The following is a 72,089-nucleotide window of genomic DNA, read 5'->3' as shown; positions in this document are numbered from 1 at the left end:
TCGTGCCATTGGACAACCGAATGGGGGTGCTTTTTCAGTGGAGTGTGGTGCAGTAGCACCGAGTGTGTTGCTGAACAAAGCCCTCTGGCCGCAGTGAAGCGCTTGCAGTCGCGCTACTCGCACAAACACATGCTCACGCGTGCTTGTAGATAAGAGTCTGAGTTTCTCTCTTCAGTTACAATAATGTTTATGAATTCCGTCACCTGAATATAATGCCTAGAAATAAGCTTATCACAACGCTACCACCTTTTTTGCTTGCATCCACCAAATCGACCTTGGCTGCCGGGAATCTGATAGAACTAACGACCGGAAGCGCAAGTATGCAGAGCAACTTAGCTAAGGGATGCTGAAAGGAGCCTATGAGACACCCAACTGGACAGGCACCCGTGGAACGCCAAAGCGGGCTTGGTCTTCAGACTTCTCAGCCGTTGATACCAACCAGCTTTGGCTGATTATTGCGCTCAATTGAAAAGCTTAGCTCGACTTATTGTTTTCCGTGTGGTATCAAAGGCCAGAGCTGTTCGCTCTTGCAGATGACTTAGTATACACACTGTGTGTAACCTACCTGTGTTTGAGCTTCGGCGACAAGACGAAGAGTCCAGCCGTGTAGGCACCCCAATCGTGTCCGTAGACGACGAGGTCGTCTCTGCTACCTCCTAGAGCCTCGATGTTCTCGTGCACCCATTGCAACGCCAGGACTTGGTCGTTCAGGCCGGCGTTCGTCTCGGTTCCCGGCATCGCACGACGCAAGAAACCCAATGCGCCGAGTCGGTAGTTGGGTACCACCACGATCACCTGACCGAGTGCGCTCAGCGTTTGGCCCTTGTAGAATGGCATAGAGTTGCTGCCCCAGCGAAGGTCGCCGCCGTGGAAATAGACCACAGTGGTCAGAGGGCCGCACTTGTCGCCGGCACTGTCGTAGGGGGAGCATATGGGCACCCACACATTCAACGAGAGGCAGTCTTCGGACGGTGCTGCGCTTGCGAATGTCGACGCTTCGGCAGGCGATGCGCCTTGGTAGCAGGAAGGACCCACGTGCGTGGCATCGTAGACGTCGCTCCAAGGCTCGGCTGTCTTTGACATTCGGAAGCGACTTTCATTTCCCATGCCTTTAGCGTAGGGAACGCCTTCGTAGGCGACCACGCGGCCCCAACCAACATCCAGTATCTTGCCGGCAATCCAGCCCAGTGAAGTGTTGACTCGCCTCGTTTTTGTTTTGGTGGTCAATAGAGGTGTGGACGTCGAAGTTGAGGTGGAAGGCGTCCTAGAAGTCGGTGGCTCCGCAGTTGTACTTGAGCGCTGCTCTGTGGTTGAACTTGGTTTCCGAGTGCTTCGGGTTGTGGTCGTGGTTGTCGTGGTTGTCGTGGTTGTAGTAGTAGTAGTAGTAGTGGTGGTGGTAGTGGTGGTTGCAGAGTTCACGCTTGGGTTTGCCGTTGTGGCTAGCTCAGTCGTCGTAGCAGTGGTCGTCGTTGAATTTCGACTCTCTAGTGTCGAGACATGGCTGGTTAGCGGAACTGTGCTAGTCTGGGTGGTAGCAGTTTGGCATGGCGGCTTTTTCAGCACCAGCCCTGGAAAGCCCGCTTGCTTCTGTGGCGTCGCTGAGGGAGCGTCCTCTCCAGAAGTGTACGCGCCATCAGACAAAGCAGCACCGTTGGCCATTTCCAGGGACAAACCGACAAGGAGGATGAGCGTGACCAGGAGGAGACAAGCCGCTGTTAAGGCGTACGCTCCCAATGGTTTTTTCTCTCTGGGATAGTCTTTAGCCTCACCCGAAATGCTCACCCGGTCAGAAGGGTACCAGAGACAAGTCAATCCATCATCCTGGTCCCACGACGTGGGTGTCAGATCGGAGAAGTCGTGGTCTTCCTTACTATAATGCAGAGGAATCATCGGAAGGGCGTTCCTAACCCTTCTCTGCCTGAAGCAGTCTTGCCCGCAGGGTGGTTGTCCGTAGTAGCGGTAGATGCAACGTAAAGCACGGTGAACAAATTAAGATGGTTGCTTTGCTGCAGTTTGCTTGAACGCAAGCGTTGACCGCGTGATTCGTCTTCTTCTTCTGCCTTGATATCAAAAGCCTTGTGCTCCTTGTCTTCTTTCTCCAGGCGCTAGTGGAGAGCTCTGCCCTGTGACAAAATCTGTAATCATATTTAGTCATTCGCAGCAAGGCGCCTCTAGAGATACTTAGCAATACACCGTTATTGTAGGGGATGTGGAGGTTACTGAGATAGTTATCGTGAAATCCTTCTCTTAAAAACTCAGGATCTAAGCTTCAAATTTTGTTTTAAATACATGACATAAATAAAAAATGGAATGGTGCGCATGTCTGCAATGCGTCGTTGCTTTTCCAGGCCTTTCACCTTTTAACCGCTCAGAGCGAGCGCAGAACTTTAAAATCAAGATCTCGCTATTTATCGGAATGTCAGACTCTTTCCACTAACATGCTCATGAAAGTGCTCTTCAGTAGCAGTGTTTGAAACCTGGACTTGGGTGTTCTAGAATACGCTAAGCGCTGAAAGGATAAGTAAAAAAATGAAACGAAGAATTTTAAGGTAAATATACGAGAGAAGAAGCTGAATATTAATTTTCGACCTTCGTTAGAGGCTTTTTGATGACTGCTCGCATCACATCCTTAGCGTCTCATTCGTTCCTTGCATAGGGGAAATTAGGTACTGTGTAGAGCGAAGCCGCAAGGACTAAGGCTGTTGGAACCCGCATGCAACGGACGTTGTAAATTGCAAATCCAACGTAGATCTACAGTGTAGCGTGGCTTTCGCATCATTTTAATTGTTTCGCTAACTCAAGTGACTCGCTTCCTTGAGAAAATTAACCAGACTAGACACTGAGTGAAGCGTGCCTATACAATTGAACACACTGAACTGAACACGCTTGTTCAGTTCAACAAAATAACAAAAATGCTCATTGCGTGTTGTGAAATGTTCGCACAAGGGAAAAAAATTCAGGTCTCTTCGAAGCATACTCTCTATACTTTCTTATGCTGCGCGCACAGTTGGAGCTTTATTACGACCACAGCGGTCGAAACGCTCATTCGTTTGGTGATGGGAACTGAATAATAAATCCTCTCTACCGTCCTGTTCCACCGTGGAATGAACGCTTCACTGGCGTCAAAGAGACCCCTTCTTGTGTCATGAATGAATGATGACATCATCATCTTGAAGCTGAAGCTGAACACAAAGGAGGCGCTAGCGTGTCACAGAAATGCAGATTGCCTCTCCGGTGCAAAAGGTATACACGTCGGCTTACGGTGATACCTCGTTGCCGGGAGTCGTGAAGGACTGCCTCACAACGAGAAAGGTGGCTCTTGGCTAGCAAGTGAGAGCGCTCGGGTGCACGAAAATGCTCGGAAGAATGCCTGCGGACGCAGCATAAATAAGGCAGCAAAACGTCCATCCGCCGTTTCGAGAAAGCTTCCATCACGCTGCTTCATAAAAATGAATGTGTACTAGATGAGGTGCTCATATGCGTTGCTATCGCGTTTGGCCACTCTCTTAGCAGCCTCTATTCATACTTAGTAATTCGACAAGGCACTTTATTAGGACTTCCCAGGAACGTAACGTCCGCATTTTCACGCTGTTTTTGTCTTCTCTGTTGGAATTCTGAGTCTGATCTTTCTAGCGTGGGGAGAAAAAAAGGGCAATTGGCTTCTATCCCAATCGCAGATTCCCACGCACACGGTGGTTGTACGTAGCTATGTTCTCGGCAATGCTTGAAGTTGTGCTAGTTGGTTCTTGTTCAGCATAACTGAAATTCACGCATCCTGTTCCTGTTCAAATTTCAGATATGTTGTTCTCGGCTCACTCAGGCTTCTTCTTTCGTTCGTGCACTGCCCTACTTCATGAATGCTTTGTGAATTTTTAGCTTATTCATTATTCAGGCATAATAATAGAGGCTCTGATATTTATTGAGGAAATAAGCAAAAAATTAAAACACAACCAATGTTTTGAGGTGTCGATGAAAGCGCATTCAATGACAAAGAGAGGCAACATTGTCGGATAATGTAAAAATTAGCAAAGGTTTATCATAGTTAAATATGGTATTCAGTGAAAGCTTCACAGCATGGTTACGCTAGGTGAAACTCTTTCGTAGCTCGATGCTTTCGTAGTGGCTGGTACTGAGTCGAGGCATGGTTGCTCCTCGTTCTTATATCCATTGATGGACGTATTGGATGCTTTCGTCTCGCGATGTCGTGATATGACGTCATCTACGTGATTAATCCCGTGATTCACCTCTTTCCACTCTCTCATCAGCTCCAAGTTTGAAAGGTCAGACGTCTCCAAAATGCCAAAGAGTCGAGGTCATGACATTGTAGGGCGACACAAAGGTGGTTTACAATGTTACACTTCAAGCAGGTTGGATGTTTTAGGGAAAGAGCCACACTTTGTCCTGTGGCTCCTTGAAGGTCAATGGCTAGCCCACGCTGACATTGTGTGTTGGTTTATATGAAAACGCAGTATTTGTAACATTCTGTGGAAACGTGAACTGAATAAGCAACAGTTTGTCCTCCTGCTCTTTAAAGGTCAAACGAAGCGAAGACCGCCTTCCCTGTAGCGTAGTGAAGCTTTCGTCTCACAATGACGACTCATTAAGCGTACTACGCGCAATGCGAAATGGGCGAATTAAATGCGCTAGCGTGCACTGTGGTTTTCACTTCGGTTTAGGGCCACAGGTAAGGATTACTATTTAATCTACCACCCTACCGACATAACTATGAAGCCCCGCGCTTTGATAAAGCGACATGAACGTATTGCCTCCCTCGTGTCATCCAGCTCGTCCCTTCTCAGCAAATCATGTATTATAGTTGCACCGGTCATCGTCGTCGCGCTACAGCTTATCACCCCCAAAACGAATGGCTTCACTGAGAAGTTCAAGAAGACTCTTGCAGATATACTACCTATGTATGTGCACGCAAAACATAAGGGTGGGACCATGCACTTCCATACGTCACGTTAGTCTACAACACTGCCATTTTAGGAAAAACCGCCATGAAACCTCTACTCCCTCTTGTACGGTCGTGACGTGACCATCAGGCTATATGTGATGCTGTTTCATTCACGTCGAAAGTGATGTCTCTGACGCAGCTCCATTCCCGAAACGGGCAGTGGAGGCCGGACAACTTTCTCGCGTCCGCATAACTAACCAGGAGCGTTAAGATGCCGAGCGCTTCAACCTTCATCGTTGCCACGTCGAATATGCCACCAGCGACCTATAGTGTGGTGTGAACTCCAGTTCGACAACGAGGACGGAGCGAAAAGCTCCTGCGCAGATACTTGGGTCTCTACCGAGCCGTGCGCCGCATCAGAAATCTGAACAATGGGGTGGGAAACATCGCGCACACTGTCGTGCCCTGAGACCACGTAGTTCGCCTGATGCCGTATTACTCAAGAGTGGACCCTTCCATCGTTGTCACCTTTGCCCCCGTGCCAAGCTAGCTTTCGAAGCACCGAGTCGTTGGTTTTCCAACGAAGAGGGTAATGCCTCGTGTCAGCCAGCTGCCTGCCATCGAAGACGATGTCGCTGGCTCTCACTCGAGCTTTGTCTCCTGGCTCATGATTCGCAGCCACTTGAGTTGCCGTTCTACTCCGGATTTAAAGAGACCGATGTGGACGTCCTGTGCTGTCAAGGTGGTTCTGAGTTCGTGGCAGTATGGATGGGCATATCCTAGGAGTATGGGGTCTCACTCGGGATTCAAGTGTCCCGGTGGTTTCGATTCCCCGTCTCCAAAGTGCTGTCTGAGTTGGCATCTCCTGCCATTTCGGCCGTGACATGTGGTCTTGTGACGTCACACAAACCGCCGACAAAGGCGCTAGTGAGTCGCACCAGCGTCGCTGTTTCACGAGCCGGGATGCGTCACGAATTACACAAAACGGCTAAATTGTGAAGTAACGCGATAATGCGCTAAAACAGCGCGATATCAATGTGTGTAGTTATGAGCTCCTTGTACAGAGTCGTCCAATCTTAGCGTGAACACGCGAATAGATGGTCGCTCTCTACGCAGCGCCGTTGCGTCCACTACGACTGCATATTGAAGTGGAGCCGACAGTGAGGAATTAGGAGGTTGGTGCTTCGCATGGATTGCCACTTAGCTTCATTTCATGGCCGGTACGAACGGAACGGCGCTTTGAAGAGAGCGGCCACATGCTCGCGTGTTCACCGTAAGAGTGGACGATCATGTAGTACATTGCGCGAAAGTGAAGGACGGAGGCTACCTGGCGGGTTTCTAACACGAACTCTTGTTTGACAAACGCAGCGTTTCTTGGAGGACTGAAAAAGTGGAAGGAGGTAGATAGGAAAAGGCTGCCTATAATGTAAGTCTCCCAATTAATTCACCCCTCCTCTTGCAACTTCTGGATACTGCACAATACTGTTATGTACATTTTGTGTGAATTGTCTAAGCTTCCTATATGTAGGAAAAATATGCTTTTAATGATTTTCTTACGCTCGCGCCGAGTACTGCAGACAGCCTAAAAGAAAATAATGGCCACAGTTCTTTAATATGTTTTTGAGACGTCTGAGGAATATTTTCAGATACTTTTATTATCGTGATTTATTTATAAAAACCGTCTAAGCTTCCAATTAGAAAAAAATTGCTTTTGAAGCTTGTTCTGCGTTCGCAGCGAGTAATTAAGACTGTCACGGAAAACCAGCGGATAGCGTTTTGAAAATAAATGGCAAAAAAAAGCAAACTCCAACAGTTCTCAGGAAAAATCCGCGGATATTGCTGATTGCTATGGCGCAGTTTAACGATAAGTGAAAGAAAAAAAAAAAGAACTTTCGAAAATATTTTCCATGATTTGTCCAGAGTTTTTGGCTGTGTTCGTACGGCCGTCACTACATGCCTCGTTTCGGTGGACACTCATAATCACCATAAAAATATTTAATGTTTCCTAGCTGCAGTCATTAATTTCCTTTTTTTTATGGCCTTCATAATTAGCTGGTTCGAGCGCAGGATGCAATTTACTGTTCAGAGTTTGCAGCGCGGAGGAAGAGACGGCCGCTAGAATCATCGTACGTTCGTCATTAATCTTTTGTAACTCTACACTGCGAAAAAATCGTGTCCTCAAAGGTGCATTTTCGTGCCCATAGCTCATTCCCATTCGAAAGTTCCAGAAAGATGCGTTGAGTTACTGATGTACACTTTTAATGAGTGCAGAGCTGTTTGGTGCATCCGTTAGAAAGGTGCATCAGTGGCACTTTTTACATAGACCCGACTGCGTGTGTCGAGCTGAGGGGTTTCGTCGAATGCACTCGACCATACCAGGTTTAGAAGAACCTGGCCCCATGAGTGGTGATTACGGCGGTTCTTCGCGTCAAGGCGGAGGACAAGCAGATGAAATCTGGTTCCGGCTTTTGTCCCAGTGCATATCTTGTGTTATCTATCTGGACTCGACTCGACTCCTAAACCCGACTCCGCGGCGTTTACGTGAGCTCTGTAACCGGGTTTCTACCCGATAACTGAACTCATCCCACCCTTGTCGGGTTAATGTAATCGGCTCTAGTACCTCAATGCATCTTTTCTGGCGGGAGTGACACGGAAATGGTGCAATTTCCTTTACAATGCAGTTTGTTTACAATTGCCAGTTTTAAAATTTCCCCAATAAATTACGCGACGTTCGCTGCAATCAATTTCCTTTACAATGCAGTTTGTTTACAATTGCCAGTTTTAAAATTTCCCCAATAAATTACGCGACGTTCGCTGCATTCAATGTGACGCTAATCTACGAATTTCCGGGAAAGTTGGGGAGGTAGCGTTGACGAACGTGTTTCTAGCCGGTCATTTTGCAACCCTTCGCTTGGCTCCCTCAAAGAAGGCATAAAGTAGAACAAAAACAAAGCAAAACAAAACAAAAACATGAGGACTTGTCTTACTCTCGTCTTTCCCAAAGTACAGGGCCACATGCGACGTTTGCAGTATGTGCTTGACAATGTCTCTGACCAGAGATGGAGGAAATCGACAGGCCGGCCTAGATGTCTCCGAATAGGTGGCTGTCAATGAACAGAAAAACAAAGCATAGCAACTACAGAGTAAGCTCGGACGAAGCCGTGAACATGTGATTAAGAAGGGCTGACACACGCTGCATGCCAGTAAGAAAATCGTGAAATACTCATGGGATTCTCGAGAACATGAATACGTGGGAAAAGGTGCTTAAAAGTTCATAAAAGATGGTTTAATGGGCACTGGGTTTGTGTAAAAACTATTGAAAAGTCTGCGGTTGATTCTAGAGACTTCTTCCTCAGTGAACCATGACTTTAAAGTGCCTAGGAGTGCATAAAAATTATAATGACTTGCTTATTACAGTGTTAGTTTATATTCAGTGCACCGCAAGTGGCTGCGCATATGACAGCGGCTGCTATTAATAAGAGCGAATCATTTTTTCTATGAACGAATACGTGCTTGAGAAAATATGTTCGAGGATGATAGATTGCTGACAGTGAGTGGTGCTTCCAAGAGCGCAGATTTGTTTTACTTCCTACGGTCGCGTTGCAGTTAAGGGAATTTTAGGTTTGCTCATTTCAGCTTGTATTAGAAGTGTGAGTGGTATTATTAGGCTGGCTGCTGTCGCTTTTCGCCCATCAGTGAGTTGGTACTTTTTAGGGCAACAGTATCCCGGTATTGTGGCACTAATCTCTCAATACACACGAAATAACAAACCACGGAATGAATAAAAAGCTCATAACTTACCTTCAAAAGTCTCGAATGCCAGAATAGTAGTGAGCAGAACAGCCGTGAACGTGCTCATTGTAGAAACTTCAGGCTCGCGGGATTCGCGATGTTTTCCAGGTATGCAAAGCTCTTCTTGTGTCTTTTATAGTCAGTGAACGAAAACAAGCTTCGCCTAAGTTCCTTTCTTGGCAGTACTATCTCAGCCAAAGGTCTCTTGTAATGCTAATTTTCCAAAAGAACATGTGCCCCTCGTTCAACGTAATATAAATATAAAGCCTCGTTAGCGGCACGTTTTAAGCGAAGAATTGTCTACGATTCTTTTTAATTTATGAGAAAACCTGCTGCTACCCTTAACAGATCATTGCTCGCATGCAAGGCCATAGAGGTCCTGCGAAACGTTCGTGCATTCTGTATTAATATTGATCATGCTGAACGTGCTGGTTTATTGTTTAAGCTCTGAGAAATCTCGAACGGGACATGACGTCGCTCGAACTAAGAATGTTTTAGCGGACTATGCCTGATTCGCGTACAGTTTTAAGCACATGAATTTAACAGTAATTGATTCCTACCCGCCCTTTAAAGAAACACCCAAAACACCCAAAACACCCACTTCTTGTTCTGGATGCTCTTAGATGGGGTTAAGTCTTTTTGAGCGAACGTAGAAGGTTGAGCGGTGTTCAAACTGACGAACCCAGGGCAATAAAACGGTCTAACGAATTCGATCCGACCAACAGGGCCTTGCATAAGACTGACGCTCTAGTTTGGCGCAAGAACGGCTTATATGGCTCGTGGAGACTTCGTGTAATTCCAGCATGAAGTTCGTGATTTAACATTTATGAACAAGGAAGGGCCACGGTTCCGAATATTAATGATCCTGCGGCAGAAACAAAAAGACGTCGTCCTTTCTTAACGTCTGTTCACTGGCGACCATTAGTCCTCGATATCGGAGAGCGGATCAAAACGAAGACCCACGAAACAGCGTGCTCTCCGTGTGGGTTTTGGGAGGTCGACGAAGTGGAGAATTTTATACTTTCTGAGTACGTGCCCAAAGCACCAAAATCATTTTACCCAGGATGATTGCGAAGAAGTCAAAACGAATGCATGGAGGGCATGTCTGCTGGAAACCGTTTTCTTTCTTTTTTGCATAGCTTTTGCTCCAACTTGTTCATTGTAAGTTGGAGTTGGAGTTTATTTCTTTTTTTAACAAGAAAGGGGAAGCCAAGGCAAAAGGCGACAAGCCTGACTGGGCCTTGGCTCCCAAAACAGACAACAGCAGACAACAGCACACACCTCTAATGTATAAAAAATATAAAGAGAAAGTGTTCGCTGTACATGTATATTCGTTCAAAACCACTGGAAGGGGCACTAGATCCGGTTAACCTTAAAAGAACTATTTCGGACAACAATGGTCGCAATCATTTGCATGTAGATGTGAGGCCAGAGTACGTGATTGCTGTAGGCTTGAATAGTATATATATATATATATATATATATATATATATATATATATATATATATATATATATATATATATATATAATATACTGCGGGTTGCTATTTGCCTGTTCTTTCGTGGCAGCTGGGCGAACAACCAGACATGCGCCTTATATGGCTAATAGATGGGGCTGTGCACTCTTGCGGCGACATTTGTAATCAGTGACACTAATCAAAACCTCTAATGCAGATTTTTGCCTCTGTCTTCATGTAGAATTGCCTAGCTGTGTTGCGGTTTACATCCGCGAAATTCGACTTAATCATTACTTATTTAGGGACCTCAGCTAAGGCTATCTCTATGGGCAGCCTCTCGCTTGTAGGTACTCATACGTCACAAACTTTACCTCACTCGTTCGTTCCCGCGCCATTTTTGTTGGAATAAAACATATCCGAATTGTGTTCGATAATTGTAGAGTTTCTATCAATGCTACCATCGTCTAGAGGCACTGTAGTGAGCCGTTGTACGTTTGCAGGAATTTTTTTCTGATGTGTGTGCCGTTATCACGGCATAAAACTACAGTGAATTATAGAGGTGCTTATGCAGTACAACCCAGCTCTGCATTTACTACCCAATATTCTTTGAAGCATTGATGTTTCGTTCAATACTTCAAAAAACGATTAATTGGAGATAGGGAGGCGTATGATATATGTATAGGACAACCTACAATGAATGTTTAAAACCCACTGCAGCTAGCCTTGACATACTGGAAGCGACAGTGGTGGATTTGCCAGCAACTAATAGACTCAGTATGCAGCTTGCGACTAAGGTCAGTTGGAGTGCCTAACCATGCTCGCACGCCGAAATGGTCATCATAATCATTTCTGTGACGCAATAGCCGCGTGCCACGTCTTTTCCGACAACTGGCCAGTACGTAGCTACCAAAGCTCTAGCTCGAAACTATGAAATTTATTTGTTTGCCCGCAGTAAACATTATTTTCAATCTTATGAGACTAACGCTGTAAAGAAACAAAAATGCAATTTTAGGTCTATTATGTCACGGGCAAAAATTATTTTATGGTTAGCTTGAGTTACGTACAGGTGCGGACATAAGTAAACGGAACATGCTTTTGCGTTCAATTTAAAATTACGCCTTCTGCAATAGAGATAAGAAAACAATATTTGTCCAAGTGAAAGGGTACTGTTCTTTACTACCGACTCGCACATACCACAGTTGCCAGTTTGAAATAGGCAACGCGTGAAAGTTTTTAGAAGGAAATTGTGTGCTCCGTTTACTTTTGTGCGCAACGGTACATTACAGTTAGCTTTGTTTTAGAGCTTTATCTCTACTGTGCACATTGAGCGAGTTAGGGTGACGCCGCAATTAACCATTGGCATTACCGTTACAACAGAGACAGTGTGCCTACCACGTGACTACATGCATACCACGTGATCACAATATCATGAAAAATTAAAGAATAAAAAATAACAATTAAGAATAAAAATTAAAGAAAATTTAAACTCGTAAATTTATGCAACATGCTACCATTGAAGTGTGCCGTCAACTGTGGTGTTTCATTACGGAAATTAAAAATCATAAAATTATTAAATATAAAAAAATCAATTTCAAGTTTCTAAATTTACGCAGCAATGCTACCACCGAGGGGTGCCCTCAATTCAACGGTGGTGTTTCAAGAGCTGATGTTCGATAATAATATTCGGCGGCGTCGAACGTTTTCAAATTTTTTTATTGTCACGTCAAGACGTTGGACTGCACAGCTTGTGGAGATATCTCGGGGAGCATTGTATGACGAAATCAAGGCAATACTGCCGCAGCGTAATCAAATGCACTCTGTTATTATCATGACACGAAGACAGCGCCGATAGGCACAGCGCGTTCTTATTTTCGAAGTATCTGTGCAATACGAAATGGTTCAAAGTTTTGCAAGCGTGCCTTCCCGCATAAAATGTGCCGAAGACTAGACGGCGGATTGCTCTATAAAAGAGCTACGAGGGCTATAGGACAGGGGCTAACAGTGTGAATGGAGTGTATAAACGTAACGGTCTTGGACACTATCATTATGTAGAAAATCGCACATGCGGAATTTTGAATATCCCTTAGCTGTTATCTACGCCATTAGCAGTGAACCGCCATATTGCAGCAACGGCTCTAAATTCTTTCTAAGGAAATCACTAGTAGAAGTGCCGCTTTGGTACATCAAGGTTTATTGGCATGACCTTTGTTATGGTAGCGGTTATGCTCCAGCTTTTCGAGGATGTCCTGCACCGCTCCCACCGCAAACGCACTCGATCTATTCTTGCCCTAGTTCTTACAAAACCATAAGACAGTGTTCACCATACTGCCATTCTGGATGCCCTCTCATCCCTACTTGTGGGATCCTGTGTCCATGCTTGCATCATCGCTTTTTTTTTTGCCCACCGCACAGCCGAAATCTCATATGGCCCATTTGCTTTCCCTTCCTTCTTTCTTGACAACAAGGGTACCCCTCCAGGTTCTGGCCTGTGCCCTCTTCTTTCAACATCACGCTATTCCCACTGGAACGTACTCTATGCGCTATCCCATCTCTGTTGCATGCATACGGTGCCGATGATTCCGCCCTATGGCTGACTACCGGCAGTCTTGGTGACATGGATGCCACTCTCCAAGTAGCTGTGAATGCGATGGAGACGCATGCCTGGTATCGGATTGAGTTGTTCCCTGACCACATCGGAGCTTTTGCTTATTCTGTCTCAGGCGTAGTCTCCTACTACCGTTTCAAGTCCCCGTCTCTCTTAGGCACACCCATTCTCTGCCCCCCGCATCCTTGGACTCTTTCTTCAGTCCTATTGCGAGCACACTACACCCATCACTTGACTTGCAAACACTGTACACCAAACACGCCTCATACACCACATTCCAAACTGCTACCACGGCATGCGCGAACACGACCTCCGCTGCCTCTTCCAGGCTTCTGTCGTTGATAGCTTCATACATACTCTTCCTCATCTCTTCCTTTCTCGTACCGAGGTGGACAAAGTTAACATCCTCATTCGCCAGGCGTATAAGTCTGCCTTGTTCCTTCCCACATCAACCTGGACAGCTGGGTTGCTATCCATGGGCGCTCACAACTCCCTAAAGAGTTGACGGAAGCCAACCACACTGCTCAGCTTCTCCGTCTCTCCTGCGTACGTCCGGCTCGCGCACTTCTCTTCACCCTGAAGCGCTCTCCTCTTGCCCCCTTCCCACCTCCTTGTCTATTCTTGCTCATGTCTCCTCCCTCCTAACCCTTAACCTAAGAATATGCAGCCCGAATACCTCGCCTCCCGCAGAGAAGCGCGAGCCTCCTCTCCCTGGCGTGTGTACGGACGGCAACCAGCAGGGGCTTATACTAGATGCCGCCCCGTACCGTTGCTACCTAATCTATGACCTTGCAGTAACTGACAATTCTCTCCGACCCACTCTAACTGCACCACTGTATACTTCGACTTCAGTTGAGGCTGAGGAGGCGGCTATTGCCCTTGCTATTATGCTAACCTCTGCGGAATACATTTTCAGTAACTCAACGGCTGCGATCTATAACGGCGCGGTTAGACTGGTGGCACCCACAGCCACCGGCATCTTGCATTCCGGTATTGTCCCTGCATCTCCATTCAAATCATCCGGTTGCTCGCTCATGCTGCGCATGCTGGCAACGAGGGGACCAATTCCATCGCTCACGACTGTACTGACCGAGTAAGCCCATCTCTGCAGGGAATGGATACCCGCGATGCGTTCCTCATGCACCACGAAATCACTCTGCACTACCGCCTCTCTCGTCTCACCTTTGCCCCTTCGCATGAATCTTTCCCAGCAACACCAACACTTGTGGCGTCACCTTCAAGCCGACACCTTGCTTACTCCAGTAGGTCTTGCTCTCCTTCACACCAGGACGTACTCGCCGACCTGCCGCCTATGTGAGAGCTCCCGTGAAGGCTAAGCTCATATTCTATACTCTTGCCCGGCGCACTTGCCCCCTAGCTTCTCTTGGCGCCTTACCAGCCCGCAGCAGTGGCAGGCTGCTTTGTCCAGCACCGAGCCGGATGTCCAATTTCGGCTGGTGACTTGGATGGAGGAAGTCGGGACTAGGCACAACCTGGACACTACAACTGGTAGCCCAAAGGCCGCCTGCAACGCTGATATATTTTATTGTGATAGCAATACTGCGCCAGGTTTCGAGCCGTCCCGTAGTCCCGGTGGAGGCCACGCTTGACCTAGAACAGCCGAGGAGGAGGAGGAGCAGAAGAAGACGAAGAACAAGAAGAACAAGAAGAAGATTGGTAACTTGCGCTCTCGCGTCATACTCTTAACGGATGAGCTTAAGTGTCCCCAATAATGTAGCACCTTAAACTGATAGGGCGTGACAGGGGAATAATCTAGCAGGCAAAAGAAGCTTCCGCCGTTGCTATCGCAATCCAACTAGGGGTAACCAGAGTTCAATCAAAACTAATTTTTTTTTGGCCTCCGTACGAATAAATGCGACATTACCACCACCATCACCTACCATAATATATTGCCGCGAGCCATTCAAATGTTTGTCCTTTTTTCGACAGCCGCAGGCATGCAGTCTTATCGTTCTTTGTTTGCTCGTGGTCGTTGTCGGGAGGCGCGGCTTTATCGCTTCCTTTGTTGCTGCAAATGATATGAGATATATTTCGAAGGATTCCAGCTACGCGCTTGTATTTCTACAATGTTCCCGGTTATGCTAGTCACTGTCCGCGGTTTTATCTAGATGTTTCTGCGCCTCTTTTAAATTGAGCGTTGACGAGTGAAAAGGGTAGCCTGTTCGACGACCGACGAGCACACTTGCAGTTATTGCCGCCGCCGTGTTGCTTAGTTCTTTTGCGGGCGCAAGTCAACCCAATAAAAAGTGTATTGCAGTGCTATTACGCCTATCTCCTCTTTTGGTGCTTACGAAATTGTTACCACTACATGAAAATATGCAGCGCTAGTTGAATGAATGGGGTTGTTGATAGTTTGACCGAGTGCCTGATTGATTAGTGAGTAGTGATTAGTAAATACTGAGTGAAACCAGTGCAATATACAAACGATAATTTCGTGAGCGTGTCGCTGTGTTTGAACGCGTGTGATAGAACCTGAGGCGGGCATTAGTGTGCCAGCATCGTCCCACATTTGGCCAGATGCACGTAGCAGTGTGTATTGTTTAAACAAGTGTCATGTAGCTAGTGTAGAGCTCGGCGATCAGAGAGACTTCGTAAGAGGGATGGAGAGAAGGCGAAGAACGCTCGGTATGGCTCAGCTAGACGGTTTAAAAGCAAGATGCGACAGTACGAGAATTCGAACGAGGCAATGAGTGCGCACTTTGTCGCGTCTGCTATTAGGGCGGTGCTTAAGCGTCCGCCTAATGTTTTTCGCTGTCCGTAAAATTTTTGTTGGGAATCGAAACGATTAAATTTTACGCCAGTGAGGTTAAAGAAATGAAAGCAAGGCAGCGATGAAACTAGACTAAAATAACGGCTTACTTTAAAGAATGCATCACGAAATTTGAGGAAGCTGAATAACTGTTTTTTAGCAAACATTTACTGGCCAAGAAATTATAATAGAGGGACAACGTCAGCTCTAAGCACACGTGTGACTCCGAAAGCAATGGAATCGGGTTCGTGAAGCCCTAATGGAAGTTCCCGATGCATGGCCACAACTTTATCATTTCAGACGCTTGCACATTCGTATGTTTTATTTCTTTATTGATTCATATAATTGAACAAAGCGATAGAGTTATATCACAGCAAATGTAAGCAACTAAATTTACTACGTGCTGAATTACAAAAACGTATAACAATGTAATGCAAATGTGAAGACGTGTATTGCGCATGGCGTCTGATGGCCCATGGCAGTGGGCTCGTCTGGTTAATTATACACGATATCACCACTTAAATGCAAGGAAAAAAATCATGAATAATTGTAAAACGCTAATACAACACCTCTCATGAATATACCTGGCATTGACTACTCAGATGACGTATTAGTTCTAACTGAAAAGAAAAAATAGTTTAGATTAAAATTATTTATGAGAATCGACATCTCCTTCGAGGTCCAGCCTACGAAAAGGAGAAAATCTGCAAGTTCTTGGTACAGGCATGGTTTCAAGATATAGACATATACATTTACAAAACATGAGGGTCATAGAGATGTTTTAGAGGTTAATCATGCTATATCCGTGTGCAGTGCAAGTGCACAAGCATTGCAAATAATATTGCTCCGAATATGACTTGAACTCTGGGCTCGGCGTTTTGTGAAAAATAGCCTTAGCACGCGCCAAACAGTAGCACTTTCAACAATGGCTAGGGCACTGTATTGGGTAGTATTCCAACTCAATAATTGATGAAAAAAGCGATCCGACGCCTCTTTTTCGAGAGGTCGCTAATAAGCATAGCGGGTACAAAAATAGTGGTCAGTTAATACTGCAATATTGCAAATAAAATCAATTGCATATATTTATGTGTATTGTTGGTCGAAAGAAATGTGCTGTATAAACTATTTCTGTGGCGTGTGAAATTGTTTATTTTGTAAATGTATCTTTAATTCTGATTTTACGCCACCGAGGCAGGAAAGTTGGCCTTCCGGTCTTTTCTTTGCCACTCTTTTCTTGCCGGCTTAGTTGCCGGTAATAGGCTGGTTCTTTTAAATAAGGCGTCATGTTTAATGCGGTCAGCTCAACCGCACAACCTATGTAAAGAGAAACAGTTCTAAATTCTGCGACATACACCTGTTCATACCATCCTGTCACTGACCGATATTGTTCAGGTCGTGCATAGAAAACGAAAAACACATGCCGTTTTCGGTAGTGGCAAAAAAACAACAACAACAACTTATTTGGTTTTTAGTAGCTAATCTCGTGCCAACTGTGTGAGGAACAGCTGCAAACGTATAGTAGTCGCCTGGCACAATGCGAACTGGCACACTGCACTAAGAAGATGGCATTGGTGCAAGCAGTAATGTCAGACTACTTTTAAGACTCATTTTCTGGTTTGGCTGAAGCGGCATTAGGTTACTGGCCAGTTGAAAGCGATAATGGATCAATTCTCATGGTAACGAGTCATCCTCCAGCCCTTCGTACCCAGCAGTACTAGATGTATTCTAGTCGTCGTGTGTGGCGCACGGCTCGAAGATGTAAAAACAGAAAGGTGTGCCAACGGCGCCGTTTGTCCTGCTCCCTGAAAGTGCACAATAAGTTTTGCAGTTCCGCTACTTGCCGACAGATGGCAACGCAGAAAAGCGGGCACGCGTTGTCGTCTCTTTTGCACGGAATTCGGGTTGTATTGTTGCTTTGTGACTGAAACATGAGTGCATGATCGATTGTGGGCTTGCATGGTGCGGTCACAGGTGCTTTGACCATGGGACGAAATAGCTTTGCTGCGGGATGCACGACAGGCTAGATCGTGCAAAGAAAAATCGCTTTTTTTTTTTTTTTTCTGTACTATATGGCGAAGAGCTTGTGAAAGTGTGAGAAAATGCCATCTCACTTAAGGACTGTTTACTGCAAACTTCAGACTTTTTATGTGAGAATCATTTCGAGCCTCATCTCGAGTCAGAAACGTTTCATGTACAAGGTTCATGTTTGTAGGTGCACCGCGGCGATCGTGTCTCAACAAAAGACACGGTGCCAACAAGCTTCGCTGATTGTCCTGTACGCTAGTAGAAAGTTAAGAAGGGATGTAAAACGCCAGCTGAGCGGCACAATATACCGATGCCAAAGAAACACCGCGTTCTTCACGGTCCGCTAGACGCGCCAATCGTCAAGAGGTTGAGGCAAATCAAGACCCGTACGTCTATACGGAGAAGGGCCCGCAGAAATCACCCTCTTCGTATACCACATCATGCCGCTTCAACTACTTGTTTAAAGTGCTGCCGAACATTTTATTTTCGAGCTGTTGGCGGGGCTGCCATTGACTCGATGTAGATGGAGTCAAAAGCAACGAGCGAGGTCTAATTTCCGTGCTGTTTGTCTCGTAAGTCATGCATATGAACTTTCGCTCAGCATTGACACCGATTTTAGTGTTTCTTGCTCCTTGAATATAATGCTAGTTATTTGTGCCTAATGAATTTTATGAAGTTAATTACTAGTGCAATATATATGCAGCTTCGGTATAGCATGCGAACCGATTCACAGCACAGGCGCCTGCACGCACTTTTCTGTCGTGCTTGAGGTAGTTTCGCAATATGCGAAGAAATTCAAATTTAATCTGTTTACAGGGTGTGATAACGGAATAGCAGCTACCAGATTCTGTTTAGCTCTGCCCACCACACGAAAGAATTACGAACGCTCACCGCGGTCCGCACCACTGCTCAGACAACCTGCACACTGAGTTGGACTAAATCCCCGGAAGCTTCTTCGGTTCGACGCATGCTGAATTACGGATTACCGATCAATACAGGCATCCGCTTTTTATCGGCCTGGTGGCAAGCGAATTGTTGGAATTCTGGTAAACACTGAGAAGTATCTGAGAATATGTACCGTATTTTTGGTTATTTACTCATTTTGTATAACCTTTGTATTCAAACTAGTGTTCTCATTACCTCTCAATGTACACTTCCCCAATATTCCAACATTTTCTTGTAATGTCTATTGCTGTCCAATTTACTTCGCAGTTGCTCACTCCGAAAGCTGTCGCAGTCGTGTGGCGTCATCTGTCGGAGAGTCGAGAACTGCGAGGGGTTTCTGTGCAACCGGTGGAGTGCTCGTTGAGACACCTTTCTGTTCTTACAGCGTGAACCCGCTTTTCTGTACTTTGGCTACTTGCAGCTGTGTCTTGTCCTCTGGCTTTTTACAAGCTCATGAAGCATGACTGGCTAACATTCAATGCTTGTGCATAAATCTGCGATAAGTTTCACGAAGTTAGATTGTACGTCATGGTATGAGGTGCGCCGTGCATTAGTGAAGGGTGAACTGTGTGGCCAAAACATTGAAGGGCAATGAATTGTAGAGGTCACTGGTATAATGCGGACAACGCTGCCAGACGTAATCGGCGCCACATACTAAAATCACCATTGCAAACATCACGTCGCTACGCTGATGGGATCAGGCTTTGACGTCTAGAGGCTTGGCCATAGGTTCCGTCTCTTTTTCCTTGGAGACACCTTTCTCGTAACCCTTTTTCTTGTCTTTTAACCTTTGAAAAAAAAAAAAGAAAAAGATGAGAACAAACAGACATTGTACACACTGCGGCAAGAAACCAAAATATATGGTTCCACAGAACAAATAGTAAAAACACGCCATCAAGACCTACACTGCAGGAATTGGCTTGATATCGAAGTTCAGGTCGCTGATAAATATAGTTATTAAACAGAGTAAGCAGAATGACAGGAATGATGTAACGTTTAGTGCCCATCGAGGAGTCATGAGGTAGCTCGCATTTATGTAGCTCCTATGCTTGTGCATGAAGGTTCTAGTCTACCTAAGTGCCTGCTCCGAACCGTCTACACAAGTATGAGAGGTATGTACATTTTACCGAATACAGTGTCACCATCTACTAGAATGGGCACACATAAGTGTAGCTATCGTTTATGCAAGAGTGAATTACCTTAGCCACGTCACTGAAAATTTGCCTGTAGGTCTTCAGGTCTGTTATAGCTCAAAAGTATCTTTTCTCCTTTTGACATCACTCTCGGAGTCATGACATCACTCTCGGAGCTATGACTACAACAAAGGTTCAAATAAGGGGCATGCATAGAGGCTGGCTGGCCTGATTCCTCTGAGGCTGTGGATCGTACCTATTCAAGGAGAAGAACTTCTGTGTCTTGCCAAAGTCTTCGGCATCTTCTACGGTCTGACAGAGCACGTAACCGTTAGTCTCTGGCAACCAAGCGGCCGACACACCCGCTGCAGCCGCCAGAATGGCCAAGAACAGGAACGGGATCCAGTTCCCGTATCGGCCCTGTAATAGGAAAGTAAGAGCGAACCGAGGTTAAAAGAACTGAAGCATCAAGACCGCAGCCTTAAGTTCACTTAAAATCAGTAGAGGTGCCATTTACGGAATGTCATGCACATTTTCTGAACATGCATCCTTGAGCAAGGACATTAAGCCAGCACTACAGACGAAATGTTTCCTGGTTCGCTTCCGCGAAGAATACACTTAACGTGATGTCACAAGCAGTTAAAAAGCTCGTGTACAAAGCTGGTGACATCTGCGCCACGTCACATCATTGAATGCCAAAAAAAAAAAGAGGGATATCTTCATGGCGAGTGCACTTGTGTAAGTTGTTGACAAGGTCTACACGGCTAAAAAATGCAGGCGGCAGCCTTGCTCGAGACAGCGGTTGCTGATCTTGCAGAAACTTCATTCGGCAGTAGCAGCATTGGCAGACGCTGCCTCGTAATACTGGAAACGCGGCGAGTTGGCACAATTATACGTGGTTCTAAACATAATGTGGAGAGCCCTTGCTAAGAGGAGTTAGCTTGTCACTGACGTGATTTCATCAGTATTCTGCTTCTCGAAGAAAAGAAGGTTGGGTTAGTTAATCGGGATCGCAACACTGTGCTCGTTGTAAAGAGCTGTGCAAAGCAATCGAAATATGTGTCACGTATACCTTCTTTGATCAAAATCGCCAGGTTCCATGGTTCACTTCCCACTCGGATAATAGAGCCATTGCGTCTTCTCTAACAATGGAAGGCATCGGAAAGTGAGGACCACGGCTCTTCTCATCTTATGCACATCTTAACATCTTCACTTCAGCACACCTTATCTCGTGCACATCTCAGTCTACAGAGACGATATAAAAGCCCCACTCTTGGACTGAGAGGCAAACGATAGAATTGTGTAACTTTTGACATATATGGTTCCTGCCAGGCATCGGTTCCCTTATCGAGCCGTGAGGTGGCATTTCTCAATGCTCGATAAGCTTTTTTTGTTTACTTTTCAGTGGCATTTTTTGTTATAGATACAGGTCAGTTACATAGTGGTTGTAGTAATATTTAGAAAAATTTGTAGCGACGTTTTCGATAAACTCTGGTAGTGAGCACCCATTCTTTACATATACTGCTGCTATCCTGGTTTCAACGGTGGCATTCAAAGTAATCGATGACATTTCGCGGCGTTGTCGTGCTCTATAGTAGCACAATTTGACAAGAATTATGCAACGTCACAGAGCCCACAGTTCTCCGCACTTCCTTTGACATACTTAATTCCTTGTTTGTTCTCCAATTAAGTCGCTCTTATTTGTATTTTTGTGTTAGCCGTATCATATTTTCTCCAATAGTTCGCCAATTAAATTACACTGACTTTACAAGCTTGAAGCCCCAGCGGTGACACCGCGGTTAGGGCGCTCGACTACTGTACCCATGGATGAGGGATCGAATCCCGGCCGCGGCGGCCACATTTTGATGGAGACGGAAATTAGGACGTCCGTGTGCTGTGCGATGTCAGTGAACGTTAAAGAACCACAGGTAACCGAAATTTCCGGATCCCTCCACTACGGCGTTTCTCATAGCCCGAGTCGTTTTGGGACGTTAAACCCCCCGAAACTGAACAAAACCAAACCAGACCAATTACACGCTTGGAAGTGATCTATGAGGCTGTAGCCGCACACTGCAGGGTAAACTTGGCGCAGAGCTGGGCTTCGCTCTGTACCCAGAAATGACGCTACAAGTTATCGCAACCACTGCTTCTCTGGCTCCTCCGTAATCGGCTATCGCGTTTGCTTCCGTATAGCTTCGCAATCTTGTTTTGCTTCGACAAACAAGCGCGTCGCGTCGCAGCATGTGTGAAGTGGGCGCACTATACAAACACTATTTGCGCTGGTTGATGCTGACGAAAAGGTCTTCATGCCAGACTCGCTCTCAACAGAGCGGCACCGCTGCAGGCCAGTTATTTCAGACGTCTGAGTTATCTTCGTTGCGTCGACACGTATCTTTACTGCCTCGGCAGTTCGTTATTCAAGGGTTTGCAAGGGCGAGCCGAGTGGAGGGATTCTGAGCGTGTGGCTTTATAGTTGCGACAGAAACAGAAAACAAAGAAGCGCTATATGGCACTCTCTTGCGTCCTGTAGGGACCGAGATATGGCAAAAAGAAAGAAACTATAGTGTAATAAAAGCAGATGCAAAAGCGATCACTGTGATCATATTAAGCGGTTTAACGAGTAGGGAGTTTTTGCAGGGCGTATGATATCTTTCAACACGGAATATCAGGCACAAAATAATTAGACAAGTTAGGTTTGGCTTGTGGGGTTTAACGTGCCAAAATGACTCAGGCTATGAGAGACGCTGCAGTGGAGGACTCCGGAAATTTCTACCACCTGGAGTTCTTTAACGTGCACTGACATCGCACAGCACACGGGCGCCTTGCTTTTCGCCTGCATCGAAAAGCGGCCGCCGAGGCCGGGATTCGACCCGCGCCCTTGGGAACAGTAGTCGAGCGCCGTAACCACTGCGCCAACCCGGCGGGGCAGACAAGACAAGACAAGTAAGTTAGGCGATTATTTGACCAATTGAAGCTTCATAATGAATAACTGATTTTGAGGACCTAGAAACAGAAACCGGTACCTGTGGCCATTATACAATTGTTTTAAGAACTTTAACAAAGACTGGAAATAGAATAAAGCTGTAAAAAACAGTTCCTATTGGCTGGAAGTACTACACAAAATGACTAAGCAATCAGCTACGCCGGATGTAAAGAGAGTGCTTAAGCAAAAGCAGCGTGTTTTCTACCCCTTCGTATCTTATTGAGACTTTAATAGTAAGTTATCCTTAGTTTTCTAGATATTTGTAGCAAATTTCGCCTCGACGGACTTCGATGCTTTGTTGCAGCCCAAAAGAATTTTATGATTACCCATTTCGTGAAGATTTCTACGGGCAACCGTGGGCACGTGACGTCACTAGATAAACTGCCATCTGTATTTGTTTTGTGCTTGTCGCAGAAAAAAAAAACAAAAAAAAAAAACTTGCTAGTGGTCATTCCAGAAAAGCAGTGAACAAAGCTGTAACTTACAGCCGCTAGCATGGTTAACCAGCTCGCATGTGATAGGTTTCAGGGCTGTATTTTTGACGTCGTAAGTTGATATGTCTAATCTAAAGGGTTCGCCAATATACCCCGGCGGGGTGGCGCAGTGGTTACGGCGCTCGACTACCGTTCCCCAAGGACGCGGGATCGAATCCCAGGCCCCGGCGGCCGCTTTTCGTTGGAGGCGAAAAGCAAGGCGCCCGTGTGCTGTGCGATGTCAGTGCACGTTAAAGAACCCCAGGTGGTCGAAATTTCCGGAGTCCTCCACTACGGCGTCTCTCATAGCCTGAGTCGCTTTGGAACGTTAAACCCCACAAAACGAAACCGAAGTGTTCTTTTGGTTTCGGTCTCCTGTTTCTTGCTCGTTTAAAATTCTTTGTTAGTATCTTGAAAAATTTTTTCTTTCCACTGAAAAGGGGGGGGGGGGGGGGGGACTCCGAGGAGTGTGACGCAATTATGAACTCGAAATGTTAAAAATAAAAAAAAAAACAAATCCCGGAGTTGCTCTTCAATGACTGTGCGCCACCAATTCAAATTAAGAATGTGCCCCTGACGCGATGGAAAAGGCGTTGCGTTTCTGCAAGCATGCGCCTTTTAAACTGCTGCAGAAAAGCAGCCGATGTACACGTGTAAACGAGAGCGCAATCAAGATTTTGCAACAAGGCGGCAGTATTCTGAATAGCCTTCGTGATATCTGACCTTTGAAAGGCTTTAAAACTGAGATCGTGTCGCAGGGCTTTTTTCGTGCCTTCTCTGGCGCTCGTGAGATATTGCGCCAGTCGTCTATGTTTGCCACCCTTTATCCGATAGCAGGGCAGTCTGACAAAGTGGATCGTTTGATGTTTCGCAAAAGCCCCTAGGCAGCCTCATGTTCTCCTTACGACGAAGCTCTGACGTTCTGTCCGATATGCGGGAGAGCCTTTGGACCGTTCTTGGAAGCTGAGCCAGTTTCGAAAGAGGTTCTGACGCCTACACACCGGCCGCAACTTAAGCTTCGCAGCAAGTATCGAACGACGCGGTCAGGCTTAGCAAGGTGTATCCGGGCTGCGAGGAAACTTCTCGTGCCATGCGATAAGCTTTCCTGCTACGAAAGCCACACACGAAGTTTGGCGTTGCGATCGCAAAAACGGCTCAAATCTGATAGTTTTACGCAGGCTTTGCTTTGAAGAGCAGTGATAACTAATAAAAAAGTTGCAATGAATGAATAGCGAAAAAATTAATTACACACGATTTAGCGTGGTTAGGTGATGCGCGAGGCAGGTATGTTCACAAGGTTATCTTTGGTTATCTTTGGTCTGTTTTGGTCTGAAACTCGATTTTCAAACTCTGGCATGCCTCAGACAAAGATCTGTGAAATCTGCGAGCGATAGCCTCAGTTTAACCAATACTGAAATTTGGGGCTTCTTAACTCCATCGTTCGACATGGTCTAAGAAGGATCCTGGATCCTTAATGGTCCGACATGGTCTAGAAGGATTCTGGATCCATTCTACACCACCAGTTTTGCTACGCTGTACATTCATTGTGTGTCTTTGCTGGCATTTTGAGTTGTAGTAGTTGTTACTTATTTGGTTAGTGCTTCTCCGATAGCTGACTGCTCTGCAAGCATTGTCTACATATAGCTCCTTCCTGTAAATAACATTGTGTAATAACTTCCATGTAAGAGAAAAAAATGTCGGCGATACTTAAGCTCCGGCTTTAAGGGTATGATGTGGCGAAATTACTCTCTCCCCTCAGCTGATCTCGTTGCGGATACCCGTTTGTGCACGTGCAGTTTTGGTACTTGCTAAATCATTACTCCTGTAATTTGTGCCTGTGTAATCCCACATATACAGATTAGCATACAGTCGCAAGACACAACAATATATGAAAGACCACCTGACATAGACATAATGCACCACTTTACCAAGCAGTACGAACATGCCAGCGGAACTTAAGGGTATCGTGCTTGATACGGGGTCCAAGGTTCCCGGGGGGTTCGATCCCTGTCTTATTCTCCGTTTTGAATGAGAGGTCCGAATTGGCCGCTGCTGAAATCTCGGCCATGTCACGTGGTCTCGTGACGTCACAACATACCGACCAATCAGTTTTTGGTCACGTCATTTGCCTACTGCCACCTTAGAGATACCTGAGGCTTTTCGCTCACAACGCGGACGGCGACAACGGCGATACAGAGTTTTGCGGAGCAGGAGACCGTTAACGCCATCGCTTTAAAAGCGGTCATGACGCCGTAGTTCATTACAGAGGCCAACAAATCTGATCTTTCCGAACCGCCACGGCTTCAAAATGCCCTCTTGGTCATAAGCATTTTGCTTTAGCTTATTAAGGCCAAAGCCTTTAATAGCTCACGCTATCGTGGACAAACTGTGTCCCGCTTTTGCAGCGTTCTGATTGGCCGAGGCGCGATGACGTCATAAAGCTCTCGACCAATCACAGAGCACCACCAAAGTATGCGAGAATACGTGCCTTATGTGGCCATATGTCAATCAATGATCAATTACAAATTAATGAAAGAATCAATTACCAATTAATGACTAATTAAGTAATTCTGTCAATGACAAATAATAATTACTTAATTACTTCAATAATTAAACAAGTACCTACTTAATTACCAACTAATTAATTAATTCCTATTCTGTGTCAGTTGCGTACCAGAATGCGGCACTCAGGCTTTCGCCTTTCACTACTTTAGTCGCTAAAGTCCCTCGTAATTTTTTCAGCTCCAACTACTGCCTGCTAACGATCACCTGCTATGACCGGACAAACAAACATAGGCGAAATTGGCCAATGTGGTCTTGAGTGCTAGCGCACTCGAAACATTTTAGTTTCGAAACATCATTTCGACATCGAAACATGTTTCGAAACTCGAAACATTTAGTTTCCGGCTAGAGGCAGCACTCACGAGGTAGACGATGTAGGGCATGCAGATGCTGAAGGCGGACGAGAAGGCTGACGAGGCGCCCAGTGCGAAGGAGCGCAGCGGCGTAGGCATCACCTCGGCCGCTTGTTGGTACATGATCATGAAGGACGCCGAGCAGGCAAACTTAGCCACCAGCGACGCCGTCACTCCGGCAATGGTGGCCTCTGAGGGAGGAGGAGGGAGAACATCACCACAGGTTCAAGAAGCCGCGCCGTAAAGAGTAAAGTGTAGTGCAAAGTGCAGGTGCATCGCGCACGTGTAGGCGAGGTGCTTTCATAGGTATAGCCACCGGTAGCGGCTTTGACTCTATCTGCTCGTGCTGCTGAGTGTGTACACTGGATTCATGTTTCTAAGAAGTCGTTTAATTTGAAAAATCTATTAATTCTAACTGGCACTTTCGTTTCGGCAATATCAAGTGTTAACAACGAATTCTCGTTTTAATTTGAAGTTTTGTTTGACTAAACTATATTGTGGCACAACCACTTGCCGTCCTGATAAATAATATGATGAGCTGTGAAAACGCGCGAAGAGAGACGCAATTGTTTGGACGCATTACCGCCACTCTATTATGGCGAATATCCAGGAACATTGGGTTTGGAGGTTAAATATGGGATTAATTGATGAACAGCTGCTTGCATTTTAGAGGAGGCCTCATGTCTTATTGAGGCATAGCCCATTTTTGTGCGCATTGTATTTTTTAGTTGGTGTTTTTCCTATTAAAATTTTTGTTTATTTATACCGCAATGAGTGACATGACCGTCCGGATTTAAGTTGGCTTAACATCAACTCCTTTCCGGAACTACTGACTTTCTTTTCAATCAAATCTAATCTGTGTTTTTCTATGTTTATTGTTTCACTATATGCATCTATAGTACACAGAACCACTTACTCGGACCATGCAATTATCTATTTAGCGCTTTGGTTCGTAGCTGGCGAGAAAGCAAGCCGGTAAACGTTCACTGAAGAAAAAAAATCGATGCTTTAGCAAACAAAGGCACAAAAGAGGATACAGGGCTTACTCACAACTAAAGATTTTTGTTAAACTCAGTCTGGAGTAAGCGCTGGGTCCCTTTCGGTGCGGTTGTTAGCTATCGCTACCATGTTGCGATAGCCGCGTCGGCTGTCGTCATTGGCTATTGATAAATAGAAACAGCCGCCTCAGTTCTCGCCTTACTGATTTGTGGCAATAGGCTAGGACACGGAAACCGGCCATCCTAATTCGAGCCTCAATAACAAGGAGCATATATACGGTTGGCGAATTATACACGCGGCCATGCCAGTATTATTACAGTTTCTATGATATCTGGACACCTAAGAAGGAGGTCTCGCGCTCTGTGGTACAAGCTTTATGCCTAGGCCTAAAATCGCAAAGCCTAAGGTAGTCATAAATTGAATTTCGGACAGAATTTGGGATTATACTAAGGAAAAGAGAAGTGTTCCTTGCGGTCCGGCGTTCCTTTTCTAGGCAATCACGGTAGCAAAAGAGGGCAGAGAAAATGAAAACAAAGTCGAACAAGCGTAGTTGACTGTATACAAATTAGGTACGCTAGCATCTCGGTGTCTCGTCGCTCATAATTTATATGCATACAGTCGCATTACGTGGAATAACACCTGACGTAGATAGGAAGCCTCGCATTAACCAGGTCGCACAAACGTGCCTGCATGACCAAGGAGTCCGTGTTCGACTTGGGATCTTTGGGCCCCCGTGGTCTCGAAGCCAATCTGAAAAAATGCTGTCCAAGTTGGCAGATCTTGTCAGTTCGGCCATAATATGTGGTCTCGTCACGTCACATAGACCGCTGATTAATCACCGCTCTGCATTTTCCTCTGTATTTATCACATTCTAGAGCGTGCTCTCGAGCTGAGGCTGATAAAACTTTATTGTGAATAAGTGTGTAGGAATAGAAGGATGTTAGCTAGCGTGCCGCAGGCCGTGGAGACCTTTGGCGACGTAGGTCAATTCGACGGCCTTTAACTGAATATCAGGGTGATCGCTGGACCTTAGCTTATTCCAAGCTTCTTTAGAAGGATCGGGCAAGAGTTCTGATGGAGACTTATGGGCTTTGCATGCCCAGAGCATATGATTGAGGTTGTCTTTCTCGCCGCAAAAGCGACAGAAGGGATTCATATCCTTATTCATGAGTTTTGATGTGTAGTTTGGGTTGGGGAGGGTCCCCGTCTATAGCTGTCTCCATACGACTTGCTGTTGTCTGGTCAATGTTTTATGGGGTGGTGGGAGTGTTCTCGAATAATGCTTACTTTGCAAAGAGCTCGGTCAAATCGACATATGATGATCATCAGCAGCCATTGGCTATCATACGCTGGGTTCCGTACGAGTCTTCTGTGAAACAGCTCAGACACGCGAATTCTGCCTCCAGATCATGACATCACCATTACAGCCAACAAATAGAATGCACTACGAGAAGGATCTGTCAACATTGTCCTCATTTAATTTTGTTTTTCTCTGTGTTCAATTCTATAATGCATGGTTCTGATGTTGAAAATGAATCTCAGTGTGTGTTGATCTGCTCGCACTCTTTGAATAAGGCGATCGTGTACATTGCTGCGTCTGTTACATACTGATTGTTATATAATCGGGATGGATGTTCCATGTTCGATTTGTACGATTGCAGCCTTTCATCAATTCAATGTTAAACGTACTGATATTCCCTTCACACGTGCATCGGTGCGTGCGATAAGAAGAAGTGCCAGCAGCGGGATGCCCACTCGCCCTGCTACTCGCCTTTTGCTGTCGTATGTCGCGTTTGTATCTTTGATGGCAAGAAGAACACGCCTGAGTAATCAATTACTGTATCATGGGCGTATATCGGACGTGTTTTCGTTACCACCCAGGAGCAAGCGCGGCGAGAATAATTTTGAACCGCGGAGCCCGTAGGCAACACTTTGTTCCAATTACTTTTGATCGCCGTTGTACATCCTTTGCCTAATGTGAGCGTCCCTACGCACAAAATATGTGGAACAATGGGAGTATATAAAGAATTTGATGATTTCTGAAAAGCAAGTATGTGCTAGCGGCATTTGCTGGTGCGTGCTGTTGCTCGTCGAAATGCCTGCATCTTTAAAGGGCTATAGTTGCACCGTGACGGTGATCCCGTAATGATGCCGACAACATGAAACAAAGCGAACAAGGATTAAGCGGGAACATCTATTCGTTGTTAGCCAAGGCTTCGAGCGGTCTTCGGCAAGTGCGGCCAGCGAAGACAAAGGCAGGTCCTCTTGTCGAATTGCCGCTTGTAGGACCGGCTTCCCTTATAACTTTATGCACTGCGTTTTAATGGAAAATAATTTCCTTGCCACACGAGTGCCATGTACACATGTTGTCAGTCCGGCGTCTCGTAACGAAGAAGAGATAATGAAAAATGAGCGAATTGTGTCCACGCTGAGACTCTAGCCACTATCCTACCGTTCCTCACCAGGGCGCGCATACCACACCTATATGCTGACTTCCTAAGAACCAGTCTACATTTCTCCTTGTCAGCGAAAATTAAGATCAAATATCGATACCATAAACAAAAGAAACAGAAATAAAACATAATATGAAAGAACGAAGAATAAAATAAGAACAAAATAAAAGACAAAAATAAAAAAAATGACTTATAAAACGAGTAAATTTGTAGACATCAGAAAAAGCAGCGGAACGCAGAAGCTCATAACAGAACTAGGCACGAAACTCGGAATGATTTCCGCAGGTAATGAGACTTAGATGCACCCCTTAAATCTCTGTGTCTTCAAGAATCCCTCTATTGTGCACCCCGATCACGTTGTGAGCCGACGTTGTCGTACTACAGATCCGATTACCGCTGTGAGGAAATCATGCAACAGTGTGAAACCCTTTGTCTTTAATTTAGGGGAAGCATTCACGCCGTCTCTTCACTTCCGTGTGCTTTCTGCTCGAACACACGTACAGAGTGCTAATGGTAGACAGTGGAAATTACGAGGTACGAGGGTAATTAAGACTGCTTACGTCTTATGAATGTAGAAAGAACGAATGCCTTATCGCGATTTTATTTATACAGACACACAGGTGCACCTTTATTCGCTGTGAACCAACGATCGAGCCTTTAGGGCCTGTTAGTAGCATGTCCGTCTCACAATCCGATGGTCATGGTTCGATTCTTACCTATCAAAACTGACCGAATTTACTTCTCATTTAATTACTGTTCCTGGGTTAAAAAAGCCTTCCCGTGAATTTGGCCTGTCATTCTACACTATATATTTGGTTTGGTTTGGTTTTGAGGTTTAACGTCCCAAAGCGACTCGGGCTATGAGAGACGCCGTAGTGGAGTACTCCTGAAATTTCGACCACCTGGGGTTCTTTAACGTGCACTGACATCGCACAGCACACGGACGCCTAGCTGTTCGCCTCCATCGAAAAGTGGCCGCCGAGGCCGGGATTCGATCCCGCTATATATACCTACACTATATATCTATAGACTTGATACACTTTTATCTCAGTTACTATTGATGGTGTCAATAGGTAAAGTGAGTTTTGTTAGCACTTTCTCTGGGCACCCAACTCCGGATTTGGCTGCTGTTGAGCCATGCTTTAAACAAGCGGGGCTCTCAGGCGCGAAGGAGACGGCATCTGAAAGCAAGCGAGTATGAGGGTAGATGAAAACAAAAGAGCCAGACCTATTGGTATGAAGCAGGACGCGATGCAGGCGACGCTGACCATGAGCTGGAGCCCGACGTTACTCCAACGGCGGCCGAAGTACTCCATGGTCCACCAGCCCACCACCGAAGCCGGGAACTCCACCAGACCAAGCAGAAAGAAGTTGAGGAACTCGTTGCCGCTCATGTTGGTCACGTTGATGTGCAGCCCGTAGTAGGCACAGCTATTGGCCATCCTGTGAGAAACGCGTGTGGAAAGGACTTCTTAACTCATATGAGCCCCGCCGGGGTGGCGCAGTCCGTGTGCTCTGCGATGTCAGCGCACGCTAAAGATCCCCAGGTGGTCGAAATTACTCTGTAGCCCTTCACTACGGCTCCTCTTTCTTTATATCCACCCCGCCGGGGTGGCGCAGTGGTTACGGCGCTTGACTACTGTTTCCAAGGGTGCAGGATCGTATCCCGGCCTCGGCGGCCGCTTGTCGATGGAGGCGAAAAGCAAGGTGCCCGGGTGCTGTGCGTTACCAGTGCACACTAAAGATCCCCAGGTGGTAGAAATTTCCGGAGTCCTCCACTACGGCGTCTCTCATACCCTGAGTCGCTTTGGGACGTTAAATCCCACAAATTAAAGCAAACCTTAACTCATTTGAGATGGTCTAATAAATCCGCTTAGGCCGACTAGCGTTGAAACGCTTCAGATGTTCATATGTGAGAGGTTTTGGGGCTGTTTGTTTTCTGTGATTGGGCCTCAACGACAACGGACAAGTGGACAGCAGCGATAAAAAACGGTAATGCCCCCCCCTCCCCCCTCAAGAAAAGGACCCCCCCCCCCCCAAAAAAAAAAAAAAAAAGGAAAGCAAATGTGCCACAAAAACTTGTTCGTACTGCGTCGCTGAGGTAGATCGATCGCTAGCAGGATTAAAGCAATGATAATAATTAACGGCGACTCTACAAAGGCACTAACAAGAAAGGGACACTACACGCGAACTTGAACACATAGAAAGGCCCACTGCACAAGAAAGGTACTTCAGAATAACGGCCTGAGGGGCGAGTTGGTGCATGATGAAATGTGTCGTTCATTTTATCATGCACCAACTCGCCCCTCAGGCCGTTACAATGATAATAACCTCACTATATTACGTAGCGGAAAAAAAAAAAAAAGGTTCGTGAAACTTGTATTGCTCGTCGGCGGTCCTTGACTTTCCGATGACTTCCTTTCATTGGCTATTATAATTCGGAGTGTTTTGATCAGCTGTTACGTCTTGGGAACGATCGCCAGACAGCCAGTCACGGTATTTTGCACAAAGCGTCGAATTACCATAGTGGATAAAAAAAGAGTACGGGGCTATCTATTACCCGCGTTTAACAAATTTTTCACACACTAATACACCAGAACTTTGCAGTTTGTCGTAATGTGAAATTTTCTAACAGACCGTTTGACGTTGTTTTTCTTTTTTTTTTTTTTTTTCGTTGCGTTTTTCAGTGAGTGGGTCTCGCCGAGAAAGCGACTAGTGTAATAAATGCGCTGCTGGTAGTGTACCTTGGGCCGAGGCGTTTCGTCTGTGATTTAATGAATAAAAATTTTCAAGACCTTTGCTCTTCACGCAACTTTTGACAGCGGTACCAATACCGACAGGGTTGTTTCAGAGGTTTTTAATTTTTTTTCCTATCCCATGTAGTGTGGAGGTCTTCGTACTTCACAATCCGGTTTTACTGGGAGAGCAAATGGACAGTATGTTGAAATTTTAGAAACAGTTGAAGTAAAAAATATATATAGATAGCAATGCAAGTTACGTTCATACCCAGCACCAGGTAACTGCCGCTCAATAAAAGAATAAGATCGTTCCTTAATTGCACATAGAGAAAGGGTGGCAGATGGCGAAGCATGGCTACGTGGAGAAAAGGGTGGCAGATGCCGAAGCATGGCTACGTGGAGAAAACGCCTAATGCTACAGACAGAGGACCTATTGTTCTGTCGTTGTGTTTCCTCTTCTTCCTCATCTGTTACTTCTGACCCGCCGGGGTGGCGCAGTGGTTAGGGCGCTCGACTACTGTTCCCAAGGATGCGGGATCGAATCCTGGCCTCGGCGGCCGCTTTTCGATACAGGCGAAAAGCAAGGCGTCCATGTGCTCTGCGATGTCAGTGCACGTTAAAGAACCCCAGGTGGTCGAAATTTCTGGAGTCCTCCACTACGGCGTCTCTCATAGCCTGAGTCGCTTTGGGAAATTAAACCCCACAAACCAAACCAAACATGTTACTTCTGAGCGATATTAACACTCCCTGTGTGAAGAAGATGCCTAGATGCCCGGTGGCATTGTCACTGCTGCTTGAGCTGTCTGCCTTCGGAATGCAGCCTTTAGTGATGCTCTCCTTCTCCTTCCCATAATCCTCTTTCCCGCAGTGCAAATATTCACTGAGCATGCGCTTCATCATTTACACGGCAACTTCTCTGGCGAGGCCAAACACGTGCTGTTTACGACACAGACGCTCGAGTCCAGTTCCATCGGTTTAGCATCCTATTACTTGATATTTCAGTAAACTCGGTTTTTGCAATAACAAGGACGAAATGGGCAAAAACATCGCAGTAAATGCTGTAACGAGAACGCGAATTATTTTCTGTTCCCCGGCTTATGCCGATTTACATTGCGTAGCAGCGCGACCGCGTCCGCTTTGAACGGCACTCGGCCTTTTCACGCGCGCCTATGCCGCACTCATTTAGAATTGCGCCAGTGAGGCCAGTACGCGATGGCCGAGCGAATTTGCATGGGACAACAAAGGACCCTAAGTTCGAGAAGCGAAGAAAAGGACGGACAGCCGGTCGACAATCCGCAAAAAGGGCTCGCATGTCGTAAAAGGGTGACGCGAGCGTAATGCGCGGGACGTGCGGCCGAATCGAAGCCGGGGCTTGTCATCCGGGGCCCGGAGGAGCACTTACCAGCTCACGGTGACGATGATGAGGTTCTTACGAATGCGGGCCTTGCGGAAGAGGTCGAAAGTCGAGGCGGCCGCGATTTCTTTTTCTTCGGCAATCTTCTTTTGAACTTTCTGGGGGAAAGAAGAACGAGTAAAAGAGAAATATGCATGAAAGACAGCGGAAATGACCCGACGGTGAATTCAAGTTCGTGGTTTGCTATTTGCATTGAGGAGAATATTCCCGCAGCCTGGGTCTGCGGACAAGATGTGGGGCCTGTCAGGCGCCGCTGCCCGAATCCTCGAGACAAATCGAGTCGAAATGAGGCGAGAGAAATTGCAGATTGTTCGGGAATGGCGAGAGGGTGGCGATGGAGATCGAGGCGGATTGGCATTGCTATAGAGCTTCGCTGGCTTCAGGAACACGTTTCACTATTCCCATAACTACTGTATGCAAATGCAGGCTGTGTCTGGCGTGAAAGTATAGTTGAGGCAAGATAACCACGCTGAGAGTAAATGAGGTAATGCAATAGCTCTCTTTCACTTCGTCATACAGGCGCAGAGAGGATACAGTCATTATCAGGCAGTTATAACACAGTTGTTCGGCGCAGTTGTTAAGTTAACGGTATAGCAAATGATACCGCACGGTAAATGCGCCTGGGCAAACCTGGCAGCGGTCGCAAAGGCAACGTGATGCCTTATTTGTCATATGGCTGTCCAGTTTCGCTAAATATTTTTATTATTACAACATTTTACCGGATTATGTGAACGGTAGGGTGCGATTATAGTTATTATGAAGAAAAGTGAGGAAAGTTCCAACAGCGTGGCAATGGCGCCACAGGTTACGGCAGGTATTAAGGTACTGGGGACGGATAGGAAAATGCTAACGGCAGGAACATTTTTTCTCCTTAAAAAATTGTCGGCCCATATCTAGCTTTATGCTGAAGTTTATTCTGAATATTACCGTGTTTTAAAACCAACACTTAAAAAAAAAGGAAGCATGGAATTCATGGTAGAGACAGTAGACGAAAGTGGGATTCAAGTAGCACACCAAACAAAATAAACAAGGGTTGAAGGCAAGCCTCAGTGTGCGAGTCAACATTTGAACCAGGGCATTTGTCTTTTCCTTGACGGTGGAAATCGTCTTGTAGAAACGTTAGTTAGCACACCGAGACTTGCCCTCAACCCTTGTTCACTCTGCTTTGGTTCTAAAATATGGATTTAGACATTTATTGCAAAAAGAGTCTAATTAGGTAGCAAATGAACTCGAGCTCATTAAGATATCGTTAGGCAAGTTAATAAATTTACTTCCTTTACATTGTAATTAATCCAGTTAGGTAGTTAGTGTAAACGGGTAGTTTAAAGTCGGGGGAATGATACCGTGAAAATTTTGAAACAAAAAAGCGAGATCCTTCGCCAAGGCCTTTCAGCTCGAAGAAATCCGTCGCTTTATTGCACACGGAACTGTAACTGACAGCATGAGGCATATATGTAGCCCCGCGCAAATTCACGACACCCTACTATAACTCCTTGTGCTAGTGTACCTTGCATCATTCCTCTTCCTTGTGTCAGCCGCTTGGCACAGAAAAATAAAGGTTGCCACCCACACCTGCTGGCCGTTATTTTTAAGAAAAAGAAAGGGCATACCACAAGAGAAAGAAGCAGGCAGATCGACTTAAGCGCCTTGCTCTGCAAGATGTCATCGGCGGGCCTTAAGTCTAAACCAAGCGTCTTGCACAACTCGTGAGCTCAGTTTAGGTTTTGTGCGCAAAAATGCGCCGGATTTTGCTGCGCGGCAGAACATTAGAGAACGACGTTTTCTTCTTTACAGCTGCGGCGTCGTCAAGTCCATCGCTAGGACTATACTTTTACATTAGTCTCTCAATTATGCTATTTTAATTGGTAACTATTCACTGGGGAACCTTTAAATTAGCAGAGTAAATATCAAATATAAGATCCTAACAATGTAATAAAATTTCAACCTATTTTTTTTTTCAAAATTAAGTCAAAATGAAAATTAAAAGAGTAAATTACTTTAATTAACCAGTGAAGTATGGTTACCTTGATAATAAGTTGCGTTCGCCGCAGAGGAGAGTATGTTCCTGAAAAGATTTGTCCTAAATACTATATTTGGGAATTTTTGAGTCTTTGTTGAAACGCCTGGAATAATGGGCGCAATGATGTAGCCTGCAAGCCGCACCACTGCCGATGTCATCTTATGGAGGACGACACGATGTTTCCCAGCCATCAGTTATCATTAATCGCCAGCGTACGCGCTGATATAAACCATTCATTTGCCAGCCTCGTGGATAAATAACGTACAAACAGAGATAAGTACTGACGCTTTCTTATGGGCGCAGAAAGAAGTGACTGCACAAGGCAGCTGCCGGGGTTATTACTGCATCGCCTGCGAGCCATATGGCAGACCGGCGTCTCTCATAGTCTGAGTCTGTTTGGGACGTTGAACCCCGCAAACCAAACCATATGCAGACCACTGGTGAACGGTGACATAAAAACGGACCGAAAGCGGCTGTGGCAGGCTTACCACTAGGTCCGAGGCAAGACTTTCAGGTACTTCAACGCCATTTGTTTTTGCGATTCTTTCGAGGATTGCCATCGTGTCGTCGATCCGGTTTTGAGAGAGAAGCCACCGCGGTGACTCTGGAATGAGCCTGGAAGAGAAATGAATATGCGCGAAAGTTTGGCCAATGCTGTTCGGGATCCCTGAATTTAACAAATATACGGGACTTCTTAATAAGGCGTAGATGGCAGTGCAGAGCTTTCTCAAAGTAAATGAGCTCAGGAGTACGCATTATGTTTTGTCTTGAGGTTCAGTATGCTAACTTGTCTATGCTGCTTTTTTTTTGTTTTATTGCATATCCAAGGGAGGTTGGCCGCATATCCTAAGAATGGTGTACGAAGCGTGATTATTCGGTCATTATGAGGGGCTGCTTTATCGGCAACTCTTTGAGGGGGTGGTAGTTGTGGTTATTGCCCCGCGTACGGTTTCTTGAGCACCTCCCGTCTTTTAACCTTTATTTTCTGAAAATCTGGCTTCCAATATTCAACAAAAAAAATGAGGAGGGAGAAGCTGGCAATGTCCCCGAATGTCCCCAAGAGGATTGGGGACATTTGAATGTTGTGTTAGTTAAGAAATTCGACAGTTATCGGTCCGATTACGAAGGTGCGGTTACGATGGTTGGCTGGCTCACTTGTAGTAAAACAGGTTGGGTATGGCGCAGGCTGAGCATATTAGCCCCAGCAGGACCCAGGAGCGCGCCAGGTAGGCGATGAGCGGCAGTATGCAGAGTCCCACGGTCCACGAGATGCAGCACACGCCCAGCATCAGGGTGCGCTGCTTCGGACCCACCAGCTCCAGCACTGCGCAAACATGCGCGGCCACTGTCATTCGGGGAAGCTGACTTAGAGAGGGAGTGAGGCCTGCACTTTCACTACAACCTTATCGTAAATTATCGCAAAGTTGCGCATAAAAGGCGATGAGGAATAATGGTGGACTGTGGATTGAGACTGGCCGCTCGTACTTCTCTTGAACGAATGGAAATGTTGGTGTACCAACGGGATTTCGGCATAATTGAGTTCGAAATGCGCTGAAGGTAACAGGAATGCGCTTAACCCGTACATACACTAGTGAACAAAAATATATGATATTTTGAGAATGTTACTCAAATTTCAATACAGATTGGAAATAAACTGTCATTCTCTTGTTCCGAACGTATTTTGATGTAATAATGCCTTTATTTTTCTAGGAGCTGTTTATGATGTAACTGTACTATTTTAGTTCGTTTTTTTTCATATCTTTGTTTGTTCGTGGGCGCTTCTATTTGCATTCAATATCCGCTTATTCTAAATGATTGCTATCTTGATATCATTTTCAAGTGATGTGTTCTGCGAGCACTTGTATCAATGCATATTTTTGTAAGAAACGAACAAGAGTAGAGTCACCATGACTGCTCAATTTCTGTTATCCGTGGCCCCAACTCTAGGATAAAACACTGTCAACGTTCAGTGCTCTTCAGTATAACGCAGTCGAGGGAGTCAGTATAACACAGTATAACGAGCCGACAAAACTGACGACTCTCTGTTGCTGACACCTACGAATATTTTTTCCTGATATTAAATTTAATGAGGCACCCATGAAATGTGAAAATTCAGATTCATATGTTCAGGAAGTCAGTCGTCTTCTTCAACATATGGAATTCAGACATATGGAAATCAGGCGACTGAAGCGCAGCTTCGCTCGTCTCAGAACCTCAGAATCAGCAGAGAAGGATATCGGCAAATGAACATCTGGCGTGGGTAGGTGGTGTATGGAAAATATTTTCTTTTACATGTGGAAATGATAGTACGTATTGCACACTTTTTCCCAAACGCACTTTATTATAACTTGTCACCAATTTGCCGCGTTTGAACCTAGTGGGGGGAACGCTGCGGCGCAGGGCTGGCTCCATTTCCCTGAGGTCGTATTCCTTCGTCAAATTGAACATACACGAGCAAAGAGGTTTATCAGAAAATGATTAGGAAGTTATGCATAGACAGAGATGGAGGAATTTGGGATTCCGATATGAGTTTAAATAAAACTACGACACGAATCATTCTTCTATGCTCAAATGATAAACTGACAGATGATAGTAAGAGAGTTGATATTATGGAGTGGCCAAACCAGCCAGCTGAAATGATTCAAATTAAATATATTTGGCTTCATCCATCGTCTGAATGGCAGAAAGGCAAAGAAGAACCGAGGAGAATTTCAACCAGCTTCTGTAAGATTATGGAAACAGAGACCGGATGATCATTGTCAGCGATCTGGATTTCATGCCTCGGCTTTGCGAAGCAATGGTCGACCAAAAGTGCTTGCGCGCGAATTAGTGATGGCGACTCATTACTGTGAAAAACCACTTTTTTTAAATTGTTGCCCATTCAATTATAGAAACTCATTATTGGTGATATTTTTCAAGCAGTGCATAAAGCACTTCTTGACTAAATTCTCTATGAGAGCAAATTGAGTTATTGTGGAATAAATCATGTTGTAAGTTGTATAAGAATTGTGGCTCTGCCTTCCCATTGGACTCATCATAAGTTTTAGTTAGGCGAAAAAAAAAAAAAATCTGAAGTCGGAAAACTGAAATATCATATCTTTATATGGTCGGTACTGTCTCGGCTAGAAAAATGTATAAAGAGAGCGACTACCTGCTAGCGTGCTCGCGTTAAGAGTGGATGATTCTGTATATTCGTGAGAACGTTTACAGCGCTGGAGCGGTGTGTTGTGGAGCAAGTCATAGCGGGATACTGTTGTCTTAAAGGCTTGTTACTTGTTCTTTGCTTTTGTTTCGATTAAACTTGTACCGCAACAGACAGTGACGAAAAATTCGAAAGCTGCTGAAAATTTCGCTTTGTTTTGGTCTGCAGAGAGCCGCTCGAGCACTCTAAGATAAGCCTGTTCCTGCCAGTATTGTTCGGCCGTGAAGTCGATACCATCGACTTGGAGCGCGCCCTTGTATAGGTTCGACCGTGCGGGTAGTAGACGGAATATTGTGTTCCTGCGCTTTATAATTCAATTCCCAGGCGCGAGACGAGTGAAGTGGTATCGGGTCTGGCCTGTGAGCCTGCTCCTTACCGGAGATTTCTCTCGACTTTCCTTGCCTCTTTCCCCCTTTTCTGCTGGCTGTTTCTTTCTGAAACGAGCTCATGACTCGCCACTCCGGTCTCTTCACTTTGCTGACTGTTTTGCCGACTGTCAAACACAATATTTCGAGTTAAGAACTGATGCGAAACTGAAATGAAAAGAACAGGAAAATATTTGATGGTCTAATTCGTGCTACGCATAAGTTATTTCACTGCAGGAATGCATGTGTGCTGGCCGATGTTTTGTTGGCATACAAAAATACAAATCGTGAGGCAACAGGTTTAGCCACGCGTGTGCTTCTATGCTGTCGTGCACGGCTGTGAGTAGCAGCATGTTGAAAATCGATTATCACACATAGTTCATACCGTTGCGCGTGCTCCTCTTCTGTCCTATGTGCTTTCTTCGCCGATAGCGATCTCTGACCCGTGGTTAGCGTTCTCGCTTGTCGCTTCCGAACGCGATCGCGTTTTCGGAGGTCGGCAGCAACACTAGTGAGAAGGTTTCGCCGATGACGACGCCAGTATGTCAACCCATCGCATCTTAGCAACACAGGTGACAGTTGAGTTTGATATTCAAAAAGAAAAGAAAGGTCGTTTCAAGCACGAGTGCCTGATTAGCTGAATTTATGGCCACTTGTTCAAAAAGTGGCAGAAAATTGCACAGTAACGGCAATCCTTGCCGCCGGGACACTTGCGCCAGAAGCTCTTCCAGACTAATAATCTCGGGCCTTCGCAGTGTCGTTATTGAAGACAGTAAATTAAAAAGACTATGCAGAGTGAGTACTTTTCCATCTCATGTTATTTTGAAGTAACAATTATCAAGTTACGCAAAAATTTCTGGCCATCCCTTGGTAGTCACCGGACCAACTCGGGGTGTCCATCTGCCTTGGGCGAAACTGTGTCTAACAACACAAGCTGCACATGTATCCTTGAATTGATGAAACCCTGAGGCTTTTTGCCCCTCCGGATTAGGACTAGGTTCAATTTTTCAAGCGTCGTGGCTGCATCGCTGCCATATATACCCCGGCTACGATGGTCACACTTGTGGTTCAATTACGAGTAAACAAAGCTATATTGTTACCGAGTCCTTACCAAGCAGAGATGAGGTACCCTCCTGAGAATGCCGCGTACACATGACCTTTGGCGTTATAATTTGTTTGGAATTGAATATCTGCACACAAATCAACCTTTTCTTCAGTTTTCTTGCAGTTGGAGAGCAACTGAATGAAACCTTCCGGTTTTTCTATCCCGTTGACGTTCAAATAGGTGTAAAGCAGTGCAGTCGAGCTTTCTTTTTGCTACGACGCTACCACGGTGGCATCGGAAAGTGCTTGCTACGAAAAACCGGCAGCACGCAAGGCGTACCTGGGATCTCTGCCCAGATGCAGTGGGATGCCAAGGGCGTTAAAATCATTAATATTTTCGTAGGTAAACCATGGTAGCTACGCTTCAATGCGCCGACGAAGTATTCCCAATGGAAAGAAGAAACATTTCCGAGTGCTGTCGATACTCCTTAGACTAGTTCGCGGCGCTGCCGCAGCTTGACGCCACTGTCGTGGTAGTTGCCAATAAAGCATCAATTATTCTTCAAGCGCGAACTTTCAACTACAGGAAGTCTTCGTCGGAGGCAGAACTGATAGACATACTCTTGTGAAAACAAAAACAAAAAACTGAGGGAATGTCTATGAACCATCAGTAGCGGGCCTATAGACTGTGTAAACTGTCTAAAAAGATTTTCAGAAACGTAGAATGATGAACTGCGTTATTCAGGCTAAGCACGGGGTTGAAATTCGTTAGAGTTTCGTGTTTTTGGAAAAAATGAATAGCCGTTTGTATGATTTGCCTGCTACCGATAGAAAAAAAAAAGGTGTTATATTTATCTACGGAAACGGCGTAAAGGTTTATTCTTATGTGCCTTCATAGTTTTGTTCATAGCTCTCGAGTGAACAAATTCTAATTTTTATTGTGTTCTTTCGTGACTCATGTTTCTTTTTGCACTGCGTAACTGTATGTGCCTATACCAATGCGCCGCCTAGCCGTAGCCAAGTGTAAGGAGGCTACGGCTTTGTCAAGCTGTGTCTCATGAATTTTTCTGCAGCTTTTGTGTCGGTATATTTTTGCAAGAAAGAAATGAATTTTGGTTTTATTTTCACATATTTTGGTCAGAAAATAATGGCAAGTGTACGCACGCACACATGCAGTATGAATAAACATAAACTCACGGATAATGTATGGCAGTTGAAATATTTGAGGCATGACGCTGGCGTTCACGAGCCTCAGAACGGCGAAGGCGATGAAATTGGTCACCAAGATAGAAGACAGTCCGAACACAGTGGCAATGAAGACGGTAAAGATAAACACGGGCTTCCGTCCGACTCTGAAAAAGTAAAAAGAAAGCGCAATTATCGCCTTCGAAGTTTTCCATGTTAGCGCAATGCATGTAGACACCTCAACCGTTATTGACCGGTGATATATCCCATAAGGGAAATATTTCTTTCTTTGGGGCAGTTGTAGAAGTAAAGGTTGGAAAGAAAAGTTTTTTTACTGAGTTTCAACTATTGCTTAAAAGCCTAAATTATCCCATTTTCCCCTCGACCGAAGCAGTTGTCAAGCTGGTGCAGGAAAAAAAACAACAACTATAAAAAATGTTTTGTCTTATTGGGAGAAATTTCGCTTAGGACATGAAAAATAGCTGACCGTTCGGGACAAGAATTGCCATGGTTACAATTAAGGGCTGCGGCGTAAATTCACCTGCTCATTTCTTTCATAAGAATTTGGAATCTCGAAGAAAATATTGATGATCTTCGATGGTGCAAAAGGGCTGCCTCTAAGGTTAGTGCCTGCCACTTAGGGTACCAGCCCAAATCTCGTAAAGACGACTTTATTTAGGCGACGAAAGGAAAGTATTATTTACACAGCAGCAGAGACAAATATGACGCAATTTAATGCACATATACAGGTAGCAATAAAAACTTCGCTACCCGTTGGTTACCATAATGGCGCCGTTCGAACAAAGATTCTCTCTAGTTTTGCGTCACAGCTACTTCCTTTATTAAATTGCACTGCGCAAGGCTGTCAGCATGAAAAGATGACAAAGCAATAAGGGCTCCATTAATTTAGCTGACCTCGCAAACACCACCGACTAGTTAATTTACCTCTTAGAATTTCTCGCCTTATTCATTCAACCCAGGATTGTAATAAGGACTGTGATGACAGGGGGCGAATTATACTGAGGGTATATATGACACTTGTTCTTATATTTATTGAATAAAATACTTTTTCGTAAGAAAATAGCGCTGCGTTATCAATAGCACATCTTTCAAAAAAAGTATGAATTCACGACTGCAGCAGCACTTTTACTTTCATTTTTTTTTTATATTCTGAACATTTTTTATTTCAAGACTTACTAAAACGGATAAACAGGAGTAAAAAAAAAAAAAAGGAATGTCATCAAGCCAAGACCTTTTGTGATATTCATAAAAAAAGCGCAAGCACAGTAAGCACACCAGAGGTCGAACACAGTCGAGAAGGGCTGATTTTGCATAAGGATTTGCATGAGCTTTAGCGCGCCAGCGTTTTGAACTGCTGGGTGGATTATTAGGACCGGCTTCCTTTCGGAGACCATCGATCGGTATTTGCATGCATTTCGGAGCCGAGGAGAGCTCGGTCTTCTTAGATGCGCGGGAAGAGGAATTTGAATAAGTTGGGCTGCGCGGTTTAGGAATCCTATTTGGGCGCGGCCGTGTTCTCTTCAAAGAAGCGAACAAAGAGTGCGACCGAAAGATGGCTCAAATATTCTCACGGTTCACCTCATTTCAGCCGCCGCTATTTATGTCTGCCCCTGAGTCTGTGATTAAGAAAAAGATATTACGAACATGGAACCGTTCAACCTTCATTTTGTCTGGGGCGTATGCTTGTAAAAGAGAGAAAAAGAAAATATGTCTTTTTACCAGTATCAGGGTGTAAAAACTATGGGAATAATTTTTTCAGTATATATACTTTTTTGCAACAATGAGTCAGACAAACATATTCTTTTTTGTGTGTTTGTGCAAGAGCCTTCATCTTTATTACCGGAACTTGATAGTTTATTATTTCAATGAGGAGGCGAAAATAATCTGACCTGCAGCCAGCCACAGTCGCTCATATGCAAAACATAAGAAACGCTAGCTCGCGCCTTCTGGGATGATATGATTGCTCGCGTTCTCTACGCAGTTTGATTGTTAGGTTACGAGTGTAACTAAAAACTGAACTTACAAGAACTAGCTAACTTAGTCACAATCTATCTAACTCAATGAAAAATAACAAAGAAACAAATAAACGAAACACTTAGCAAGAGAAAAAGCTAAAGATTATTTGAGGCCTTATTGTTCTTCGGCGAACTTTTCCAGATCAGCACATGATAGTGGGCTCGTCAGTTCCTGGCTAGGTAATGTGGATCAAACACCATGCCACCCGCTCACCTGTCCGACAGGGTGCCCAGCAGGACAGTCCCGATTGCACTGCCGACGCTTCCTAGAGTAAAGACCATGCTCGGGAGATGAGAGCGCTCACACACGAGGTCCCACTGAAAAAGGCAGTTTCTATTATTGCTCCAACATATTGTGAGATAGTCGTGCGAGGCCGTAACCGAAGTAACTGTGCGGTTTGCGGAATCATGGATATCAGTTTTAGCGAAATAACTATTTAAGGAATAACAGCGCGGAGACGAAGAATAAGGAAGAAGACAACATCTGCGCTGACTATCAACTGCAGTTTATTAGAAAGAAGCACGCAAAATATACTCTCTTCAAAACCAAGAGCGCATGTGCAACTCAAACCGCCAAACAGATAACTCAGTCTTTTGAATCAAGATATATATTCATCTTGATTCAAAAGACTGAGTTATCTGTCTCGCGTGTGAATATTTTTCTTAGTACATAAAACTCTTACAGCGCATCACTTTAAACATGTTCGCAGGTTTTTCTTTCTGTTGTCCATAATTTCATCGATTATGATGTTTCATGTATGTCTACTAAGAGGTGGAATGAAGAGAAACGCTTAACAGTTCTTTTGCACTTCTTAGTTCTGCGACTTAAGATAAATACCAGTGATAAAAGGAATTAGAACGAGATAGAACTACAATGTAATGTCTGCCTTATTCTCTCTTAGTAAGATGATTCGAATACATGTTGCTGATGTAAGCCCGACCTCCTTGTCACGACTCATCATGCTTTAACTGCCCGCCATCTACGACCTTTTTGTTTTTAATCCGGTCTCACCAAAGCAACTGAGTTACAGGCGCAGTCTGTATCTGAGTAGTGTTTCGCCATGTTGGGGCTGTGTATGCAGTTTGATACAATCTGTGCATTTTTTGTTTTCGGAGACCATGGTAGCTTTTTTGTGACAGAAAGCCTTGAGGCAATGAAGTGTCAAAATATATTGATTGACTACTACTGCTACCGTACTATACGAAACTAAACTATACTATAGCGCACTACTGCTGCACACTCCTCCTCCTCCTACTCCTACTACAACTATATTTAAATTAATTAATAATGTGACGGGGTACCGTTCTACGAAACCAGAGTTAATGCAACAAGATTCGTGGGCAAGCTGTTTACCATGCTAAGTATTAACTCTAGGAGCTTTTGCAAATACGGTTGAGAAAACTGCGTTAAACAGCTGTCTTGTTACTCAAGTCGTCCTGATTCAAACCTATGACGTCTACTACGAAAAGGGCTCCGACGTCACTGTTCGCTCTTTTGAACACTAATAAATAGATGTATATGTGTCCGCTTTTAAGTATATTCGTTGCAGTGTACGTGCTTCGGCCTTGTGCAGTAAAGCGAAGAACCTCGACCCCGTTAGTTTTTTCAGCGCATTTCCTGTTCGGTAGGCTTTGTGCTGTACGTGTTTTGAAATAGCGGCACACAGCGAACATGTTACGCACCGGTTTCATAGCGTGGTCCGTTTCGCGTGCCCCTGAAAATTGAACGCATGTCTTTCCCTTCTCTTTTGCGTGTGTTTTACAGCAGCACCTATTAAGTGGCTGCTGCCAAGCAGCATAACTAGTATTAATAGTGGTAGCATTATTGTTAGCAGTAGTGTACTATAGTATAGTATAGTATAGTATAGTATAGTATAGTATAGTATAGTATAGTATAGTATAGTATAGTATAGTATAGTATAGTATAGTATAGTATAGTATAGTATAGTATAGTATAGTATAGTATAGTAGATTAGAAGTGAGGCTAATCAGAAAGGGATTGCCGCGGGATCCACTCGGATATGAATACCATGGTATGAGGAGGGCGCGGCGAGAGGGAACAATAGGTGCCAGAGGACTCACCCGAAGGGTGGTATACCGTAAGATTAGGAAGGAGGGCGTGCCGAGAGCGGAGGAATATGACACGGACTGGGGTAGCTGCTACGAAGCGCGCCACAGATGGTGGACTGGCGGGAAGCGGTAGTCGGAGAACGAGTGTTTACGGAAAACAAAAAGCTGCGTTCTAAAGCTGTACAGATATGAATGTCGCTCCAGAATGCATTACATCAATATATTGGGAAATTAAAATACCTCACCAGTCGCTGAATTTCGCGTCTCAAAGTGGTAACCTTTCTGTTCGCTTTTCAGGGTTGTTTTTTTCTCTAGGGGGGGGGGGGGGGGGGGGGTCTTTCAGTTTTGTGGGCAGCTTGATTAGTATTCAAACACAGAGAAGTGAGTGCGCTCCTAGTACTTACTAACAACAAGTAGCCCAAATATTAATATTTTTGATAGTTCATTATATAACTACCCAGAAAAATGTCCTTAAACTTACTGGGAATACTAGTTGTATCACATAAATTTTATTAGGCGTCAGTATATCCGCTATGCCATAACTTTCTTGGCAAGAACAATATGTACAGTACGCAACGGCCACCACTACACACATTTTTCAAAATGATGTCATTAATTTAAAAACCATTTCTGCAGTTTCCGGATTGGTTTCTATAACTGCTAAATTACCGCAAAAAATAACAAAAAATGCCCTTTTCTTGCCTAATTTTCTCCTTCCGATCGGGGTCTAAGTAAACTCGCGTCACTGCTACCTTAGCGTATCTTGTTAATCAGAATTACTAATGCGTGTATGCATAGCGGGTCGAGCGAGAACAGCTTTCGTTGCACGGGCCATTGATTTACTGCACGTGAAAGTTCGTGCAATGCTTTGAAATTCACGACATCATGCTTTACATATGAGTTATTTTTTATCTTTTGCCTCTGTGTGGGGGCTAGATAAGCGATCACAAGTAAGTGATCCAAAGATCACGCACGCGTATTGCTTTAAGAACTCCACCAAATGATATGCGGTGAGAAACAGTGAGATGCGTACATATTTCCCCAAGCCCTTTCATTCCACATTCATGGCTTCACTTACTTTCGATAAGAGGGCCCCCACCTCAAGACCAGCGCCACACATAAAATGTGTCAAGTACACTTCACGGTCATTTTCTTTAGTGTCCCTCCTACATATCACCTCGCGTGGACCATCGCCATAAAATTGGATCCTCAATATGTCGAACAAACGCTTTATATAGTTCGTACCTTCCCCGTTCAATTAATGATTGGAACCACCTTCCTGCGGTGCCAGTATCTATAACCGATATAAGACTGTTCAAAAATATTCTTACTGCACATTATGGTATTCCCAATTGATTGATTTTGCATTCTTTATAATTTTTTCATTTGCGCCCTTATATATTTTCGTGTGCTTTTCTCTTATTTATCAAATTTTTGCTTTGTATGCCACTCCTCTCTGTAACGCAAGACCCTAACCTTGAGGGTACCCCAAATAAGTAAGTAAATAAATAAATAAATAAATAAATAAATAAATAAATAAATAAATAAATAAATAAATAAATAAATAAATAAATAAATAAATAAATAAATAAATAAATAAATAAATAAATAAATAAATAAATAAATAAATAAATAAATAGCTGAGGGCATATATAGAAGGAGAAATATATTAGAATGAAAAATAAGCAAAATACAACTGATAGGTTAAAGGGAAGTGTAGAATAAACAGATTCTAAGGCTTAGCGAATTAAATAGCCTAGGATGCTTAACAACAGTGCACGTTGCTCGTCTAGACGCCGTGAACCCTCTGGACAGAACACCCGTTACATAATTATTTCTCTTTCCCACTAAGTCAGGCTAATCTATGGCTAACATTTGCCTTGTAAAATGGCTCCTGTCACCACCCCAATTCAAAAGGAGGCCTGATAAAATCTATCATTCATCTTTTCCAATTAGCCTAAGTCCCACCCGACCGCGCGGAGATGAAGATAAATTTTCAAAGGAGCCTGTTTTTAGTTTTGCTTGGACAACGTTCCAGCCTTGCCAAGTTGAAACCTTCCGTTTATAACGCATTAGATGTACCATCATTTACGCACGCGCAAATCGCCCAAATTTGCTTTCACTTCAGAAACAAGTCTCACCTGCGTAGATGCGGTACTCTCGTAGTTGGTGTCGTCGTACGAGAATTCAGTGCAGGCTACCTTCTCCACACTGTGAATCTCGAACAAGCGGCTTATATTCCCGGTCACGTCCCCGAAATCAGCTGCCGACAGGAGGCTGTTCACTAGGCTCGCGTTCATGGAGTCCAGCGCGTAAGTGCTGCAGTCGTCGTCGGTCACCAGGAACTGGCGCAGAATCTCCGGCTCTCGAATTTCGCTCAGGTTGAACGTCGCCGCCAAGTCGGGCAAGACGCACGAGTGCTTGGGCACGGACAGCATGAAGATTTGGTTCATGAAGTATCCCGGCATAAGCAGCGACGCCGGCGCAAGGTAGACCCAGACGAGTAGCCGTTGAAAGCGGCCGTAGCCGCCCAGTTTGTCGATCACGTCCTCGAACTCCATGATTCCAAGTTAAACCAGGAGTCGATCCTGCACGCTGGTGGAACACGAATATAGTCCGCTATTAGCGAGAAGTAAGTTATTTTAGCGCCTAATTCAATTATAAAGGAACCCTATCGCAGTTTCACGAAGCACTCCCGGCTCAGATACGCCTGAAAAAGAGGACAGCGCTAGAGCGACTAGTCGCTAGCATATCTATGCAATCGTTCGTAGGTGTTGAAGGCGGAAAAAAATCTGTTCAGATGAACCAGATGAGAGCAGTATTTTCCCAGTGTCAACAATTAAGTGCACAATGCGTCAATGGCCTGAATAAACTAAAAATCAGGAAACGACGGTCGATGGAAACGACATTGAAACCTGGCGGAAATGGAGCGATTTGCGCGCTAATTCCAGCAGACTAAATTTATCTATGAAGTGCAGCAGCTGATATGCGGTGACAGGTGCTTGTCAAGTGGGCTGTGTAAACGGTTAGGATACATGCAAAATATAAAAATAAAGAGAGAGAGAGAGAGAGAGAGAGAGCACTGTACGTTGAGATACAAGGAAAAACGTCACTGAACCGTGAAATATCCTGGACTGCAGCAGGCCAACCGCTACGTCGAAGCGCTGGCCTCTTCAATGGCTTGATATTGTCGATAGAACACCGCGTATCTTCATCACACTGTCCGGAACGGTTTGCTCATGAGCGCAGGTCACAAGAAACGACGACGCTTGCACAAGAACGCGCTGTCCGTGCGTCAGTGGTAGCACAGAAGTTCACTCGCGATCACACGTTTAAAGGGTGCCGCAGTGCCTCCTCCGCGACTGCCATCGCAAACTGTGCTGGCTTCAAGACGCTTCGCTTATCTGTCGTTTATTGACAGTCCTCGCCACACTCTGGTATCGGCCCGAGGCGAGCACGCTAAAGATTACCTGAGAAGGAAATCGCTCGAGTGGGCAGAGCAAGAAGTCAGGGCTGGGGTAAAGGGGGAGGGAGGGGTTTTTCTACTCCTCCCGAGAACCGCTGCCGATGCGGGTCAACCAATGCACACCGTGAGGCCCAAGACGCCAGAGGCAACAGTGGAGGAGAGGACGCATGGCTTTGAGCCAAGATAATGACCGGCCGCGTCTCCAAACACCAGCGCCGGCTCATATCGAGAGTGCGGTGCTGTGCTTATCGTTCTCTAAGTGAGTGGCCTGATGCGTAAAAGAGTGCGCGAAAAAAGCATTCAACAGCCGATAAGTTTCCTACCCAGAAGAGTCAAAATGCCATCTACCTATCAAGTCTTACTTGAAATGAAACCCCCAGAAGAGGTAATTCGCACTACGGGAATTGGGTAAACATGTGTACTGAGTACGATATGCATACATTCTATTGTAACAGCAGCTTCTATATATGCCTTTCATAAGTACCTGGTTCGGCCATTGTCACGCAACTAAGCGTACTTTATTGGACAGTGAACAATATTTAAACATCTGTGCATATATCTTAGTGTAAACTGCTTGTAAAAACCATTCTTTTATGTATCCAGGGTGTTTAGAAGTGACTGTGCTTATAACTGCTGGTTTAAATGAGGCCATTTACTATTCACGGAGTCCCTTACCTATGTCACCTCGTAATGGGAAGGTCAAGGTCACAGTAGTTTGACTCTCAAGCTCAATCTGTGCTTCATCGTTATTTTTCTTAACTTAGACCCTTCATACTGTTCCTTCCATATACTGAGGACGAGACTACCGCATATCTGAGCCGAATAGTTACAATCATCCAATGAACATGATGAGCCGAAGGAGCGAGAGTTTGAAGTGTTTAAATCTCTTCCACTTAAGATTTCTTTATTAGCCATACGACCGAGGTTGCGTAGGGCTGTGGATCTGGGTTGGAAAAAGGGATATGGTGATTGATAAGAGTTTGCCCCAAATTTTGCTTCTTCACAACCGATACCCCTGCAGAACGTATACCGCAAAAAAAGAAGAAACGCCTTGCTTTCAGTATTTCAGTCTATCTTGAATATTCCTTGTTTGACCAGTTATATAAAATTATCCCACAATTTACTACTCTGAATGTATGAGTAAAAAGTACGGTCTGTGTTATGTATAAATTAAAATCTTTACCTCTATGTATCGAAAAAGTGAAACATCTGATGAGCTGCGCTCACATTTCGCATTAGGAAGTAACGTAATCGTCGGCAATTTTTTTTTGTCCAAATTAATTACCAGTTTTTACGGCTACTTCCCCATCTTAATTATAAGGAAACTCCGGTAAATAGCTCCACTCTCTCTCCTTGAGTAGAAAATACGCAAACTCTGCCTTCTTTTTAGAGCACAACTCTTTGAAGTTCGTTAATGCGTTTCGCTTCGCCGCCGTTGTAGTTTATATTGAGCTTCGCGCTAACTTCGCTTTTGCAAAGTATGTTTCAATCAGGAGGATGAACTGATTAATGAACCTGGTACTTGCACGGGCCCTAGCTTTGCTAATGATTGTGTTTCCTTGTGACGATGGCGGTTTCTTCAAGGGTTGTACATCCCAGCTCTGCCGGTAGAGAACTATTTTTTTTTGCAATGGAAATAAGCGGCCATGCTTGCCCGAAGTACAATTAAGAGTGAGAGGTAATCATTACGGGATGAAACAGCTGGAGCCCCCTAATGTTATGAACATAAACCACCAACATGCACACCGAACTATGCCTCTGGGAGGTACAGCTTGGAACTGTACTGAAGTTGAAAATAGCATGCTATAGCTCCACGCAAAAGCGGTAAAGCGATTACATGGATGTAGAGACAATTTATTAAAATAATAATACTTTCTGCAGCTGAGACCCTCGGAGGTATATTTCCCAAGGACGCGGGATCGAATCCCGGCCTCGGCGGCCGCTTTTCCGTGGAGGCGAAAAGTAAGACGCCCGTGTGCTGTGTGATGTCAGTGCACGTTAAAGAACCCCAGGTGGTCGAAATTTCCGGAGTCCTCCACTACGGCGTCTCTCATAGCCTGAGTCGCTTTGGGACGTTAAACCCCACAAACCAACGAAACCAAACATCGGAGGTATACGTTAAACTAAAGGCTTCCAGTACCAAGTTCCTCACGAACGTCGCTCCCGGAAGTTAAATGTCACAATTTACAATTTACTTAAATATATATTCCATAAAATGAGGTGAAGCGATTATTTATTCTCAGAATGCTTGAGTACTTGCACTGACACTAGTGATACAGCCTGCCTTTGTTGTTCATAGAATGGAAGAACAGCAGAATGGAGGATACAGGAAATGTTTTTGCTGCCTGGGCACTCAGGCGCGAATGTCATTGTTTGGAGGAAGTCATTCAAGCTCGCGTACGCGGCACGCTGGATATGCTGCTACCTACTCTTACGTGCGTGTGTAAGAAAAAAAAAAAGACATAGCTGCATACTTCATGCCCATTCTTTCGACGTATATCTTGGTTCAGCGTTACGCTGTGACATTTTTGCGCCTGCTTTAAGTGAGCCTGTACAGCTTTGAGAAGGTTGTTTCGAAAAAAATAGAGCATGGCAGAAAATTCTAACCTTCGCTAAAAAGAATTGGCACGTTTCGCCAGATGCGTGGAGATTGATGTTTTGAAACAAAGCGCCGACTTTGTTACTGAAGCACACTGACGCTTACCTGAAATTTTTTTTCTCGATGTCCTAACGCTCCTTGAAAAAAAAAAAAAAAAAGGGAAAATTAAATAAACATGTCTTTACTGTCCACAGGTTTAGGCCTCCTGTCGGCAGCTCCTCTAACGGGTCTTCGTTCGCGTTCACCATGATTAAGATCCCAAATCCATTTGGCGTGTAGTGAAAGTAGCGCTTTTAGAATACTGAGTAATGGCGATGTGAATGCTGATACCTAGTCACACGCGACGGTGTAATTTAAAGCCGCTGCGTTTGAAGGGTGCCGGTGTAGTTTAAAGACACCTACGTCGGATCTTCTAAATAACTAGACCTATAACACTGGCGTGTTGAAGTTACAAGTGAGCTTTTTCGAGGTAGTAGTTGACAGGTGACGTGGACGGGTATATATTGGTTGACACATTGTGTGATGCCACGAGGCCATATAACATCGTCTTGGCAGGAACCTTTGGGTGCTTCTCTGAGGCGGGAATCGAAGCCGGCACCTTTGGATACCGAGACAATCAAGCTACCGAAAGACCGCGAAGACACGTTTGCACGGTTTGCTTTAAAAAGCCTTATACGTAATGTGGTAACCTTACTGTGGTGGCTATAGGGTTGGGCCCTTCGGCTGCAGCTGCCAAGGAGGCGGTTCCGATCCAGGTCGTGGCGCCGGCGTTTCGATGGAGGTGAAACGTGAGGCACCCGTGTGCTGTGCGATTTCACTGCACATTAGCACTTTTAAAGAACGGTAGGTGGCCGAAACTTTCGTAGCAATACTACCACTGTGTTCTCATAACAAGAGTCGGTATAGAACAGTACACCCTCTGATCCAAACGTAACTAAACAAACATTATTTAGTTGATTACGAACTTTGGCTAATGGAAATGTGTAAGATAATGGAGGCAGAAATCAGAAATCAATGTTTAGGACAGCGAATTTGCGCTTACTTGGACTGCGGCTTCTTCAAAGGTTAGCCATAGATGGGAGCCTTTACCGCTATCGAGTCATAACCTTGAATGCAGTGATTGTGGGCCTTTTTGATTTTTGATCAAAATTTTCTTACTATCGGCCTCCTACATGTCCAAAGAACGAAGAAGCCAGAGGGGGCAATAGAGATCAATCGGAGCATGAAAGCCAAAAAGAAGTTGTTGCAGAAGTAGCAAATGCTTTAGCATAAAAACCAGTCAACAGATATGAGAAAATTAGAAGTATTAAAAAGTATCCAAATGTAAAAGATCAGGTATCCAAATTGTTCTTCCCGAACGCGAATTTACGAATGCACGAAGCACGCTAACGTCTCAATTAACTGCAGGCCTTGTCGAGCAGCACTCGTACACAGCAAACGAGCCGTCGGGATATTAGCCATTGGAGCCGTTGACGGAATTTTTCAAGCTGGTAACCTGAAATCGAACTGTTTCTTCGAGTTTCGAGCTGTTAATTCATTTAATATTTTCTATCCCGCTGTTGTATTGATTTTCCTAGTTCTTGCTGTGGCAGGGTCACCTTTAAAGCGCTGCCATTACCACGCTGGTAGAGATACCTAGCAAGCCGCGCTTGCTTGAAATCGCTTCTCTCGAGTAAAGTTTGTACGCTAGCTCCCTGTGTGAGAAATTGGCGCTGTGCCTAGATTTCTTATAATTTCGCGAGCATGGAGCTACCCATGCAAGAATATCGCTAACGTCACAAATAATTGCAAGTCCACTCGTACGCAGAAAACGAGCCGTCCGCACTTGAAAAGGGGGAGGGGGGGGGGCATTGACTAATAAAACCCGATTTAGAAATTATCTCAGCATACGATATTAGTAATGCGTTAAAATTTAGGACGAGAGAATCAAAGCTATAAAGCTGCTCAACAGAATTGCCATTAGCCTGGGTTCTTCATGAACAAGCCTTTCTTTGCAATAGAACAAGAAACAAATGGCTACGTGAAGAAACTCACGTGTCGGTCCGGAGGGCGTTGTTCTTGGAGTGTCGAACGAAATCTCGGCGTCTATCCGGGGCATCCAAGGCAGCCGTGCGATTGCATAACTAGACGACGCGTCAATGTGCCACGAAAGTGGAGACAAAGAAGTCGCAGAGGCAGCGATGCCGTCTTAGAAGCACCGAGCTATTCGAATCCATCCCAGTCGATTGTCCGGACCCCCACTTGCTCAGTTCGAATAAGGAAATTGCGTGTTGACCATCCAGTGACGTCGTTGCTTAACCTTGTACGTGCGCGGGCGCTTTCTCCCTACTATACGGGCTCACTTGGGCGCCATGAACGGTTACCCGGAGTTGCCGTGTAACCTCGACGGTACTTGACCTCAGGTCTACTCTCCACATCGTGTCAGTGATAGAGGTCCCCCTCTCCCCCTGGTAGCGTTTCCGACGTTATGTGCCCTCAACAGGGAAAGAAACACGCGACATTTATATTCCTCGAGTTCTCCTCATGTCCACGCACGCACGCACGCACGCACTCACACACACACACACACACACACACACACACACACACACACACACACACACACACACACACACACACACACACACACACACACACACACACACACACACACACACACACACACACACACACACACGCACACGCACACGCACACGCGCACACACACACACACACACACACACACACACACACACACACACACACACACACACACACACACACACACACACACACACACACACACACACACACACACACACACACACACACACTCGCACGCATGTGCACACGCATGCACGCAGTGACAGTTCTGCAATAGCATGGTTTGAATGCGCTAGGAAGCAGTTGAGTTTAGTAACGACTGCTGGCCTATATTTCATACCCCTGCACACACTTTGCCATGTATGCTTCGCTGCTATGTTCCTTATCTTATCATTGTTATTATCTCTTTATTGTTTCTATCGTCATTGGACAACCTTGCAATCAGTTTATTCATATCGCATCGGCTTTCTATCGCTCACTAACACATACAAACTAAGCCCCACCGGGTTGACCCAGTGGTTAGGGCGCTCGACTATACTGTGCCCAAGGATGCGGGTCGAATCCCGGCCTCGGCGGCCGCGTTTCCTTGGAGGCGAAAAGGTAAGCGCCAGTGTGCTGTGCGATGCCAGTGCGCGAGCCCTCCACTACGGCGTCTCTTATAGCCTCACACGCTTTTTGAATGTTAAGCCTCAAAACCAAACAAAATCAAACGTACAAACTAGATGCTTCTCTATAACGTGCTGCTGTGACGGTGCCTTTCCGTAATTGCTTCCCAGGAGAAACTGCGGGGTGCGAATCCGCTCCGCGGGAGTTTTCTTTCTAGGATATTATCAGCTGCTTCTTTAACGCTTAAGGACCACAGGCACAAGGGTGAAGTCGCTCTCCGCGTCGAATAATTAAAACGTAAACAAGAAGTTGACACTTGCGGCAGCATTAGGAAGGCGAAGGAATAATCTTATGCCTGATAGTACATGCAAGATGTAGCCTTTCAACATCCATTATAGAAGAAATGAGGAACTGACATTGACATCTGAAAAAGTGCGGAAAAATAGATTTCTTAATTAATACATTAGCTGACTGGTTGGAACAGATTCGCCACTATGACGTCAAATAAAAAAGAAACAGACAATAGACGCAGCTAAACGCGCTTCAAATAAAGCTAAGTAATCGGAGCAGGGTCCGGATAAAGCCAGAACTAACGGCGAGATTCCTTTAAGGGGTTATTCCAGAAAACAGTCATCATCATCATCATCATCATCATAATCATCATCATCATCATCATCATCATCATCATCATCATCATCATCATCATCCTGATTATAGGCCTCTCCCATATTTCTCCAATTAACCCGGTTCTGTGTTAGCTGCATCCACTGACCCCTGCGAACTTCTGAATATCATCCGCCCACCTAACTTTCTGCCGCCCCCGGCTACGCTTTCCTTCCCTTGGAATCCAGTCATACATTCAAATAAATCTGACACAGCTGCGGGCGCGAATCGAGGCCCTGTGCGTGCCATGCAGGCGTGTGCGCGCGCTTCGTAGCAGGGGTCGCTGGTTTCGTTTGGGCTTAGGGAGTTTAACTTCCCAGAGTCACCCAAGCTATGGAGAGGCCTTAGTGGAGGGCTCCGAAAAATTTTGATCCCATTGGTTTTTTTTAACATGCACTGACAACGCACAGCGTACGGGCGCACGACCGCACTGCTTTTTGGCCGTGGCCGGCCGTGATTCGATCCTTCATCTTTGGGTTAAATAATCGAGCGTTCTAACCTCTGAGCAACTCCTGTGGGGCAAAGGTCGTTTGTACCACGTGTTTTAGAGGGATACCAAGCGAACGCGTTGTGGTGCGTATGGTTTACTAACGTGTGTTTGGAATGTGTACTGCTATTACAGTAAGAATAATAAAAAAATTTTAAATGATCGAAAGCATACAAAACATATATCGCTTCTACTGTAAGGGCGAAGTTGAAGTCTCCTAACTTTCTGACGTTTCAAAAGCCGGCCATCGTAAAGCGCAAATATGCAATACGCGAGTAGGAAACGTTTTTTTTTAACGCAGGCACTTAACCAGCCGCGCATGGACGAATGAAAGGGACGGGCGCAATTATCGAGCCTGCTAACAGACTGACGAACAAAAGAAAGCTAGAGTTACTGCTTTGACATCAAGGCACAGGTTCTTACTCGTGTAACAGGTCCAAATATTACAATTTAATGGCCGCTTAACGAAAAGCCATCTCGTGGAGTCTACGCGTGCCAAACTAGCATTGAATTTATGATACCTTAATGATGTAATCAAGAAGGGCCACTAGAAAGGTATTCAAAAAATCAATATCCGTTGAATTGTTTAATCCCGCCGACGCGATGGACTCTTGTTTGGTTCTTGAATCGAATGTTTTGCAATATTTTGGCATAAAATCTTGAGGGTAGGTCATTAAAATTTCCTCATCATACAGGCATTATATATTTTTTACGTGTTTTTCAAGGATGTTTAGGTTTAAAATGTCATCAGAAGTCGTGATGCATGAAGACGGCAGAAAAATGTAACTTCCAAACATCGGCTGTATGGTTTTTTTCATTTGCTTGCACAGTAGTAATATACATCAGTTAACAGACATTTGCTGTTAGGTATCTGGATTACTACCTCCTATAGACTGTATGCATGAGGCCTGATATTTCCGGATATCTGATATTACCTCACAAAGACTATATACATGGCGGCAGAAGATATTTTTAAAATCAGTATAATCACGAGATACGGAGAACTTGAGGTCTGGGATGGGCTTCGGGGTGGCGTGTATTTCTATTTGATTGTAGCGCTCTATTCTCAGCGTTGTTATTATTTGCTTCTTTTAGTTAGATGATAGCTGTTTGTTGAATAGCGTGTTTAGTCCTGGCTCGCTTCAAGTTTCCGAGAAAGGCAACAAATTGGATGTTTACACCGCTTTGAATGGAGCATCACTGCAGCTTTTATGTGATGTTAAAAATAAAAGAAATGTCCTTCTATATAAATTTTTGCCAAATTACTAATTTAAATCTATTATAAATGGTGTAGATATGCGTTATTGATGTGCATGTTACAGTTTAATAAGAATGTCAGCAAAAGCACTCGTAAAATCTTGATCAGAAAGGATGTGGTCAAGTTTCATCAGCGGTGCAAAGGAAACTAAAACTGCGAAGCCATCAGAAATACCTTATAAGTGAGACGTCTCAAATGACTCACTTTAAAATAAAAACCTCGCCTCAAATTTTTGTAAGGGATAGACAAACTGGGGTGCTCTATCTTCGCATAGAACGGACGCTGTCCCGGCCTAAATACCTTACACCGCAGTTATGTATCACGTCTTCAAACGCATGTAACTGATTGCACCAGGCCCAGGTAGCCATCCCTCATATGTTGCAGAAGCAGCAGCAAACGACCCCATGCTACTCTGGAAAATACCGAGACCAAACAATTCACTTTTATTTGATCATGCATTCGGAAAAACACAGCCGCCCACTGAGCAAAAAAAAAAAATATTGTCAATCTGAAAGCCTTTTTGGACTATGGTGAACTGAACTTACCGCTTCAACTTCGTCTTTGGTGTGTAAACAGAGAAGTACAGTGAATATGCAGCGCTGACAGTAAATGTAACGCTCAGGGTCGGTTAAACATTGATACCAATTTTTTAACATGCGAGCGAGTACGGGCGACAAATTATGCCGGTAATACACAGCCCTTCATGCCCCGCGTGCTGCTTCCCGACAGCCGAACGTCAATCGCTTGCTGATGGCACCGCTCATCCACTGACCTCCTCGGCATCTCCTGTCTCGGTGGTGCGTGCAAGGCCGCGTACGACCGGTGCAGGGGGTTCAAAACAATCGTCACGTATGCGTGATGGAATTAACAGATTCTCATACCATCGCATGTGGTAAGCGGCCATTCTATCCTTTCGAAGCTGGACGATACCCAGGAAAAGCAATGCCATGAGCTCTTTCCTACTGAATACATATGTTGCAACTGCAAGCTGCCACTAGGTAATCAAGTGGCCGAAGTAGCAAAAATGTCCGACCATGAGTAATCGGCAACGCATTGCTGTTGAAAATGGATCTTGCTAGATGTGTAGCAGACAACTGGATCGCCCTTTGCCAACAATTCTTTTTGCTAGAAGTCTCAGCGCAGACTCCACATGACAGCACAAGACAACATGACAAGACGCAAACGAGCACTGTGTGCGATAACATGAACTTCACATACGTGAACTACGCACAGAGAGGCACAGAAATGACTCGTTTGTGGCTGTTTGCATCGTGTTGTGTTTGTACACTGTTTCCACGAATGCCAGTAAGCAAATTATCATAAAGTTTCTACCGATAACCGCTGCAGAATGCCGCACTGTTTTAGAAAGATAGAGCAGAGTAGAGTTAAACGTGAGAAGTTACAAGTAACAACTGCCGCTCTGCTCACGTTTGGGGGAAAAGGGAAGAATTGGGGTAAACAAAGCGCTTTCTTGCATAAACACGCGTAAATGTTGTCCTTTCACAACTTCATCTTGGGAAGGAAGCTTTCGATGCTCGGTCGAAAAATAAAAGGCAAGAACATCCACGAATGAATATTTTTCGTTTATAATGAAGTTTTTATTCGACGGGGCCCCCCAAAACCTGCATGATGCGAATGCATCCCTTTGAAAGTTGAGATCTTTGGGTTCTCTACGAACTATGCTTGACATGGAATCGCGTCTTGCATACACTCATAGATACACACAAAAATTCGCCTTAATAACGCAGGCAGCAAAAACCGTGGACCCAGTATGGCTATTATGTTGGTACTCTGTGACTCATTGTGGGGCCGTACATTGCCAGTATAGCACCAATATTAGGCCGTTCGTTTGAGCTGCTGGGGAAATTAAAGCTTAACAATCAAAATCATGTACCATGACAGTGCTTGCACAAATTACGGCATATATAATTCCACCAAAGAAACTGGCTCACTTCGCTATTTAGAGCTCGTGTGCAATCAGAATAGTCGGATGTAGCGGAAGCCTTATCCTCAGATTTAAACTCCAAAAAGCCAGGTATTTTTTTCTTGCTTGACGCCTGCCTGACGCCTGCCGGACGTGTAATTCCTGTCGTAGCGAAAGCTTATGCCAATGTACGACTTTGAAAAAAACCTTTCACGTAAACGCTTTAGCTGGTTTTCACAATCTTTTCTAAGAACGTTACAAATTGTTTTATCATTAGAAATAATATAACCGATGACCCCATCACCTTGGATCACTAGTACTCTTCAGCACTGTTAACGTTGCTGGCTTGACTGATGAGATGCAGGTGTCTGTCCGTCCTCATTTCTACCAAATATAGGCCCTCCTTGTTTAGGCGTGAAAGGCCAAAATTATGGACGATAAACAGCACAACATATAGGTACCCGCAGGTATCATGTTTTCTTATTTGTTGCTGTTCATACATATGGTACACAACAAAGTAAGACATGCCTTTCAATCACAGCTCAGATACCTGAAAACACATATGCACGTACGGTGACTTGCACAGCAGGTGTAACGGACGGCGTGGCTGCGAACCCGTATACATAAAAAAGAATGACAGTTGCACTCCGTTTGCTACGGCAGCGCTGATTCCGGAAAATATTGTGACGGCGGCTCGAACTACTCTCTTCGAGATGCGTTCTCACTCCAGACATTGGGAGTAACGTAACTCTAGAAGGAATCGCATGTCCTTGCGCGCACATCAAGTGCTGGTCTTTGACCGAACGCGTCATTCGAATTGGGGATAGGTGATAAAGATTTGCAAGCGATTCAACTGAGCTGTTTTATAAGCGCACGTTATTGCGTAAAAATCGGATTTAGTCGGCGATGAACTGTCGACGTCGGACCAAGTAGAAAGGCTGCCGAAGTTTTCCGCCGTCAGGCCGGCCTGTCCGAGATTTCACAGTCGTTCACACACTACAGGTGTTCGAAATCAAGTTCACTTCTTTCTCGTCCACTACGGCGTTGAGCTCTTTCTTTTGCCGTAGATGGCTGTCCTTTGGTATCCTGCATAGAAAAAGGTGAAAAGATGGGGGAGTTCAGGTTTAGGGAGTTTAGGTTTAGGGAGTTTAGATACATTTGTCTTTTTTTTTGACAGCAACTTCATGGTACCAATGCGTTTGCAATATATATATATATATATATATATATATATATATATATATATATATATATATGTGTGTGTGTGTGTGTGTGTGTGTGTGTGTGTGTGTGTGTGTGTGTGTGTGTGTGTGTGTGTGTGTGTGTGTGTGTATGTGTGTGTGTGTGTGCGTGTGTGTGTGTGTGTGTGTCCGTGATGCCCGTGGACTCCGCAGCACACTATGGCTAAGTAGGCTTAGCGCCCGTAGGGGTACATGGAAACAAATATTTAAATGTAGCTTTCTGATTTCAGAGTGCCTGTTTGCTGTAGTTTATTGGTAAAGAGGAACCATGAACACCCTAGTACAAATTGCGAAAGCGTGAAACGTTATTTCAAAGGCGGCGTATATTTAGAAGATAGCGAAACGTGCCTAAATTGACGAGAGCTCAGAGAGCTATGGACTGAAATATGGCAGGTGTAACCTAAGAGACAGGAAAAGCGCGCAGTTGGTCTGAGAAATTGCTAAATTTATTGACACTCTAGTCGAAATCAAGAAAAAGAAATGGCCATGGGCAAGGAATTTAAAGCGAAGAGAGGATGACCGATGTTCACTAAGGGTAAGCAATTGAATTCTAAGGGAAGGAAAGCAGAGCAGGGAGTAGCAGAAAATTAGCCAGGCAGATACATGGTCTTTGTATTCATTTCTAGTTTCCCACAGCGCTATTGTAAAAAGTTGGCGAGTACTTCGAAGAAAAATGTGCCGAAGTACGCTGAATTTTCTGTTGGTGGGGGTAAGACCTGTTGTCTCTGTACGATGGTCTAGACAGGTGACGGCTGTCAACTTGCCGGAAAGTGCACTTGTCACATACCAGCTTAACTCCGTGTTCACGAAAATGTTCCAGCCCACTTTCAAGTGTTCATTTCCATTACCACGTTTCTCAAAAACCAGAATACCTATATGCTTGGACGCCTGATTAGAAATATGCTAGCATGCCACATCCATGTTTCTTTGAAACAAAGATGCGGCAGAGGATATTTGAAAGGCGGACTCTTGGAACAAAGCAAATTTGAATGTGCGTTAATGACGTGAAGCTCCTTAGAGGCTTCATTCAAAGGCAGCCTGGTTGTGTACTTCCTGGAGATCAAGAACGCTGAAATAATCCCTTGCTTTTAAAGACGCGAACTCATCCACAAAAGCAGGCAGAGCGCATTACTCAAATGCACAAGCTGAATTCAGGCTTGTCCCAAAGTCGCAGCAAATTCTGCTCGTTATATCGTTCTCCAGCACAGGGACAATGACAGTTGCACCTTCTGGATGTCGGACGGGTGGGAGTACGTCCGTAGATTTCAGCCGGTCTAGCTTCTACGACACCTTAGTTCTCAAAGCGTAAATCCTGTCTCATATGCAGGCGAAAACGCTACCGATTTCTTCCACGACGACACAAAAATCTGTTTTGAGCTGTCGCAGCGGCTCGAGCGGTGAGTGCGACGCAGAAATTATTCGCTCTTGTCATTGCCGCTCGCCACTCACTCGCTTGCATGTGAACCAGCCTTAAGAAATAGATCTTGTTTCACGAAAATTCAGCAAGGCGTCGCTCTTTAGTTGTATGCTAGCCAGTGGCTTTTTGATTTGGAGCAAGATCTCTGGAACAAGCATCGTCGCAATCATTGATCACTATGCTTATTGCTCCTGTGAATGTTAGCGTTTCATGCGTTGAGTCCTCTGCGGAAGGCTGAAGAGCCGGAACCTCTGCTTTGTAATGAAGTCACGGCCAGAGGGATTTGGCTCTGAACATTTTAGCAGAGCCCTGCCGGGGTGGCGTAGTGGTTACGGCACTCGACTACTGTTCTCAACGATGTGGGATCGAATCTCGGTGTCGGCGACCGCTTTTCGGTGGAGGCGAAAAACAAGCCGCCCGTGTGCTGTGCGATGTCAGTGCACGTTGAAAAACCCCAAATGGTCGACATCTCTGGACTTCACCTCTACGGCGTCTCTCATAGACTGAGTCGCTTTGGGACGTTAAACCTCACAAACCAACCAACCAACATTTTAGCACGATCAGCGGGCAGTTTACAAAGAGTTTTGTACTGCGCAGACGGTTGCAATTGTACCAGCACTGGCAATTATCCAAACCAGCATAATAACTTCACACGCGAAGATTTTTTGGTGCGGGCCACTGTTCGTGATAATCTTCAGAAGCGTTCCAAGAGATGACGCAGCCTGCAGCTATCCAGTATCAATTTACATGGCGAGTTGGACACCATTCTACGTGAAAAGGCGCCAGATAGGCTGCTCGGGGCGTATGTGTTGAACGAAGCAAGGTTCAAATATGTGCCCCTTCACTGCCATTGCTTTCGGACGCAGTATCTTCAATAGCCGATGCTCTTTCCCAGATCATGCACGTTGCAACGTGACCGTTACTGGTGGACATAACATAAACACACATTTGCGAGGTAACCACGGCGCTCGCATCGACAACACGTTGCTCGTATCCACGTGCAGCTGATGTGGTCAAATGTGCCGCTACACCGCATCTACCTCACCGCTACGGCACACAATGAACACGACAAGCTTGTAGAGATTTGCTGTAAGAACCTTGTAGCTTGAAACAAAGGCTTCGATCCTGATTTTCTTTCAGCGTCATTTTTGGCGGTCTCGGCAGAGAGTAAATGCTGAGGCTCCTTCTAGCGTTAAATTCGTTTTGGGGATATTTTCTTCCGCATGTGACTGAGGGTATATGCCGCGCGCAGTGCGGAAAGTGCAGTTGTTTGCTATGCGTGCGAATTTAGGCACGAAACGTCTCGAAATCAGCTTGTGCTCTGACGAAGTCCGGCAAGAGGTAGGCTTTCCATGTGCTTGAGATGTGGAATTGATGGTGAGGGCAAAAATTGCACTCGTCACCACTGTTGCATAGCTCGCTCTAACGCGGCAAGTGGAAAACGCCCTGTTTATTGTGAAGCGCCGGCCAATATTTGATAGATTATTGCGAGAACAGGGTTGACAGGGTGGGAGCCTAAACGGCTATCAATCGTGCGATCGTCACAAATACAAAAATGGGTAAGGGAAACGTCTCAGCGGCAAATGTTCTGTTTTCTTTTCAACGTTCCAAAGCGGCTCAGGCTATGAGGAACGCTGGGGTGAAGGGCTCCTCATAGCTTTGGCACCGTGAGGTCCCTTAACTTGCACTGAAATCGCGAAGTACACGGGTCCCTTGCTCTTCGCCTCCATCGAGAAGCAGTCGCCGCGACCGGGTTGTGATTCTGCGCATCTTTGGATTCAGCAGTGGAGAGCTCTTAGACAATAAGCCACCGCGGCGGTCCACAAGACTGCTGAGGGCAAAGTTAAAACACAAACAAACAAACAAACAAACAAACAAACAAACAAACAAACAAACAAACAAACGAACGAACGAACGAACGAACGAACAAACGAACAAACGAACAAACGAACAAACGAACAAACAAACAAACAAACAAACAAACAAACAAACAAACAAACAAACAAACAAACAAACAAACAAACAAACAAACAAACAAACAAACAAACGAACGAACGAACGAACGAACGAACGAACGAACGAACGAACGAACGAACGAACAAACGAACAAACGAACAAACGAACAAACGAACAAACGAACAAACGAACAAACGAACAAACAAACAAACAAACAAACAAACAAACAAACAAACAAACAAACAAACAAACAAACAAACAAACAAACAAACAAACAAACAAACAAACAAACAAACAAACAAACAAACAAACAAACAAACAAACAAACAAACAAACAAACAAACAAACAAACAAACAAACAAACAAACAAACAAACAAACAAACAAACAAACAAACAAACAAACAAACAAACAAACAAACAAACAAACAAACAAACAAACAAACAAACAAACAAACAAACAAACAAACAAACAAACAAACAAACAAACAAACAAACAAACAAACAAACAGAGAAATGAAATCGTAGCGTTTGATTGTAATTTTTGTTGCAAGCGTACTAAACCAAACTATATCAACCAAGGGCCGATACCACACAAGTCTTTCCAGAGGTAATGTTTTTGGAAAATATTGGAAAATCTGCAACTAAGCCCATCCTACCACCTCTGCCACCGCGATGGCACAGTGGTTAGGGTGCTGATCCCAAAGAAGCTGGCTTAAACCTGGCCGCTGCGGTCGCTTTTCAGTTTAGGCAAAAAAGAAGGCTGCCATACACTATATCACCGCATTGTTTTACACTTGTTGCCTTACGAGAAGGAAATGTGTGATTCCCAAGAGAATCATTACGTGTATTCATAAACATAACCTAAGAATGCATCACAAATCGCCTCGCACGAAAAGGACCAAAATACAAATGTCGTACTTACCTGTTAAAAGAGAAGAACTTCTGTTTGCCCGCGTACTTCTCCGCGTCCTCCATATTCTGGTAGAGAGGATAGCCCTTGGTTTCAGGTAGCCAACTAGAAAGCGTACCACCCAAGCCAGCCAGCGCGGCTATTACGGCGAACGGAATCCAGGCGCCGTACTTTCCCTAGACGGAGGCAAAATAAAGAATGTCATCATAGTAACCTGTTCGTGCCGCAGCAGCAACAAAAACTACAAAACAACAAGTGAAACGCGAAGTAATTGCTTACAAGGTAGATAATGTATGGCATACAGATGGTGAGCGTGGAGGAGATCGATGAGGATGCTCCGAGAGCGAAAGACCGCACCGGAGTGGGCATGACCTCGGATGCCTGCTGGTACATGATCATGGCGGATGCGGTGCAGCAGAACTTGGCCAACATCACGAGGACCACGCCGGCCACTGTCGCTTCTGCAGGTGAGAGTGAGGGGAATATTCGAAGAAAAAAAAAAAAGACGGAAAGACGTGGTCACCTTCTCATATGGTCACGGGGATTGGGGGGAGTAGAGGGAGACGAAGATCTGGCTATAAAAATTCTGAGGACGGTTACGGCATTCCTCAATGCGAAATTGAAGCACAGCTCTTTAGAATTTTTTCACAAAGCGAAAGAGAACGCAAGGCAACAGCACCGTCCAGAAGAGAGAGAGAGAGAGAGAGAGCGTTTAGGGCGTTTGTTAATGCGGGCCTCAGTGATGGCCGCACTCTGCCCGGCGAACCATCTCGGATGTGCGATTACCGATCGGTGCAGAGCTCGTAACTCTTCTTTCTTTTCTGAGAAATGTTCTCATCATCATCATCATCATCATGTTTAGCTCTTGAAGGCTGTGGTCTGCTCGGCTTGCCGTCTCGGATGTCCAGTGAAGGAGCGGCGCAGACTCGTGGCTTTTCTTTCTCTTCTCCTGGGAACTTATCTTTGGCCCCGTGATTCTTTCGTGGCTCGTGGCTCTCTTTCGCTTGATCACAATGACACCGACGGCGACGCTAATAAGCTCTGCGGTGTAATAGTTGAAGCTCACCTTTGGGCGTGAGGCAGAAGGCGACGCAGGAGAAGCTGACCGTAAGCTGGAAGAAGACGCTCATCCATCGGCGGCCCAGTTTCTCCATGGCCCACCAGGATAACACGCAAGCCGGGAACTCCACCAGGCCCAGCAAGAAGAAGTTGACAAACTCGTTGCCGCTCATGTTGGTCACGTTGATGCTCATGCCGTAGTAGGCACCCGCGTTGCCCACCCTGAATTGCGGGGCGAAATGTTTGTGATCAACCCAGTGGGCGACTAATGAATTCGCCGAGGGCGTCTTTCATTGAACCGTAAAGAGGAGGAGGAAAATGAAAGTTATTGAAGGATGATTTCAGTTTTATACTGTCCCTGGATGGCCCAGTGATGGATCAAATGTTCTACAGCAACCAAGCCGAATCAGTCATTAAGCAAGCGGTTTTGAGCAGCCCATCGATAGGCTGGAAACGAAGTTAATCATCTTAAATCGCTGGTCTAAGCGACTGAATTAACTGCGGCTTACTTGTTGGTTATTCTGGTTCCTTCATGTCTATGTTTTGAAACTAGGGAACAAAGGAGGAATATTTTTAATGAATAAAAATGTACAAATTTAAATGGACGAACTGTAGCTGTAGGCAGACATATTAGCGGAGAAGAGTAGCAAAAACTTGAAATCAGCAAACAGCATGGTGAAATAATAGATAACCTAATAAATAAAAGTATGCCTTAGCGTGCCTTGCTTTTTCGCCGTCGAGAAATCATGATTAGGGCAAAAATAAAAGAACGAACGGAGGCCAAGTCAACCACGAGGTAATGAGATGTTCGATTTCAGACATGTCACGACTTTTCAAGAATATTTTCAACATCTCGTTTGGTAATGTATAGAAAATAAGACAGCCTCCCTCATTTCTAGGCACATGTTTTAAGTATCTTGTATTAATCACTAAGGCTGGACTTTAAGCAAGAATCTCGAGCAGCCGCTGAATAAATAAACTAAGGATTACCAAGACGTCACTCGGGATTATGGATAGAGCGCATTCCAGCTTCAGTCGTCGTACCTCACTTATTCCACGCGAAGAAGTAGGCCTGTCGTGGTCACTGAGTGAATAAGAATTTCGACTATTAAGTACGAGTTCACGTGATCCTGACTGAGGGAGCTCCTTTTGGATTGAGACATAATACAAAACCTCTTTAATTTGGCGGCTGTGGTGTTTGTTAATGAACGCCAGACGGTCGAAATTAACCCGGATCTCTTCACAGTGGCCCGCTGCATAGCCTTACCATATGGTTAACTCGTACAAATAAATTTCTAATTCAGAACAGTATAAAATCGTCCGCTAATGAAATGTAAGTTTGCGCAATAAAATGAACAAACTGTTAAAAGACGACGGTCAAGATGTAAGCTAAAGGAGAAGGATATCGATAATTTTTCGTAATCATTGACGCAACTCTCCAAGTTTGAATTTCATGGTTAAGTTGCTCAAGTCTAAGACGTGGGGAGGAAAAAAGCTAATTAGTCACCACTGCTAATACTGTACGTTGGTACCATTCAAGCTATCATGTGGACGCCTATTAGTTAGGAGACAACAAGGTTTTGCGAATATTCTAAATGGGCATCACTGCATTTGTGAACTCGTGGGGTTGTACAGCGGCGGTATGTAGAGTCCAACGTCCCAGAAGGACACGTGACCTGTGTTTGGCTACCGAGCAAGGACATATCACACAGCACGCGGACGGTTTTCCTCTTTGTCTCCATCTGCATGCGGTCGTCGTGGCTAGCATTTTATCCTTCGACCTCGGGATCAAGTTCCGAATTCCAACGTTTCTGAACTACCGGGGCGATCACAATCAGTGGCACATTTTGTATCTCAGACAACCGGAAGAAACAAGTACAATACTAAAAGACACCGGCTGGTTACAAACGCTGGGTAGCACATTCCACTTGGTTTAATATCATGATTAAATGCATGCCTCTTGACAGGCTCATGGCTCATCGTCAAATGACGCAAAGGATGACGCTCTTTTTCAACCCTTGCTTTTTTCACTGCTCAGTTTTTATCTGCTAAATTAGTGCATTATTTTAGACCCACCAAAAGTATAGCAAGGAAAGGCCGTAGAAACAAAGTCATTTTTAGGCAGGAAAAAGAACGCGCGGCATAGCCACTGAATAAGCTTCGAATTTCAGCTTGTTAATTACTTTGCCTTGCTATGTATTATAGCGCAGGATATATTATTTTTAAAACAGTCTAGCAGCTGGGCTATATATTCGTATTTTAGTCAGTAACTCCGTAAAATCATGACCGGCGCACTCGAAACAAAAAGCTGATTTTGCACACGTAGTCTAATGAAATTGCAGCATCTGAAGGTATACGCGTGAAACCCGCAAGCATATCAAAACAAGACACCAAACTGGACCCCACCCCCATCCTCCCAAAAGAAAGGAAAAAGGCAGGAAACATGCATTTTGCAGAAAATGACGAACGTTTTTTGTTATTTTTCTGCTGCAACTGAAATTTACTATTGGATAGTGTGAACGAAGAGGAAAATGGTGGAATAGAGAATTATTGAGGCGCATGGTTAAATAGCAACAAATAACTGAGCGCTAAAACTTTGTTCCCTTTCATATCTGAGGGACCTGTACTCATGACGCCTTTTCGTGTTTGGTGTTTCTTGTTACACGTTTGATGTTATTTACTTTTCGTATCGCCACGGCTACCTCATTTCTCGGCTTGCTGCTGACTTCTTCGAGAGGTGCTTTGGTAGCTGTGTTTGTTTGGCGGCGTACAGAGCCAGAGTTGTTACGCTTTAAAGCGACTGATTAACAGCTAGTTTTCTTACCGCTGAATAAACTTCCCTTCCTGCACTACCAGCTACGCACTTGCTGAAGCGCTCATTTCGGCATGACTTGCTTACCAGCTGACTGCAATGATCAGGAAATTCTTTCGAACCCTGGCCACGCGTAGAAGGTCGGCTGTAGACGATTTTGCCAATTTTTCCTCTTCGACGATTTTCCTTTGCACCCTCTGTTAAAAATAAAAATAAAAATGAAAAACACACAGAGAAAGATTAGAGCCTTTCAGAACGGCGCATATTTAAAGGTATTTTAGGCACTGGTAAAAGACACATTTCCGTGAAAGCCACATATGAGAGGAGACGTACGAGTGCACACAGAGGCAAACGGAGCATACTTTACAGCATTTCTCGCGCTTTGCATCACTGGTACTGCCGGCTATGGTATGCGCCTACTGGTAGTGAACGCTAGTAGGCTTTGAAATGGATATTCAATGTTCATTTCTTATAGGGGACGTCTAGTTTGGTTTGGTGTTTTATGAGGTTTAGGGTCCTACCGCGACTCAGGCTGTGAGCCCATAGTGACACCGTAGAGGAGGGCTCCGTATAATTTTTATCTATTAGAGCTCTTCAGCGTGCACCCACAGCGCAGAGTAGATAGGCGCCTTGCGTTCCTCTTCCGCCGAAACGTGGCCGCCGTGACTGGACTCGATGCAGCATCTTTGAGATCAGGGTCCATATCCCGAATTTCCGTTGTTTTCTGGTGTAATTTTTGCCTTGACGTCAGGTAAGCTGATTGGTGGAAACGCCGCACCGCATGTCGCATCGGTTATCACCACTTGCTCTGACGTTACCACCGATCAAAGTCAGGGCGAAGCGGAGAAAAAGACACCTCTGAAAACTACGCAAACTCGGAATACGGGCCCAGCAGTCGAGCGCCGTAACCACTGATCCATCGCGGCTGGGCAGTACTGAACGCGTGGTTACACACAGAATGGTAAAGGGCGCTCCATTTATTCATGTCCGCATCTGTGTGTGAAAGCGCTGTGACATGGACAAATTCTACTAGAAAAAAAAGTATTTAGAACAGAAAGGCTTGTCTGACTCACACCATGAAAACTGTCTTACAGGCCAGTTTAGTCGTAAACACATTCTGCCGGCATTGCGGAGGCTCCAAATCTAACAGTGTTTCTTCCCCTCCTTTTTCCTTTCAGACACGAACACTAAACAGGTCAATCGTATTACACTGGACAACTCCTAATCTTGTCGCCTACGCCATTGTTATCTTCTTTTTCACCGAAAAGCGGCTTCTCCGCAAGACAAACCCTCACCAGGCGTCACTAGGTTTTAGATCAATAACGGGGTCAGCGCAGAGCACCCTAATGTGAAACAGCACGATGTACGCTAGCGAAATGCAATAGAGAAAGAGACAGAGAGAGATACGAAAAGAAATTGAGAGGGAGGCTAGGAAGATGCTGAGCCACGCTCGATTAGCCAATTACCTCCAAGTCATTGGCCAGGCTTTTCGGCGGGCTGACACCGTTTGTCTTGGCAATGCGTGTCAGCACGTCGGTGGCGTCGCTGAAGCGGTTCCGTGATAAAAGCCACCGCGGTGATTCCGGCAGCAGCCTGGCAAAGAAACGGCACTCGTTCACACATTTTGAATACAGCGGACAGGAAGAAGTGAAAATCAGGTCTGCGCATCTGGACTGCGCTGGCAATTAAGGACGCCAGCTGCCTCGAATTGTTGAGTAAGCATTCCCTATACAAGGATGGCTGCGAGAACATTCGATTGAATTCGACTCGCCGATAGTAACTTTTATAGCTGTTTTGCTTCGCGATATCAAACATCTTAAACGAAAAACTTCCATAGATACACAATGACAGGAATACGTGTGCTTTACGCGTACCGTTTTTATGTTATCTTCTGTTGCAGCGCTGACTTGCATGCTTTATTCGATGGACACTGACTGTTATTTAATCAGCTTCCTCAGGGCTCCCGCTTGCAGTCAGCAAGTAAGAACATAGGGAAGGGGGGGGGGGGGGGGGGGGGGGAGCAATAACTTTCAACTTCGTGACTCTGTGTTGAGATATTGTCCAAATGTACTAATTTCCAAAAGTCAAATGAGGATTGAGAGGGACTCAGTAGGTATTAGAGTACAACTCCCTCAATTTCTCTTTACTGCGGTCAGGGGCGGGTTAGCAGTGATGAAGGCCCGGTTCAATAAATATTAGGAGAGAACCACCGCCCTCTCCGCCCCATGTTGTTAAGTTCGAGACTTGACGCGTTTTAGAATTTCCTACACGCAACACATGCCATATTTATTCGAAGAATCTACGGACTGTTTATGAACATTGCCTGACCATGAACTTATCCGCAGAGCACAGGCAGACCGGCGACTAGACTGACCTCTTCTAGAAAATCACAGAACACGCAACATCCTCTCGCAAAATCAGAACGCGAATTTGAAAAATAAATTGCTCGAGTGGTTATTTTCTTGACTAATTCGATAACGCCGGACGATTGGCCGCGTTTGAGAACAGAAGAGGTTAGAGATGGGTCTTGCTTGTAAGCTATTGGCAATTTCGCATCGTAAATACGTTGCCAATCATCCAATTATTTTGCGAATGCATCCAGCAAGACAAACTGAGTTTCACCTAAGGCAGTGGTTCCACAGAAACTGCGATATTATGTCCTATAAGCTGACTTAAAGTACAGCAAATAACTCCAAATGCTGTCATAACGCGGGCGCTAAATCTGATCGAAATGGTGGCGCCTGCAGAAAATGGCATTGCTAGTGAACTGGCTCAAAATTAGTAAAGCTTTGGCACGCTTAAATAAGTAGTATAATGTGCATTTGCACTTTATACAGATTTTCCACATTAAGAACAATATATTTACACTTTGCACATTATTGCCACCTAAAATGAAAGGAAGCACTTTACGTATCACACACTTTTTGTGCTTTCAACTTTCAAAATAAATGTGTATTTTTCAAGATAGCACATACATGCAGCACGTTTAACCGATCAGTAGCCGCCGGCGCCGTAGACGGCGGTCGGAAAAATAGGGTGGGTACTTAAGCTCGGCATATAAGCGGATTACAGGACAGCTTACATACACTTTCCTTCAAAATCTGTCGTCTCCATCAGAAATCGAACCACTATCCTTCTAATAACCAGCTGAGCGCTACTCCACGTCGGGCTCGTGAGAAGCAGATCGTAATTCTTGACTAGCGCAAGGATGATATCAGCGATAAAAATGACGCTGCAGTTCGTTATAGTGATAATGATGACAGTACCCATTACAATGAAGCTATAGTTAGTGATAATGAGTATAGTAGCTATGACAATGACAGTGCATTTAGTTGATGACTATAATGATGATAGCACCGATGACAGCCCTGCAGCAGTGGTGCAGCGGTTAAGGCGCTTGATTACTGTGCCCATGAATGCGGGAAAAACTCCCGGCCGCGGCGCCCTCTTTCGACGCAGGCGAAAATCAAGCCACCCTTGTGCTGTGCGATGTCAGTGCTTGTTATAGGATCCCAGTTGGTAGAAATTTCCGGAGCACTCCACTATGGCGTCTCCCATAGCCTGAGTTGCTTTGGGAGGTTAAGT

The 72,089-nt window shown here is 45.0% G+C and overlaps 2 protein-coding genes across 2 annotated transcripts in view; both read right to left on the bottom strand.

The window, feature by feature from the left end:
* Positions 1 to 18,890: 18,890 nt before the first annotated feature.
* LOC146208205 (organic cation transporter protein-like) lies at positions 18,891 to 48,103 on the bottom strand. Its single transcript, XM_084587227.1, has 10 exons — positions 47,664 to 48,103; positions 43,667 to 43,770; positions 41,429 to 41,583; positions 36,776 to 36,944; positions 36,109 to 36,235; positions 33,589 to 33,698; positions 30,677 to 30,891; positions 26,006 to 26,187; positions 19,882 to 20,045; positions 18,891 to 19,280 (listed from the first exon to the last, which is right to left on the bottom strand). Exons 1-10 carry the CDS (start codon positions 48,081 to 48,083, stop codon positions 19,190 to 19,192), a joined length of 1,737 nt encoding a protein of 578 aa, XP_084443353.1. The 5' UTR covers positions 48,084 to 48,103; the 3' UTR covers positions 18,891 to 19,189.
* Positions 48,104 to 57,654: 9,551 nt separating this feature from the next.
* LOC146208204 (organic cation transporter protein-like) overlaps positions 57,655 to 72,089 on the bottom strand; it is a 22,378-nt gene continuing 7,943 nt past the window's right edge. Inside the window, exons 5-10 of the mRNA XM_084587226.1 lie at positions 69,971 to 70,097; positions 68,592 to 68,701; positions 65,700 to 65,914; positions 64,913 to 65,094; positions 64,646 to 64,809; positions 57,655 to 60,194 (exon numbers count right to left, since the gene is read on the bottom strand). Of these exons, the coding sequence (XP_084443352.1) occupies positions 60,098 to 60,194; positions 64,646 to 64,809; positions 64,913 to 65,094; positions 65,700 to 65,914; positions 68,592 to 68,701; positions 69,971 to 70,097 (895 nt within the window). The 3' untranslated portion in view covers positions 57,655 to 60,097. The remainder of the gene's footprint in view (positions 60,195 to 64,645; positions 64,810 to 64,912; positions 65,095 to 65,699; positions 65,915 to 68,591; positions 68,702 to 69,970; positions 70,098 to 72,089) is intronic.

This window comes from Amblyomma maculatum, chromosome 1, assembly GCF_055883805.1.
Source record: "Amblyomma maculatum isolate TAMU_Amacu chromosome 1, ASM5588380v1, whole genome shotgun sequence".
In the NCBI taxonomy this organism is placed as follows: domain Eukaryota; kingdom Metazoa; phylum Arthropoda; class Arachnida; order Ixodida; family Ixodidae; genus Amblyomma; species Amblyomma maculatum.
The sequence above is the reverse complement of the archived record's forward strand: the minus strand, read 5'-3'. Positions and strand labels throughout refer to the sequence as shown.

Coding starts and splice junctions, on each gene's coding strand:
- LOC146208205 (XM_084587227.1), bottom strand. CDS start 48,083: ATGGAGTTCGAGGACGTGATCGACAAACTGGGCGGCTACGGCCGCTTT. Junction 43,771..47,663: donor AGAGTACCGCATCTACGCAG/GTGAGACTTGTT, acceptor TGCCTTTTTCAG/TGGGACCTCGTGTGTGAGCG. Junction 19,281..19,881: donor AAGTTCTTCTCCTTGAATAG/GTACGATCCACA, acceptor TTTTTTTCAAAG/GTTAAAAGACAAGAAAAAGG.